Genomic DNA, 72089 nt, shown 5'->3' with positions numbered 1-72089 from the left:
TCCTTATTAAATTGAGACATTATTCAAGGAGTCACTAGAAGTGACAGAATAGTTTCCATCTATCTAATGCTCAAGACAGAGAGCCAGAAATTCAGGTGTCTGGACTCTCCTCTGCACATTTTTTGACATATAGATTGGGCCTCAAAATAAAGGAATCTTGCTCTCTGAGATCATACAGTAATTCATTTGATGCTATGAAAGCCTACATCATGCTAAAGCAAGTATGGTGCGATATGAGTGGATGTTTCTTTTGTATAATTTGATGAATTATTGGTAGTTATGGGTTGAAGTCCATTTCAACTCTTTTGGGACAGAGCTTTGTATTCAGAAATGTGATTTAACGTTGCAAGTTGAAGGGTTTAATGGAATGCGGTAGAAATCAGAGAATGGAAGGAGAGGATAGAGGTGCATTTACTTGCTTCACAGTTTTGTGTGGCTTTTTAAAAATGAAGTTACTCAATTTAGCTAATTGAATGTTGTTTATATTTTTTAACTTTATTTTTTATTTTATGAGTTTAAATAATTTGCTTACACAGAAGGAAATGCTTACGTAAGAAATAATAAGGATGTAGGAAAATATGACGTCTGTAGGGTTGTTATTTTCTTCTACTTCACCCTGTATTTCAACAGTAAAACATATTCCCTTTCTCTTGGCAGTCTGAGCTTCTCCTGCAATAACTAATGAAATACTTGCCACGATAATGTGCCATGCCTGATGTCAAGTGAGCCAGTCAGAACAAATCACTTCATCAGTAGTCGGTTATTTATAGTATTCATACATGTGTCATCTCTGTTTGCTTTGCCTTCTGCCCTGCTGCAAAGCTAATTCAGTTTCAACTACCACAGTATTTAGCAGTGTGTGATGTACCCCGCCTTTCCCCTTTGGGTTGCACCCTTAGTATGTGGGGACAGCACGGGCACAGCTGCTCATTCTTTGAGACACAGTTTGGCTTCAGAGAGAAACAGGAGGAACAGTGACCATGCTCTGACAGAAGTGCCCCCTGCTTTCCTTAAAACTCTGTCTGCTGTCAAAACTGAGGTGTGCAGGCTGAGCAGTCGTAGGAGAGGAAGGATGCCAAAGCTGTTTGGAATGAGTGCTTCCGTATTGCACCACTTCTGTGTATTGATAGTGTGCCAGACTTCTCTCAGGGACTGGGTCAGCTCTTCCATGCTGGTTACACATGCTACCACTTCATTCTGCAGTTACTCCATTTTCTGAGTTACATACTACAGCTTTTTCTTTCATTTTTCCTTTCCTTCATTTTCCTTTGGAGGCTCTGAACATCATCTAGGCAAAGGTGAAGTGGAAGAAAGAGCAGCTCAAGGGCTGCTTAGTGGCGTGAAAATGCACACATTTTTTATGCATTTCCCTTTAGTTCTGTATGCCTTAACAGCTATTCATCAGAAGATATTAAGCTGAAGATCATTTTGGAATAAATACAAAATTAAAAATGTACTTTACGTTACCATTTTATATTCTTCTTTTGTATTATTTTAATTAAACGCAAAGATTGTCTAGCATTTAATGTTGAATTATTTATTTAAGTGTTATATAGCTTTTCTTAATTTATCTGTCATGTGAGTAGATGAATTTAATGCAATAATTATGAAAGGTTTAAATGTTATGTTTGTGAACATACAGCTAGAATCAACTTGAGTGCAAGTGCACTTGAGGCAGCACCATGCCCTAACTTAATTTTTATGCAACTTTTTCATGTACAGCCTTAAAAATGTATCTTTTCTCCCTGAGTATTGGGTTTCTCTATACTATGCATATTTTAATCAAATACTTCTGTCCTGAGAAAGTATAATAGATGAATTATATAGTGAAGAGTGTGCATTCCATTTCCAAATGAAGAGTGGAAACCCCTGTATTTCCTCATTTATTTTTTATACGACTAATCATACATGAACAACAGAAGTCTTCAACGGAAGTGACTCCATTTACTCATCTCACTGTAACCTTTAGCAAAGACAGGTCTGATGTTCCTGTTAGAAATACAGATAGAGCAGCACAGACGAGTTTGGTGAGTACTGCCTGGTGTTGAGTGTACTCAGTGTACTCAGACAAGAGTACAGTGGTTATACAGCACAGCAGAAGTGGATGATGCATGGAAATGGGGGTGTACTGCAGTAAGTCACACGTGTCATGACACTTGGGGTACCACAAGTTGAACTGGACCTGAGCTTCGCTCCTAAAGTAGGAATCAAGCACTTGACTGCCTTCAAAGGTCACCGAGAGGTGACACATTCATAACTCAGTGATTCGCTGGTTTTACCACAGACTAAATTAAACAGGTTTTTACAGAAAAGAAAAAGATCGTTTCTCTCGTTTCCTTTAAAGGGATGCATGTCTTTGTGTTTACCTGCATTAGGCTTTTTGGCCCATTCTTTTATTTCTTTTAGGAAAACAAGTTCAATTACGTCTCCGGAGTATTTGTAGTGGTCCTTCCCATGGAAAAGGGAATTTGGCAAGTGAATGCTCTGCCATGCTAGGTTTTTTTTAAAGTTTGAGTGATTTTTTTTGTCTGTGGTTTTGTTCTCTCTCATACAGAATGCAAAATTTAAAGAAAGGTCAGAGCCGCGGACACACCTTCACATACGGCTTTTCATTAATCATTTAATCCTGAGGCACTGGAGGCTTAATCAGGAGTGTGGGGGAGGGGGAGAGGGGAGAATTAAACAGGAGCATTGAAATGGAGGCTTTCAGTGAAACACCCAGTGTCACTTTCTTCTTTTGTCTAGCAATGCTCCTCCTCAAGTGAAAGAGCTGACAGCTGATGGCAGCAGATGTAAGGTCATCCCAGATGTGGCAGTTCTGATAATGAGAACAGTCAATCAGAGAAGAGGTGATCTTCTGAACCACCCCACTATCCTTTGAGATGTAGTTCTGTTTACAGTGTGAAATCTGAAGCACAGTGAGAGGAAAATGACTCTTCCAGGGGAGGATTTAGTCATGATACGTGCTGTTGTCTTATGACATTTGTCATTGTTTGATCCTTTTAGGGATTGTTTTAATGAGTCACCAAACAGTCTCAGCAATCACAAAATCTTGATTTTCATTCTATGCTTGTCTTATTACAATCACTAATTCAGTAAAAGTAGGATAAACAGAACGAAAAATAATTCTGTAATTTCGGAGATGAGAATGTAAAAATTAATGTACGGTTAAGTCTTTTTACAAGGTTGTATCTCAAACCAGATCAGAGCTGATGTCAAAATTGGATTTCATTAAGGAGCAGTATTTTGTGAAAAACTGGGTAAAAAAAAGCCTGCTTGACATTATAGAAATACAATTACATCCTTTATGATGAAAAAATAACAAAAGAATGTGTGATCTCTTCCTCCACAGAGCAGCAGTAGAAGCAGCCTGAATTATGCACACATCCCTATATTTTAAAGGACAAACTTTTAAAAAAAAACACCAAAAAACAGAATTGTTACTGCTGGGAATGAGCAGCTTGCATACTCTGTAGTCAATCTGATCATGTAGTTCTGCTTCCCTAACTCTTGCAAAATAAAGTTGTGAGGATAGTCTTTTAGAAGGGAGGAAGTTCTTCAGAAAATAGTCTTGCAAAGAGTCAGATCATATTCTTCCAAAGAGCTACTGACATTTCCTAATATCTGAAAATAATATATCTATTATTGTAAATATTAATATCTATGCACACTTCATCATTATTTACAAGATGTGTTCAACAGTAAGTTAGACACAGCAGCACAATACAATAATGATAAAATAGGATAGTGGTACAATTGTATAAATTAAATGTAATTTATAATTTAGCAACATTTAGCACTAAAAATATTGTTTGTTGGTAAAAAGAGACATACTTGGAAGAAAGGATCGGACTTTTAAAATATTTTATTAATATTAGGGAAAGCACTAGTTATACATAAGTAAGTGTAACCGTAAACTGAACTTCATTTACTTATTCCTCTTCAGTGAAATACTAACTATATTGTAGTTCATTATAGGAAGAACAAAATTCTAATAGTCTCCTTACTCAGCTTCCTCTGTTTCAGAGATACTCTTCAAAAAGAACTTATTGCTACTGATGTTGTTTTACGGCATTTTGCAGAGCATTCTTTTTGTCCTCTCTTGTTAATGTGTAGCAGAAGTCAAAATTTGCCAAGTCTCCAGTTTGAGAGTTTTTGAGCACCAGAATCATGCTGGCTAAGCATTAATTTTGTATACAATTCATTTCTATTAGGAGATACTAATGCCATAACCTAGGATTTGAGTTATCTAAGTGCTTTTATTGAAATACAGATCGTGCTGAAAAGCTTCTATCTTGCTGTGATTTCAGGAGCTCTTGTTACTTTTCAACAAGATACTTCAAGGTCGTTGAAAATACCGATGATACATGTGATCTGTGTTTCAAACAATGGGCAGAGTCATTAATTTGCAATTAATGTTGACCACAAGCTGTATAGGTGACCTCAGGTATGAGTTTCAAAGGAGAAGTCAAGGGTGTTTGCGCTGACTTCCCCCTAAGTTGATTGTAAGGCAGCAGCGCTCAGAGCTGGGATGTGGCACATAGAATCACAGGATCTACCGAATTGGAAGAGAACCACAAGGATCATCAAGTCCAACTTCTGGTCCTGCACGTGGACATGCCCATGTGCCTGAGAATATTGTCCAAACGCTTCTTGAACTCTGTCAGGCTTGGTGCTCCGACCACTGCCCTGGGGAGCCTGTTCAGTGCCCAACCACCCTCTGGGGGAAGAACCTTTTTCTAATATACAGTCAAAGCCTCCTCTGACACAACTTCAGGCCACTTCCTGTGTCTTGTCACTGCTATCATCTAAGACAAAAGCAAAGGCATTTTTATTGTTTTTTTGAGCTTTTTTTCCTGTCCAAGTGTTTACTCTGGGAATGTTTAGAGAAGAGTCTATAGAGACACTTTCGCATTTGCCTACTGGGCTGAACTGAATTCCAGAACTGGAGATGCTTAAGAAATGAAAATTGGGAGGGAATAGAAGTTAACTACACTTTTTTCAGATCTTAGGTATGATCAATTTTGAATATGAGTCACAGGGTAGGGGAGTTATTCTACCCAAGTCTGCATATCTTTTCATACATACATACCAAGATTTATAGAGCTATACCTTGAAACAGCAGGATAATATTTTAATATCTCTATTCTCTTGTTTGCCTTTCTTTTTCTCCTTTGTTAACAGAATACTAGCTCATAACCTGTGGGTCTTTTCTGTATTTTAAAAACTGAGCCCGGAATTTTCACTCCATTGCATAAGTTATTACTGCATAGATGTGACTCTGGCTGATTTCAGTGACATTGCTTCAATTTAAAATTTATGTGAGAAAGAACAGTCAGACCTCTTTTGTGTGCTAAGGAGAAATCTTTGCTTCCTCTTACACAGCACAAGTCCAAGCTAGCTCTATTTTATTCCCAAAGTCCTCTGCACAGTCAGGCTTTTATATGATATTTTCTTAACTAGAGTTGTGTTGCACCAAGGGAAAAAAAATCTTAAAGTGGATCTGTACAGAAAACACAATTGAGTAGAACTGAACTAGTCTTCCAATAATGACTTTGCTGCCATGATTTCAATGAGTTAATCCGGCTTAAATCTGTAGCTGAGATGAGACTTTATGTGACTTTATATTCTCTGATATGGCCTTTTCAGATTTTATGTTCTGGTTTATCCTTTATTGTATTTTTGGATCTTAGCTGTTCAGGGGGACAGACTATCACTGTTTAACTCAGAGAGAGTGTAATTAACTGAGTCAGCTTAGTTAATGAGTCACAAATGCAGCAGTTGTGACTTGTTGGAAGCATTAGGTGACAAAGGTATTCACTGAATATAAAAGCTTTAGGAACCGTAATTAAATGAGGAACTGCAATTAAGAAGTATAACTTAATAACCACAAATAAAAATATTCTCATACATGCAAATGGAATTTCTAGGCTTCCTCTACAATGACTAAGGGACATAGCTTTGAAAAAAGTATGCTGAAGTGTACTAGTGGGAGGTGATTCATAGCTAATTCTCTCAGAACTATTTGTTATCAAATTTTCACTCCTGAAATGAAAACATGCTACCAAATGAATTTTTTTTTTCCTGTTTCTTTTTCCTTTTTGATGCAAAACAGTTGCAGCTCAGCCTAGCTCCAAATGCAAATAGAATAGATATTCCAGGATCAGTGGTAATAGTTTTACTTTAATTTTCTCAGACTCATAAAGAAATTGAAATATAATGAATGTTTCAATAGTATAATGCTACACTGCTATACTATACAAATAAACAGCATTTGGCTATAAATCAATTTTATCTATACCTCATAAGTAAATATTGCTTTAATCACAGCATTTCATTATCTTCATAAGATAGTTCTATACTGATGTATATTGCTACTGAAACTTACTGAACAGGTCTGTTTCATAATTACACAAGAAATTCAATTTTTTAGGGAAATTATACTTGTTCTCATTATCTCTAAATTAGACAAATTTGTCAGTGATATGCATTGAATCCTGCTATAACTCCCAGGCCTGAAGTACATTTCTTACAGTCATAAAGCATCAGTACTGCTGAAATTAAAATAAGAAGTACTCTACTTCAAAGCTAGCATTTCTTTGAATATGCCATATGCCTACACTCTGTTCTTTCCAGAGCAAACAATTAATCATTAAGAATAATACAGTCTTTTAGTCTTGCAATACAAGCAAAGAAAATAGCTAGAAGGTTTCAACTAGAACAACCCATTAGTTTATGAAACTTCTTAAAAATAAAAGATGAAAATTAATTAATCTGAATTGTTACTTTTCATAATTTTACTGTAAAGGTTTTGCATCTGCTCACCAGCAAATATTTTATTTCTTTTTAATTATTTTTACTAGGCTTCTACCTCTTAACATGCAATTTTTAATAGCTCTTTTCTGGAAGAGTGTCCAGATTTGCTAGATATTCTGAGTTCACTCATATTTGTAGAGGATAAATATTTATTATTGTTGACTCTGAAAGAAGGCATCACAGAGTTTGAGAGTAGAGGGAAGCATAAGGAAAGTATTAACTTTTTATTTAATTTTAGGTAATTTTCCTTGATTTTATATGAGATATTTTGTGAATTTCTATCTAAAATCTTTCAAAAAACTCCTTTCTATTTATTGATATTTCTGGTTTACCTCTTCCACCTTATTCTTTTCACATTTTGCCTTAATTTTTTTTCTTCTTTCTTGCAACCAAGGAAGAAGTAGAACGCTTTTTTCAAATTTAATTATTAAATAGCACTCTGAAAAGAAAATAATCTTTTCCTTGTTTTCTGAAGTATAGAACACCATGGCCTGAGGTACTGCAAGGAAGCACAGGGACATTTTTGAAACTTAGGGAGGCAGGGGTCCTACAAAAAGGGGAAGGGAAATATCAGGTAAAGAGTGGGAAGCAAAAAGAAGAGAGAGAAGAGGTCAGAAGCTGGGTTTAGGCCTTGCAGCAGAGCCCACCCAGCAATTTTCCTTCCAGTACGATGGGAAGCTCAGGTGGCACCAGCTGGGTCATTAACCCAAGGTCTGAGAGAGTCTTACAACAAGAGTTGGTGTCTCCTCGAAAAAGGGCGCTGTGCACCATCCATCCTGAGGAGAAAGCACTTTGTGCAAACCTTTATTTTCAGTGTGTGCAATAATTTCAGAATTACACACTTTCCTTTGGTTCTTTCTGAAAGCTCCAAAATCCCTCAGTCACCTGGTGTAACCGAACAGAGCAGAAAAAAGATGCCATTTTGCACATGAAAATGAAAATTATGCCAAAACATTAAGCCCAGTGTTCCCTTTTTATAATATAATCCTTATGAAACTTCTCAAATCTAAATTACTCTTTCAGCGAATGGATACCAGCAAACTGGTTCTGACCTACTAGTGAAGTGAAACCATAAAAATGCGACAGATGTCTCCAGGTTGGCACTAGTTTTGGTAGACATCCAGAATACACACACACACAAAATTGTATTTCAGGCAATTATTTTGTCTGGATAAGGACTACTTAAAAAGTTCTTTTATCTTTTATCAAAGGAGAAATAATTTATTAGCTGTGTCAGCAGTGCAGCAAGATTTCCCGGCCAGTCACCACTTGGGCTCCTTAAAATGTAGCACATTAAATACCACGTAAAATATCTCTCTTTCACAACCTTAATACCATGCAACAGCAAAGAATAAAGCAGCAGACACTAAAAAAAAAAAAAAGGAAATTGTAAACTCAGTTTCTCAGCCATTTTCCCTGTCCATAACAGAGTGAAAGGCTTTTGATGAGCAATGTCACTCAGTGCACAAGAACAGGATGTTAACTCATTCCAGCTGAAATGAAGCCCTCCAACAAATTTCTGATGTTTGCAAAAAGAATGTGTTCTCATTCTTCTCAAACCTGAAGGTAATATTTAGCTTGGAAAAGGATGCAAAATCAACAACAAACAAAATTAAACCTGAAACTAAAGAATACCATATGGGGTAAAATAATATTTTTTCTCTTTATAGCAGCAAGATGTTTAATGTTTCTGAGTCAGCATAACGAGGGTACAAAGTGACATTTATTTCCAGGTCAGGATAGTTATGTTTTCTCTAGATGGTGAAGCAGGGCTATGTTATGTTTCCACAGAATGTTAGTTAGAGCTATTTGCCTTTTTCAAGTGGATGACATTTTGGTGATGCATTGTCGGGTTACATCACATTGTCGTCAAAATTAGAGCTTTTATTCTCCCTGCCTCAGGAGGAATACCTCCATGGCATTTTGGGAGAGTATGACAGTATTCCTTCAGTTTGAAGTCAGACCTGAAAACACATTTGGTTTACTTAAATGGATATTTACAGCGCTTCTCTCACATTTTATTATGCTAACTGCTTCACCCATGGAACAAAAATATCCGTCTACATTTCAGCACACAGTCTCATTAAAAAAATAGTATATCTTTGCTTATTGGTGAAGACTTCAATAGTAATTTGGCAGAAAAATCTCTGATTATTGTATCTAGTTATGCATTTTTCTTTCTCTTTTCTAGCCTTTTTCAGCCTGTTCCTACTGTAGAGTTGGCTGGTTTGGACATTCTGTTTGTGGAATGCACGGTGTGCATGCCAAAGCTTATCATGTTGTTGTTGGGTTGTTTTGTTGCTTCTACCATTGCAGCCCCAGTAAAATCAGTATTGTCTTGGTTGACTCCCGTCTCCAGTAAAAAATTTTTGGGTGAATGTAGACAACACTATGTCAGAGTGAACACTGATATATAATTTTCATGGCTACTGATAAGGATCCTAAGATAAAGTCTAAATATTTAGATTCGCCAATTTAATAGAAGATATGTTTTCATCAGTCTCAGCTTTTTGGGGGGTCATTAGTTGAAGTTTATTTTGAGTCAGTATTTTATGGTGACTATAATTTCCAAAAAGCATTTTAAGAATGGTTAAAATGTGATGCATATATTAAGAGTATGCAGTCAGTGGACACTGAGCCATGTTCATGACTAGAATCATAGGATTAGCTAAAAAAATCCTGTTTCCATTTGCATGCTGTTGTTGGCCTAAATACGTGAGATTTGTGTACATCCATTTTAACATTCATTTCTTAGAGACTAATAGCTATTAATTCTGTTAGGCAAGAGATCATTTGTGGGATATGGTGGAGTAAGAAAAGTTTGGGCTCTAACAGGTGATTATGAGACACCCTTGAGGATAAATGTATATCTTAGGGTGTGTAAGTCATTGAGTGTTGGTTGTTCTGACAAGCCATGTGTTAGAAAGATGAATTTAAAATGGAAGAACGGGGAGAAAGGTTAGAAATATGGTAAATAATGTTTCCTCTAGAAACTGGAAGATGACTTCAAGCTCTCAGAATCCAGAAATTCTGGTGCTGCCTCATACAAGGCCTCTGGGGACAGTTCTTAAATTACTGCTGTTAACTGGAGCATCTGCAGTTTGTGAGAAAGATAATTTTATTTGGATCACTGAAAGGTAACCCAGAATGAGACTTAAAGTCCTTCTTCTGGGTTTGTATTTTTATTTGTCCTTCCTGTAAGTATCTATGTGAGAGGGAGGGGAGGGGAGGGAAGGGAGGGTACAAGAGATGAAAGGTGGAGGAAAGACGAGAGGAGAAGGGAAAAGAGAGCAGAGGAAGAGGAGAGGAAGCGGAGGGGAACCAAAGTGCTAGGCCTTTACTTAAAGTTCCCTTATAAGATAAAACCTTTGTTCTTCTGGAGATTAATTGTAAAATCACATATATTCCTGTTTTTTTTTTTTTTCATGCCACTTCTTTTCATTAAGTAAAAAATAGCATAAATATATCATAGGCACATCATGTGATATTTTTTTCTTCTAATGAGGAGACCTAGATGAAGACTTGAGCACAGTAGCATTCATTAATAATGCAACAATTAGTCAAGATAGCAATATTCCCATAGGGTTGTGAGTGGAAAGACACACTCTTTGGGAAACAGTCTCAAAACGTAAAAAGTACAAATCACACAGTGGCAAAGTTCTAGCCCAATGACAACATTGAATAGAACTACAAATTTGGAAGGTTCAGATAAGTGAAAAGTCAACAGTCTTAGACCTACTTCATGCTACAGGCAGAGACACTTGGGGAATCTTCCTATTAGAGGGAGCTATTAAAAAGCAGTTACTCAGAAATATATTGGGTCAGGTCTTGAATAGCAAAAAGTTAACCTATTTGTTTTTTTTTTTTTTCTGCTGGTTCCATGCACACCAAGGGTTCCAGCCAAACAGGCAGAAATCCCTGGGAGACTTTGAACTCTTGGCTGTGCCTGGGATCCAAGGACCGTAGTGGGATATCCCTGGCCTCCTCAAAATCTCTACTGGCTTTCAGGATTTTAGCTGCTAGGGCTACAGTGGATATCTGGAAGTCCTGAGTGACCTGAATCCTTCTTGCAGAATCAGAAGACTTGGAGTTCCCAAGGAAGAGCTTCCTTATTCTTACTATGGTATTTCTCTAGACTAGGTTCTATAAAACACACACACAGAAAAGAGAATTTTCTGCCAAATTGGATCAAAATTGAAAAATATTGAAATGAATGATTTGCAAACTAGAAACCTCACATTTCATCTAATTCGGTCTCTAGGATGACTATTTTAATGGATGGGTAAGCCCACTGCTAAATGAAATCCAATTTCTTTTTTTCTAGTGATCTGCTACAACTTACAGTTGAGAAAAATAACATTCTGTTTAACAATATTTATCATTAACCCTGTAAAACATTCTAACCCAATTATTCTAACAAAATGTGAAACGTATATGAGAACCACACAGTGTAATTGGGCAGAATCAACTCAGGTAAACAATTTTATGATTTAACTAAAGGCAGTAATAGTACAGGTTTAAAATTGTGGAGCATTAGAGCAAGAAACCCTATTAAAAGCAAGTATGGGAAAACCAGAATTATCTGAAAAGAAAGAAAAAACCTCTGCATTGAATCTAAACTTGAAATTTTTTCTATTTTTTTTTTTTCAGTTATTGGACTGATCTCCAAGTGCCATTCAAGAAAGTCTAAAAATTATTATAAGCTTTGTAATTTTGTTCTTGTCTGTATAGTATGTCTTGCTCTGAATTCTGCGCTGAAAATAAACCATCCATCAGTCAGGATGTCAAAAAAGTAATACGTACAGGATGTGAGATCACTCTGCTCATGAAAATCTCCACATGACCATATAAAAATAATGCACTCTTTGAGGCAACTGAAATGGTGCAAGACATAGAGAATCAGAATAATAATATTGATATTTTTTAATGAAGAGTGAGACAGCATAGTTCTTTCCACCATTTAAAAGAGAAGGTTTAAATCCAAAAGGTAAATAACCACTTCCATGATCTATAGCCTAAATCCATGCATGAGTCAAGCCAAGTAACTCAGAAGAGTAGTGTTCCTACCTAAACCGAAATAAGTACTTCTTGGTCATATGTACCTGGGTGTATTAACAAGTGTGGTCATATTTGGCCTAGAGGGGGAACTTTCACTGCCCTGAAGATGTCTTTGGGAGCATTTTATTTCCTCTTTTGGTGCACCAAGCTATTGGGGCACACTCAAAGCACACAGCTTAGCTGGCATGTTAGAAGGAAATACCAGAGTACCTGGATTTTAGTGATTTATGAATGCACGCTACCTGAAAGTAGAGACAGAGTCTATACCCAAGAAAGTGTACACATTCGAAAAGAACAGGTCTGAAAGTAGCTAATGTAGGTTTATGAAGGACACACCGTGCCTGACTAACCACACTGCCCTCTCTCATGTGTTAGCTCACAGGTGGAGAGAAGCAGATATTTTTAACTTTCACTTTATCCTTTCAGAATGGTCTCTCATAACATCCTCATAACCAAGATGGAGAGGTACAGACTGGATGAATGGGCTACTAGGCAGGTTAAAAACTGACTAGACTGTCATGCTCCAAGGATAGTGCTGACAGCTGGAAGGTCAGTTACTAGTGGCATTCATCAGAGGCTGATCCTGAAACCAATAATGTTTAATATATTTAACAACTCACATGATGGGATGTAGTCCCCTGGCAAGTTCACAAGTTATACTCAGCTTTTCAGTGCAGTTGATAAACTGGAGAGCAGTGCTGTTCAAAGGGACCAACTAAGGTCAGAGGGAACTCAAGATTATTATCTGAAGAAAAGGGAAAATAGGAACCTCCAAAAATTAAACGACAGATACAAAGTCATGCCCCTGTGATGGAGGAACTTAGTACTTTAGTCTGATTGCTGGAAAGGGTCTTTGAAGAAAAAGTTTTGAGGGCCCTAATGGACAACAAGTTGAACATGGGTCAGTTAGTCCTTGCAGTAATGAAGACTAACTGCATATTGGGCTGCACTGGAAAACTGTAGAAAGCAGGTTTAAGGGAATGATTGTTTGCCTCTCTTGAGTATTCATAAACCATTAACTCCACTATTATGCTGAGTTTCATACCTCCCAGTACCAACAAGACGTTGACAAATTGTAAGATGTCCACCAAGATAACTGGGGAACTGGAGCACATTTAGTAGGAGAAGCTGAAAGTCCTGGGTTTATGGAACGTGGAGGGTGAAGAGCGAAGCATGCCAGGAGGCAGAAGGGCAGAGCAAAAGGATGAAAGGCAGTAAGCTTAAGTTAGAGCAAGGGAATTTCCAGTCATATGCTAGAAAACAAAATGAATTTCTACTGTGGCACTGCTAGCCTAAGAGATGTGGAGATTTTACTGGAGAAGGTTTTGAGCAACATGATATACCTTCGAATTTTTCTTTGCTTTTAGCAGGAGATGGGACTGGAGGACCACCAGAAGTGCCCTCCAAACTATCCTGTCTATGGCTTTGCATAGCAGCACCCTCAAACCACAGGTGTTTGAACTGCCAGGTGTTCCAGCCAGTGACTCTCTGGATGGACCAAAATTTTGATAGTGTTTCCCCCTCTTCATCCACCATCTTCACCTCACAGGTTTTCATAACTCATGTGCTACCACTGCTTTGCATGGTAGCCTACTTCAGCATTTCAGCCAGCTGCTCCTACAGCCAAGATTTGGTTCTCACACACGGACAGGACCATAAATTATGTAATTTCATTCTTTGTCAATTTTTTGCACAGCTGAAGCCGTTGACTGCCCAGCATATCATCCTTCCACTTAGTAGGGGATACTCATTTCTGAGCAGATGCTTATACAACTGTGTGAATGTCTAGGCTTCAAAACACAAAGCCCTGAAAATAGAACTCTTCATCTACCTGTAAATCGTACTTTGAATTTCATTTGCAGTTTACTTGCTCTTTTCTCTTAGCCTCAATTAATTTTTCTCACCTTCTACCTTTCCTTGAGTGTAAAACGCTTACGAAAGAGGAGGTTGTGGATGACCTAGGCAGCTTGCACAGGACTAACATGCTCTGAGAGTGGAGGCTAATTAAGTCTGTAGATGCATGCATGTAGGAGCATGGCTGTAATTTTCTTCTATTTTTTCTATACCCTCGTAAAATCAAGTACAATATGCAAACCAGTAGCACATTAACTACGTTATGTCGATAAAAGTCCTCCCTTCGCCACAGATTTTCTGTTATCTGGTCCTCTGCCCTTCAGAACTATTTGTGAGGAGGTGTGATAGGTTTCTCTTCTCTGACCACGTGCAGTAAAAAGTGCTAAATATGAGAGAGAGGCTGCAGTAACATGCAGTGTATATGACCTTGGTACACATGCACCTGCTATCCTTTTGGTAACATATGCTTAATAAGGTATGTTTTTATAAGTGTGACAAGTTCTTATTTAGACTTTGTTTTCTGTCCTCAGAATTGAATGAAAAGCCTCATCTTTTTCCCTATGGATAAATTTTCTTACCTCTGTTCTAGACATTTAAATGTTAAGATGACAGAGAACACGAAAAAAGTAAACAGAAAAGATTTAACACACACACACTGCCCTATAAAGCACTAGTTTTAATCTGAAAAGCACTATGTTTCTAAAGTGTTTTATGATCTTGTTAGGCTGCTTGGGTTTTCCTTCAGTTGGTGACTCTAGCACAAAACTTTATGGCCTTGTGATAATTCAACACTAAAAGTCTACTGGAATATTCATTACACACTTCCAAATTTTGTATCAAAATCCCTATCTACATTTATGGCTGGTCCATGGACAGTCAACAATATAGACAAACTGTTGTGTCACATATGCTAACATATTTTAATCGCAAAGACATATAAAAGGAAAAAATTAATCTGAAAAATAATAAAAGAAGTGATTTTTCTTAAGGATGCAGCTGACTTGTTTGATTTCAAAAGTGAAACCTTATCATCTGTTTTAAGCATATAGAAATAAATTATTCTGAAATACAGGAAAAAATCTGCACTAAGCTGATTATCATGTGATTTATTTCTGTGGGGTTTACAGTATTTTTATAACAGCAATCTGTGAAGTAAGGCAGTGCCACCCATTTCAAGTGTGAGAGGAATTTATTTTCTGACCTCAAAGCAGTGGCAAAAGCAAAGATTGTAAAATTAAAATCTTTAAAATTTATTTGTCCTAACAACTTTTAAACGTATTTATTGGTGCATGCACAGAATAGCAGTATTAGAATATGTTCTGCAGTTTTTTCGCCATTGTACTTTAAATCCTGGAGTCTGCAATCATCAATAATCTGGGATTATACCTATGTTGGATTATCCAACAGGCTATCTGGATATGGAAATTAATTTTTGCTTTTACATTCTTATGTCTCATTTACAATGATGCTGTTAGGAAGACCACGTAAGTTTGTTAGTATCATTGTGGAAATGGAAATTAAACTTTTATTTTACTGAACTATTGTTCATTTTTAGGGATTGAAAACCTTTTGTCTAATCCTTTAAGCATAGCAGTAATACCACACACCTAAGTGAACTTCAAATAAACTGGCTCGCTCATGTTCAGATTTTATACACAAATATATCTGACTTGACTACATCAATTAAAGTCTAGGATGTCCTTATTCATTCTAATAATCTCTTTCATATAACAAGTTATTAATCATAAAATAAACATTTTGCAAGTAGTATATAAAAGGAATGTTCCTTTTGCATTTCTACACGTTGTTTATTTGGTTTTGGTTTTAAAGTTGTCAGTTAAGAAAAACGTCAGCAGGACGTTAGCATAAAAGCAGCAAAGCAGTACAATCCATTTTAAGAAAACAAATGGAAGGCTTTACATGACAGCCATTTTCTAACTGCTCAGATAAAGTGAAAAAAAGTAGGAAAATTCACAGTATCAACTAAAGGTGCTAATCTGCTCCCCACTCACCAGAAGACTTACACATACCATCAAGGGCTTCCAATATTTTTGCATTAATGCTGAGATCTCTACGTGCAATTTCCCGTGTGAAGTTTTTCAAAAAATTAATCACAACACTTTATCTTCCCAATAACTTGGGTGTGCAAGTCCATTGACTGAGTAGCAAGACCTATACCCTCATAGCTGTATCTGAAGAGCAATGAAGCTGGTGCAGTGTCTGGACCACAAGTCTTATGAGGAGAAGCTGAGGGAGCTGGGGTTTAGCCTGGAGAAAAGGAGATTCAGGGGGAGCTCATCGCTCTCTACAGCCACCTGAAAGGAGGTCGTGGTGAGGTGGCAATTGGCCTCTTCTTCCAGGTAACAAGGGACAGGAAGAAAGAAAATGGCCTCAGGTTGCACCAGGGGAGGTTTAGATTGGATATTAGGAAAAAAATCCTCACTGAAATGGTGGTCAGGCATTGGAACAGGCTGCCCAGGGAAGTGGTGGACTCACCTTCCATAAAAGAATTTAAAAGATGTGTGGGCTGTGGCACTTGGGGACATGGTGTGACCACGATGAAAGACATCCAGGTCCCTGTGTGAGTCTGCCCCTGCACACACCCCTCTCCATCTGTGATGATTGCAATTGACTTTGATACACATCAGCTTGCAAAAGGGTGTTAAATGCTGCTGGAGATGGGGCCAACTGGGCTGATTGCTCTCCCGAGGTTGCAGGCAGCTTCCCTGCTGCCAGGGGATCCTCCCCCTGCCAGGGTACATCCAGGCTGCCTTTCGAGAACAGCAGACACCACTATTTTGTCTTGGTATTGGCAATAATTGTATTATCTCACATCACCTCAACCAGCTGAAAATAGATAGGTAAAAATAAATCTATAAAAACACACTTGGTTGGGTGATAACAGTTGCGTTCACACATAACTGTAGAATGGATGTCCTTGAGTTTCAATACTATCTTTTTTTGTGATACAACAGATTTCAGATTTATTGTTATCTTCTTCCTGACATTTAGCATTATGCTTTGCTGGCCCCAACCTTCTACATGTCAGATGTTGTCAGCTCTCCACTGGATTTGATGCCATGTAATTGAATAGGACATGACTTGAAGTGGTAACATTTTTCAGCCAAAGTTTTTATAATTGTATTTATTCATCTGTCAGTAAATGGGCTCTTAGAAAATAACTAGCTATAAAGTTTTCACATACTATGAACACCTCAAGTTTCATTTCTGGTGCAGATGCCTCTCTATTTCTGTCCTTTCCTGAAGATGTCACCATTCACAGCTCAGGCTGCGTGATGGTTTCCTAGAAGAAGCTTCTCGTACCTGAGGCATGGCCACTTCCCTGTGCCAGAAAAGACTTGTAGTCTGGTAATTGCTGCAGCAATCCCTCCGCTTCTCACCTTCTTTTTTCTGTGTTGGCAAACTTCTCACCTTCTTTTTTCTGTGTTGGCAAAATCAGCTGTATCTTCTCGAGGACGTCTGGACGGCAATTGACTCGTGAACTTGCTGCTTTTCCTCAATTTCGAAGTGCAGTTGTCACTTATGAGGAGAAATGATAAGTGAAACCTGGCATCAAGTGTGTAATGCCTTGTATTGCTACACAATACATCCCCCAGAAACAGGAGCAGGAGCCCTCACAGCAGGAAAACTGGCTTTACCTCAGATTGTGAAGGAAATCTGCCAATGAACTAACAAAAAGTAACATCACTGACCAGTGGGAGCAAAGTGCTAAACAACACAAATTCTCACTTCCTTCTTAACAAGGCTGAGTTGGTGTGATACCGTATTCCTAACTTGAAAAGGGAATTCATTGTGACTTGATGTTAAAAACCAATATTTTTAAAGATTTCAATGTAGCATTCTTCCAACAGCAGTGAGAGTTGTTAGCAGCACAATAATCCCGGAAGACTGTGTTGCTAACTGCGTTTGTTCACCTCACATACAAATAATGTGCTTCTCCATGTGATGGGACACATCAACTACATGCTGTGCTGACCAGAAAGGAGAATCTAAATTTAGGAATACAATATATTTAATTAGATTCAATTACCTCATCTGTAATTTGTCCCTAACTAACCAGTGCAAAAATCTCAATTTTCTGTTAAGTGTCATAGGGTTTGGTTTTTTTCTTTCCCCTGCTTTCGTGAAAGCAAAACTTTTTTTGGGTTTTCCTGCATTTTGTCTTGAGAACAGTTCTGAAAATAACACTGTGTGGCATCAGAAGTAGAACACAGAACCCATATGAACCCCCATGGAAAAATTGCCACCTAGATGATCAGTATTTTTCTTGATTATCAGTTAGTGACAATTCAAAAAATATTTGTGAGACAACTCCTCAGTTGATTTTGAAATATTCTACAGATATTTTCACTCCAAATACTCAAAAAGCACTGCTTTTAGAAGAATTGTGTCTGGATGTTATGTTGTTTTGCAGTCTGAATCATTGACGAGAAAGTCTGAATTAAACAACAGGTTCAATTTGGTACTTGAAGGTGACATTTCAAGCAGTAGCTATTTCAGCAAAGTCTGATTATTACCAGACTTGAAAAAAACCATTTGCCTTTCTCTCAGACACTCATATAGCAGTGAATAAGAAAGCAAGAACCTTTGAACCTGAAGGTTCTGCACATTCATCTTCCCGATTCCGAGTTCAGTAAATCTTCTCAGCTTTGTAGTTATGTACAAATTTAGAATATGACCTGACTATCTATCATTTAGATAGGCAGAAGAACAGTGTAGATGTTGGAAAACAACTATAAGTCTTCTGAAAAGAAATCAGAAAGAAATTAAATAAAACCTGGAAATTAATATTCTTCTGCCTCTTTAAGTACTAATAAGACCTTATGCAAAATACAAAGCAGTTTCCCTGTGTTTCATGTATGTTGAGGGAACCAAGGTACAGCTCTTAATTTTTTCTAAAGTCTTAGACTGTACACAAAAATGTGTATATAAAAAGTTGTCATTCTAATAGATACAGTACTTTTCCATAGCAAACTGACTTTCAAAGGTGTAGGTAATTATATTTCATAGCCAAGCATAACTAAATATAGCCAACAGAATACAAATTTTAAGAGGAATAAATAAGAAATTTATGTACTCTAGCTTTTATAACTTTCTCTAAAAAAATAAAAAAGCCCATTCACAAAATGGACAGTCTTTAATCTGCAACACTTTTTAATATACTACACTGTTTAGTACAGTCTCAAGTGGAGTAGTGTATATCTCAAAATACCACATTGTGTGTTTGAATGCCCGGGCTCATTGAAACATGGAAGGCACATATAGTGCATAACCTAGATTTTTTAACCCACCAAGAATTTTTCTTTGCAGGAGAGAAAAAAGACCCATTGCAAAGCAAGCCAATTAAACCAAATCTGTATTTTCCCAGTCAACAGAAATATATCAGAATTAAAAATAAAAAATAATAAAAAATAATGTCCTCAAATTCCTTTTGAATCTTCCCTGTAAACACAATTTCCTGTCCAAGAATGTTTAAAGATGGTAAGGAACAAAAAAATGCTTTCACAAAAATCTAAGCCACTCAGTTATCAACCCTCTTGACAGATGATCAGCTTTCCAGATAAGGTATTTTGTTGTTTTTACTGGGTTGTTTTTTTTTCAATGAATCTTTCATGATTAATCTCCATTTGAGATTGCTTGCTACACTAATCGTATTGTCCATATGGCATTAAAGTAATTTATAGAGTACTAAGATTCTTATTCAACCATGCTTCAGATTTCTCATAAAATAAATCTGCCATCATTTTTGCTGGAAAAAACATTTGTGATTCATAAAATGACTAAAGCCCATCTATTTTTCCTCATATCTGGAAAAATAAAAGATAACAAAAAAATCCTGAAAGTAGTCCTCTGGCAGACACACTTCTTTGTGCAATGATGAACTAAAGGATAAAAAATGCAGTGAAACATGATTTTTCCTGCCCACACTGCTGTCAGTGTGGCAACTTCTACTGCCAGGTGGGGATTTTTCTCCTATACCATCATGTGTCCAAATGCCAGAAAAAGTCCTTTATCAGCCTGAACTGAAATTTTTACAGTCATAACACCCTGGTGTCTTTTGAAAGTGAAGTTCACAGAAAAGAACAAACTAACCCTAATATTATAGTGTCAAAATACTTATGTTTTGCCTTTCTAGAATATCACAGAATCACAGAATATTCTGAGTTGGAAGAGACCCACAAGGATCATTGAGTCCAGCTCTTGAATGGATGGCCCATAAAGGGATCAAACCCATGACCTTGGTGTTATTAGCACCATACACTAATCAGCTAAGCTAATCTCAGGGTCAATATGTTTTCCTGTCAACTTTTAGATAAAAAGTGCCAGGATAAGAGAGTATTGGTCACATTAAAGATTATGTATAGTGTCTGTAGCATATAGAGGTTTTTTTCTTGTTGGATCATATGTTTTTAGCAGGATGAGTAAAAAGGGAATATTTAAGATGTTAATCTTACCTGATAAAACACAAAACCTCATGTTAAAATCATAGATGATGAGGATTTTCTGCCATATATGCAGTGACAGTAGCACAGAAACTCTAATGCCTGAAGAAAGCAACCCTTTGTGAATTATTTTCTCCCGTGATGTTTAGCCATAGGGGTGGGTGAAGAAAGATGGAAAACAATTACGAGCTTTTATGAGAATCTCCCAGGAAAAATTAGTCTTCTCTTTACTTCAGGGGAAAACAAAAAGACAAAAAACTGAAAACCATGCACATAGTTTGAAAGAAAAACAAGCATTAAAAATACGGCGTCAGAGCTGCCTTTCTGTCTCTGCCTATGAGCTGTCCTCAGTCATTGGGATAGATCACAAATAATCAGACTGGTGAGGACTTTCAGGATGTGTCTAGGGGCCATGTCAGCAACGTCACTGCTATGAGTGTCTCTCCCATTACCGGGTGTTTTCATCCACCCACCAGCTGCAATGAGGGTAAAAGTATACAGATCCCTCAGTCAGTGTCTGTACTCAGACTCCCTCTGGGTGCTTGTACCTGCTCTGACTACTAAAAAATTTGCAGAAGCAGATGTGCAACAGAGCTTTTTGTCCTCTTTTTTACTTACTTACTTGCAGCATAGTTGTAGCCTATTATGGCTCTTACCATATGGCTCTTCTGTAGTTGCCCTAACTGTTTTCTGACCTGTTCAGCATGTGTCTGGCTTTCTAGATGCCGTGTTGCCTCCACTGTTCTTCTTTGTATCTCTTCAAATGATCTGCACGTTTCTTAATCTGGAACCAAAACTAGAGATTACACTTTGAGGTTTCACCAGTTGGTTGAAGTATTTTTTTTTTTAATTTCCTTTTCCTAGAAATGCATTGATTTTATTTTGATGATCTTCTTTTTTTTTTTTTTTTTTAATATATCACAATCACTTTCACAGAATCACAGGGTCACAGAGTGGATGAGGTTGGAAGGGACCACGGTGGGTCATCTGCTCCAACCTCTCTGCTCCAGCAGGGTTATCCTGAAGCACATGGCACAGGATTGATGTAAAAAGTGATATATTATGCTGTACATATCTTGTTCACCAATATCAACAGAAATTGCTTATATCTGATCATCTTATTATTGAAATAGAAAAAAATAAAGGGAAGAAGTTCAGTATATAGTTTTCACTGAAGGTCATTGGTCACTGTTATTCTCAGAAAGAACATTCATTGTCTTTGTTCATCATTGATCATTCATTGTGGTGCTTTGAAAGCTGCCTGGACATCAAAGAACACTGAAATGTTCTTCCCAGTAGATCTAGGAAGTTCCACTTTTGTTAGTTGGAAATATGGTATTCCAAAAATCAGGCAAGCTGAGGTGTTCCCACTGATTTGGGGGATTTCTATTTCTAATCCTACAAAGTCATAGGGTAGGAAAAGTGGAGTGGTATCTACTTATTTATTCTAAAATAGGCAGTCATCATCAAAGACCCGATGAGCTACTGGTCACTCAGTGCACATGTCCAGCCAATGAGCAAATCTAAGCCAGAGCCCACTTTACTTAACTTGTTCTATTTCCCATCTACATTCTTTCAAGGATTGAACATTTGTTCTCTATGATTCGAAGATGCCAATGGAATACTGTCTCTTTTCCCACCAACAGTGGATTAAAAGCAAAATCAAGAGACATCGTCATCACCTGCAGGTAATTTTTACTATTCAATTGCTTCCTTTCTTTCTCACACCATGATGCAATTAAGACCTTTCATCATTTCAGTCTTTCCCCCAGTACAAGAGCAGCCATGTCAATGAAAACAAAAGTCAGTAGGTTTATGTTATTGTTCCTTTTAAGACTGAGATGAGAACTTGAAATTTTTTCCACAGGAAAGCTGTCTTGAAATAGATGCTCAAGAAAGCTTTCATTTAACATAGCCCTTCATCTTCGGAGCTTTTTAAAAGAAAATCTCCTGCAGAAAATACATAATTTATGCCATGCCTTAGAAAGCAAACAAAACTTGCTATCCGCAGCCAAAAATACATTTTCCTAACCTCTGTGTCAGTGTCTACACTGCTACACACAGTGATAAATCCCATTACTGCATACCTGTGAAAGAGGGGTTGCCTACAGCCTCCAAAACAGCAGTGTGGCAATAGAGTTTGATGGACTGTAGGGTGAAGAGTGACCAGAGGTATCGGCTGTCCGGGGTGGGGAACACATGTCACAATGGCTCTGGTGCAACCAGTAGTTTGTGGTATGCTCAGAAAGAGTGGCCTGTGCTTGTGTAGTGGTCTGTCCTGGAGCCTGAGGTGACCTACCTGCAAATTCAGAGGAAGTGAGGAGGTCCTGCAGATTTCTTCTCAAGCAAGCTCACAGGATTAGGAGTACGTCCCTCCCACATTTCCCCTGCGTCTCCTATGGGTTCCTCTGAGGTGGTGTCATCATCACAGAAGAGCTGCAGTCACGTCAACAGCTGAGGGGCTTGGAAAATGAAGTTGGAAGGAGTGAATTATTTAATTTTGTCGCCAGAGGATTTTGAAATGAGAGCATGACAACCAAGGGAGTGTACTGACATGTCCGCTGGGAACAGATTTTCACCTAATGCTGTAAGTTTGGAAGAGACGACAGGCTTTGAAAAAATGGCAGCTATTCTATAAAACAATATTAAAAAGACATACAGAAATTAAATTTTCACTTCAGATGCTTTGTAAGTTTCCTGCATCTTCAAGAGAAAAAAAAAGTTTCTCCAGTATATGAGAGGAATTTGAACATCAGGGTATTGGTCATTTTGCTACAGATCAAAAAAAAAAGTCTGAGTTAGAGAAAGGAAAAGAAAAACATTTCCTGAAAGTCTCCCTTTGTAGCTTACAAGTTTAACTTTTTCTTGGTTTGGTAGTTCCCTATACCAGAAAAAAAATCAACAATTTTTACCATAGAAAGCAAAACTCTCAGTTTGTTCTCACATCAGGTCCATTGTTGCCACATCAAATACAGTGCTATTGAAAATAAACTGGACAACATAGGGACAAATTTATTACAAACAAAACCAGGAATGAGTTTGGCCTTTGGCATTCAGAAAAAATTGAACTTGCCTATACTTCCAGGTACTTGAAAGTTAAAACACATGCTAAGTCTGTTCCTATTCAAACTTCTAGCTTGTGCTTTAAAATACTCATTTTAGTGACATTTCAAACCATAAAACATATTTGTGGGGGAAAAGAATGACTAATACTGTCTCTACAAGTGACTGTTAAATTTTTCTGTTGAACTTCAAATTCTAATTACCATTAAAAGTACTTTGAAAATCTCTTGCTGAAAATAGACCTGATATGGAAGTTTCTTTTCCTAAACTAACTCATATTAAAAGACCCAGTAAAACAGTACTAATATCAAGCTTCTGAGGAAAAACAAGGTAAAGAAATCACCACAATAAATAGAATACAGTTTTAACTACTAGCTTGCACTTAACAAAACATTGTCTTTCTACATCTGTATAGCACAGAATAATATATTTTCTTGACTTCAACACAGCATTGATTTTTTTTTTTACATTAAATAATCCAGGTTCCGTAAACAGTTTAAAGTAGTGCTGTGTAGCCTAATTGACCCAGCAATGTTTAGACCATGGTAACTTCTGAGAGATGCAGCACACTTTATGTGCTGTTACGTAACTGACTGGCTATTTTTGTTTGTTTTGGGGTTTTTTTCCCATGGCAGTAATTTAACAGAGTGGCTGCTCACCGACCACTCCGGTTACTTTATTACTACACTATTTGGAGCTGTTTTCTAGTAAGTAATAAATAAATTATAATTGTCCTCTGCCATAGTGGGTTAACGGTGCCTTTGCAAAATGGCATCCAGCTTATGCCACACTAGGTAAGCAAAAGACCATGAAATGATTATGTGCAGCTCAAACTTTCAGAACAAAGCCAATCTTAGATTCAGATTTGAATTTGAAAAGAAACACTCTCTTTCTTCCCTGCCACCTCTTTTTTCCTATTTCTTTCTCTCTCTCTCTCTCTCTCTCTCTGCCTCACATTTACTGTTAAATAAAATCCATACCACTGATTTTGGCATATGGTCTTGTTTGCACCTTAATTCAGGCTGAGACATCTTTCTAATAATTTTAATAACTGGATCATAACAGCCAGCAAAAAGGAAGGACAGAATTTAAGATAGTTTCTTTTACCCCAACCTTTTTTTTAATGTTCATATTGAGTGCTTACTTACTCTGAGTGATTGCTCTGTGTCCTAATGGACTTTATTATTAGGGTAATTCCAAGGATATGCAATTGATTTTTTGCCTCCTTTGTTTCATCCTTCTTAAATATTATCATTGAAACTAAACACATTTACCCTCTCTCCACATTCAGTATCCCAAGAAAAGCCACCTCTGTAATTCTGCCTCTCTCTTCTAACACAGTCTTTCACCATTTTTGGTACATGAACATGCACTTCATAGAGCTACATATAAATATACTATTATTTGGATGCTTACAGACATGTTTCTATAAAAGTATCCTTATTTCCCTTGCTGCTGTATTGGGCTTTGTTGTTCCAGTCAGTTTTTTAATTCATTGTAAAAGGCAAGGCTTGACCAGTGTGAGGTTGTAGAAGGAAAGGACCTGTTGTTCATACCTGTAGAGGTCATCTCACCTCATTGAGGAGAACATCTGTCTCTCTCCATGTAGAGGGAAAGGGAGCTGCCTGGACTAAATAGGTCTTGTGGCTTAACCCCAGCAGACAAGTGGGCATCACAGCAGCTGCTTGCTCACTCCCCCACCAGTGGGATCAGGGAGAGAATTGTAAAAGTACAGGTGAAAAAAAACCATGGCCTTGATAGAGACAGATTGATAGGTTAGCAGGCAAAGCAAAACTGCACACAGAAGAAAAGCCACACAAGGAATTAATTCTCTGCTTCCCGTGGGCAGGGGTGTGTTCAGCCACCGCCAGGAGAGCACGGCCCCATCGTCCCTAATGGTCACTTGGGAAAATAAAGCCCCATCACTCTGAATTTCCCCCCTTCCTCCTTCATCACCCAGCTACTTATATTGAGCATGACACTTTGTGGTATGGTAGGGTCCAGTTGGCATCAGCTGTGTCTGCTCCCAGCTTCTGGTGCACCCTCAGCCCCCTCGCCAGCACGAAGCAGGAGAAACAGAAAAGGCCTTTGTTCTGTGCGAGCCCTGCTCAGCAACAACAGAAACATCTTTATATTGGCAACTCTGTGTTCAGCACACATCCAAAACACAGCCCCATACTAGCCACTGTGAAGAAAATTAACCCTACTCCAGCCAAAACTAGCGCAAGAGGAAGGATAGGAGAGCTAAAACCCTGTGGCTAGTGAGTGTGTTCCCCTACATGGTCATACAAGTCAGCTTCCAGTGTAAAGTTGCTTTTTTAAGGAGTTACAGATTTGAATAGATCAATGAGTGAGTAGCAATTGCTCTCCTTATACAACCTGCTTACTTGAGGCAACCTTGTGTCACCTCCCTGTGATGTCTGTAAGAACAGCCAGTATTAGTGCAGCTCAGTGTGATCAGTCAATATTGACTTGTTCTTTTGGAGAATACTTTTAGGGGTCCTCACTGATCTCACAATTTTTTGAGAAATAGTGAGTTCTGTAAAATATAAAATCTTCTGACGCTTCCATTTTCTGTACTCCTACTTCCCTTCCCAAATTATAATTCTCCTACCTCTTTATCACAACGACCCAACTGTGCAGGGGACAGCTGGCCAGGAAAAATCAGGAATTAAATTCATATGCCTAAGCGTACAGTGGCTTTGTAATGTGGTTATAAATTAATAAACAGGCCAACAGTCTTTTTAAAGGACCAATCTGAACAACAGCAGGAACTGAACCACCAAAGAAGGAAAGGAAATTCAAAAGGCAAAGGATCTTTACAGCAGCTCTGGACAAAAGCTGCTGTACAGCAGACGTGTTAAAGTGAAACAGCGCCTCAGTGCTCTCCTCGCTTCTCTCTGAAAGCTAAAGCAGAATAACCTTTCTTATCTTACATATTAAATAAAGATATTTGCCATATGACTCTTATAAAAGAACACCTCTTACGCTTCTTTATTTCCTGTTTTCTCTACTGAAATTAATAAAGTACTGTGGTAATTTCCATGTGACAGACACCGTCATACACAGCTTTCAGAGCATCAGGTGTAGAGACCCACATACACTGACTTGAGTTTTGGGGTGGATTGTGGTGTGCACCACTCACAGCACCCTCACAGGCTGCACTTTGATCTGAGAATCTGAAACTAGAGATGCTCTTGTAGGATCCATTGTGGGCCACTTCTCAGCACCTGAGTGTGACATACATACATCAGACTGAACAACAAATCTTCTTTTGCCCTTCAGTTTCATTATGATTGCAGTGGAACCACTATAACTCATTATAAAAAGTAGTACTTCGATCAAGATAAATTATACAAAAGAGGTTAAACGTTTTCTCTGTACCCTTTATTCCTCTGGTTAATTTGGAAGAGATTCTGGGTCCTTTGCAAAGAGCATCCAGGTATGTACTTTCAAAGGCACTCAAGCTCAGCTCTCCCTCTCTTTGCAGTTTTAGTGGAGCTGGACTTCAGACACACTTGACTGCATGAAATAAATTTGTGGATTATTCAGAAAATGTGCACAGAAGGTGGGTGAGAATGCCAGTTAAAATGCTGATGAACTAAATGTGACAAGTGTGCACGAGTTTGAATGAGGGGACGTGTTAAAAATGAAAATATTTTCCACTGGGAAACAAGAGTAGTAACGAATGAACAAAACAAAATTGAAGGCTGGCAAAATTTTGTGATGCTTCTGGTGTTTCCCTGGAATATGATACTGTAAACATTTGTAAAGCAATTAGTGACTGAACTGTGCAAAACTCAGGCCACTGAATTGGCACATCCACTGTTGTACAGTAGGGTGTAACAGAACCAGGACAAAGCATAGTAAATGATGGCACATTAGAAGAACAAAAGAAAAAACAAAACCAATAGGGATTAATAAGAGTCCTGGGGTGTTTATTACTAAAAATAAAATGCTTCTTGGACTGCCATGTGCAGTGAGGTGAAATCTGTAATAAATACTCAATATTTCATCACTGGTTCAAATGCCTATCAACATGCATAAGCATTCAAGCTTGTTTTTTGATTCCTTCCTCAGTCAAATATGAATTATTTCTTACAAGAAGAAATAATTGTTTAACTGAACTGCTGCTACTGCATCTTCTGTATTGCAAGAAGTGTTAAAATATCATATTTGACATTTTTTGCAACAGGTGCTGATATAAAATGCAGTAGTAGTAAATTTGCAAAAACATCAGGAATTTTATAGAAATGAGGAGCAATAGCAGGATCCATATAGCAAGTTTCAATTTTTCACAAGCACAAAGTTTTATCTGCCATTATTTTTAAGTAAATATTGAGATATAGATTAGCTTTCCAAATGATTTTGATTTTTGCTGGCCAAAAGGAACACCCACTGATAAACTTTTTTGGGCAGATTGCTTTGAAAGGTAGGTATTTGCCACAGTATAATAAAGGAAGAGTAAATATTGGATAAGATAATACTGGTCCAATTCACTCAGGACTGATTTGTATAGCTGAAGGCTCTGGGACTCTGCCTAGCATGTAAGAATCTGTTTAGATTAAAGAATTGCCTTTACAGTTTTTAAAAATATATAATATACTTATGAAACAAATACAATGCAGGCATCAACAAGACTTCTAAACTTATGTTTAGATTTAAAACTTTATTTTGTATGTTGAGAACATCATCACACACATGGAAACTTGTAGGCACAAATTACTTCATATCCAGTTTTCAAATAAAACAATTGCTAATGAAATTGCAACAACACATTTTCATGATAACTATATACTTAATATTTCACATATACATATAAAAATCATGCATTTTAAAGATTCATTTTGGCTAGATCATATTTTCTGGGTGCTAAAATTCACTGCAGACCTTACATATTTTAAATATTCTTTATATACTTTTTAAAGAGATTATTATACTGATACCACATTCTCAAATAAAACACAAAATGTAATAAAGCTGTATATTTTCTTTATTTACCTTATATTTTTTCTGTATTAAAAAAAATAATTCTATAAGTAATAGCAAAACAAACATTTTCAACCAGCTCACACATATGCAAGGTATGTAAAATCTAATAGTATAAACTAGGATGGCAATGCAAGGGTATAAAATATCTTCTCTTTTGAGTCTGTGGTCCTTGAGTAATATTGCTTCTGTACTGGCCTTGCTTTTATACATGCAAGTCCATGAAATACTTCATGGCTTATAATGTAGCAGGTGAGGAATCAACTGGAAACTAAAGGAAATGGTCCTCAAGCCTAACATTGGCAGCTACTAGTTTTATTTCCACATTTACCATACAATTACTCTTTTCTTGCTATGAGGCACATTCAGAAAAAAGTCCAGGGCCAAATTTCAGCCTGTAATATCTTTGCAGTCAGTACATTTTAAGTAATTCAGATCCCCTATGTTGTACTTCTGCAAGATACTTTAGTATGTAAATTATTCCTCCAGCTAAAGAAATAATGTTAAAAGGTCCTTTATATAGCCTTTTTTTTTTTTCTCTTTGATTTTCTATCATTATTCCATGCTGGCTGCTAAGGCATGTGCCATGCATGATGACCTTTGGCACTGGTGTGTTAGCATCTGTGGGCAACCTCTCTAATTTTGATCTTTGTATGCCTCTTTAAGGTTGATAATGCTTTTTTCCCAGCTTCATCCATGGGATCAAATGCTGTGACGTTGAGTATTGTCAGCAATTTTTTTTACACCGTCAATGTATAAACATTTATAAAAGTCTTACCAAACATAGTGCTTTTAAATGCTTTGCATCCCTGATCTGGAAATACTGTTTGATTTGTTGACAGACAGTAGACAAAGATGCACCTGGCTGTGTAAGCCAAACCAGGCTTCTTTATGTGTTTCAGAAACTATTTAAGAATGTGAAGAGACAATCTGACAAAACACAGAGTGGGCACTGAACCGGGGCAGAGGAGATCTGCTTTTGTTCCTGGGTCTGCCACTAACCCACTGGGCAACCTATGTGCAGTTGCTTCCTCTCTTCATGCCTCACTTTCACCACCTGAGAAGTTAAGATAATGATGCTGTCCTTCTTGCAAAGTGCTTTGAGATTTATGGAGAAAGAGTGTCGTGTAAGAGCCAGGAATTTGTTGTCAATGAAGAATCTTAACTTTTTCCCATGCTCTTTACAGTTTTCTCTTCTAATGTAATGAAGTAAACACAGACAAAAAAAGTCTTTCTGAAATAAGTAGCAGCTTCACACTTGATTCTACTGGTGCCAGAATTTCTTCTGAGCGAATGACAAAGGCTGTGCTCCTCTCTAGACAGTGCTAATAGCAATTCTTCCCCAAAGAAATGTATACTATCACTCTATTTGTGAAACATCTGCACATTTGTTAGAAAGGTGGAAGTTAAGCAAGCAATAACTCTGAGAGAAACAAGGTAGCAATTTTTAATGCAATTACTGCATTTGAGCATCTCCTGGAAGGTATTTATAATGCAACAGCATGCATGCTAGTAATATTAGTGCTTGACTTCATTTTCCCATGTTTCTTGACATAAACCTTTACTAAAAATATGGTAGGCTTTTTTATTGGTTCAAAGGAGTTCCTAAGGTGCAAATTGTGACTTCTGCAATTTTAATGTGTCCTTTAAAAACTGTATGTGCTTATTTTATGTTAGATGGCCTTTGTTACCAGTAGGATTCACACTTCAGTCATTCATATTAGTTTTTAAAAAGCTTTGGAGAGACATCCAGGAAAGCTCACATTTTGTACAATTTTTCCCCTTTCAAAGGTTTTGAGAACAGCAATTTCCCCTGATTGAGTGTTTTAAATATTTTCTTTTTCTATTCTGAACTTTGTATTGCATTGTAACACAGTAGTGACTGCAACCCTTAATATGCCAAATCCTGTAGTGGTTATCCCAGAAAATATTCTCTTAGAGGCTCTAATGGGCCCTAACTCCAGATATAGGATTTGGTTCTATAAATAATCACAGCAGTTCAAATCATGAATTTAAATGGCAAATATAAAACTCTTCAGACAATATAAAGGCAGTAGATCTAGTAGTGCAGAAACATAACCCCATTCTGATTGGAATATGGTAATGTAAAGAAGCATCACTCCTCTAATCTGATAAATTGAATAAAAACTTTGTATCCTGCATTGACCCCTGTCCAAGGGTACCACCAGTTCACCAGTTCAAAAGACATTTCATTCATTCATTAATCACACCATGTGTTCATTTAACCAGCAGCAGCATTTGAGTCAAGTCTTTCCCATAGAGGCTTTTTAGGGGCCTTCCCAGTCAGTCCTCCCTGGGGAAGCTTTCTGTTTGTATATGTACACCATTTTTATACAATCTGACATTCTCCACGGGCAAACGTCTGTTCTTCTGAAACATATTTGGGCCAGAAACACAGGTCATTCTTGAAGCAGTGAGTCCAGAAAAGCAGATGATCTCCACCTCTCCTGCAGGGACTGTCTTTTCCACAACCTTCAGTTCAAATACTGCATCCCACCAGAAAGAAATATCATGCTGAAGGGTAGAGATAATATCTGTTCCTTTTAACTGCTGTACCCACACTTCCTTTTACTGTGCAATAGTTCATTTATTTGGCAGATCCAAGACTCTCTTATGCACACTCTCCACCAGTCAGTAGTGAAAATGGCACAGAATTTTTTGTTTACAGCATTCTTAAAGAAAATGATTAATGCCACCCAGAATGCATTTGTATGTTCTAGGTTTCTTCACAACTACTTTTTGATTTTCTTCTGACATTATACAATGCTTTCTCTTGCAGTTATATGCAAATGAAAATATTATTAAGTTGACTTTCCAAATCTTTCACATCATGTGTGCGAATGATGAAAATTCTTCTTTTCTGTAAATTACAAAATTAGGTATCCTGGGGCATCTTTCCTTTTCTTCCTGATTTATTTTCATTGAGTGCATGCTTTTTTATTTGTTGATTTTTGTCATAGCAACCACAGTATCTCATTTTTTCAAGTTCTGAAGCTTTCTTCCAGAACAGATACTAATAAATAGGATCTTGCATGGTTGTTTGGTGTCTATAGGTTTTACATGTGTGTTCTCAGGTGGGACTTCACAGCTGACTTCTGACAATGCAATTTCACATCACCACGCATTTGCCTTTCAGCTTCTCCTTCCTTTTCTGCTGCTTGCTTTTTTTGCCATCAATTTGCAAGCTCACAGTCCTGCGTTTCTCCAGGTTGAGCAGCTCTTGGAACAACTCTTTCACATTGTGGTTGGTCTTGGCAGAGGTCTCCATGAAGGCACATTTCCACTTCTTAGCCATGGCTTCTCCTTCGCTGCTCTCCACCTCTCGGTTTTGGTTCTCGTCGTTCTTGTTCCCCACCAGCATTATTGGGATGCTTTCGATGTCTCCTTTAATCTGACATATTTGTTCATAGATTGGCTTGAGTTCCTCCAAGGACTGCCGGCTGGTGATGGAGTAAACCAAAATAAAGGCGTGTCCTTTAGAGATAGAAAGACGCTGCATGGCTGGAAATTGATGGCTCCCCGTGGTGTCGGTTATCTGCAAGGTGCATATGCTCTTATCACAGCTGATCACCTGCCGATAGGTGTCTTCAATGGTGGGGATGTAGCTCTCCCTGAAAGTGCCTTTCACAAACCTCAAAACCAAGGAACTTTTGCCCACTCCGCCAGCTCCGAACACGACTACCCTGTAGTCGTTGCTTTGCTCAGGCATGTTTCCCTGTGTGCCACTTGGTCAGCTAGGGGGGGAAAAATTCTAGGGAAGAAAACGACAAAAGCAAGAAGACAGATGTTAATACAGGTAACATGTGAAGAGTGCACGTTGTCATATCTTTCCCAATAAGAGAAAAAAAATGTGACGTAATTGATGGCATACCAGTTGTAGTAATTTAAGAATATTTGCAGGGGGTTACAGAATGATTTTTTTTCAGGAGTAAATTTAGGGTTTGCAATCCAGTCTGGTAACAAAAGACCTTCTTCATCACTTCATGGCTGACTATAAATTAATATCATGAGTTTCAGCATTCTTTCTACTGTACTGATATCCGTAGAAATAAAAAATTGCATCTGGGAATTTCAACAAGGCCAAGACCTGAACAAATTGTACAGGCTGAATTACTCTTCTGTCTCTAAAACAGGTTTTCTTAAATCATAGTTGAAATATGTTGGTGTACGGGTGCATACAGTCAATTACTCTGAATATGCTGTATCTTCAGTAGCTGCAGAATTTATCTCCACTACAACTGAACAACTCTTTTTGAGTGACAACAAAGACATACTGGCAGATTATTCATCAGTAGCACAAGTATGCTTTGTTTTTAAATCCATGTGAGCCCCACTTCAATGTGTTTTTCCACTTGCATTTCAGACCAGAGAGTACATTTTGATAAACTTAAATTGCTCACATTCAGTCTGCCTTTTCATTCTAATATTTATCTTGCAATAGAGGACATTTAACATGACGCATGCAACGCTTGTTGGAGAGGTTGTGCAGTTATATTCACAACATTTTTAGTGGCTTGTATTGTAAAGGTTCACAGGTGCATATGTCAAAGGTCACAAAATGTTGTGATTTCTGAAGTCAATTCCCCTTGACAATACCCGTCTGTAAACAGTAGGACCACAAATATTGGCATAATTGTTAAATAACAGAAATGGTAAAGTTTTCAGGTGTTTACAAGCTGTAGCTGTTTTAGAATTCATTGAAATAAATGTGAAGATGATTTTGCCCTCCCATTAGCAGCAGCTCATTAGGTACACAGCACAAATTGTTGAGCACAAATTATTGAGCAAATAAACACTAAAAAATTGAACCCTAAAACTGAAGAGAATCTAGGATTTTGTTACTTTTTAGACCAGATTTAGATATATAAGAGGTATGTGCAGGACAAACTGCAAAACTTGCTGAATCTATATTTGTTTTTAAGAAAATTAGCTGTTTTAAAAGATAACCTCACCCAAGTGTTATAATGGCACCACGTGACTAAATCTGCCTGTTGCAATTTTGCCTGGGTAGCAGTAAATCCAGAACAACCCAAAGGAATTTCTTTCCTTTGAAGGAAAGCCTTCAAGATATTTCTTCAATGCACCAGAAGGAGCGATTGCATTGCTAGGTGGGATTGTACCTGTCTAGCAGCAGCAGAATAGTGATGCCCTAGAGATATGGGCATTAGTGGACCCTCCATGACCTTATCTCAGTTGCAATCTCACGCCCAAATTTTTGCTTCTGCATTTTGATGCTGTTGCTGGCTTGTGCCACTTCGACTTAAGCTATGGCAACCCATGCTGCACTAATGCCTTCATTTTGTTGTTTGAGCATACCCTGATTTTGTTATCCTTCTTGTCCAGGGCATCCTGTGCTGTCCTAATTCTAATGTCTGAGTAAGCTGAAAACATCTGTCTTTACACAATGTGTTGTGTGACAGAGTTGTGCATCCTCATTTGCCGTAGGACAGGCAGAATAATCAGTGCAACGGGGCCTGCTGATCCCAAGGCAAAGTGGAGAGCTGTCACACCTCTGCCTACCCAGCCTGGCTTCAGGCAGACGATGCCTAAAAATGGAAGAAAAATTCTCCAAACAATATTGGTACAGATGAGGAAGAGAGTAGTTCTTCAGTGAAAGCTCTCAGGTGCATCCAGTACATCACAGAAGGCAGCGTCACCCCTTCTATCTCTCCTATGCTACAGTCACTGTCACTCTGAGAGACTTGTTTAAATACAGGAAAGACAGATAAAAGTGTGTTTTTCCGGAAGCATTAAAGAAAATTGTTTTTCTGGGACCAGAATTCAAGGAATGGAAAGGGAAAGTAGCCTCAGAAAACACACTGGTGTTCGTGTTTATAGAACAGGGAAAACCCTCTGAGGAACAAAGAAAATGGGTGAGCAGATCATGATGTTAAGAAAGGAATAAAAAAAGAAAACCGACACAAATCCACCAAACGAAGTAGGTAGAAAAAATTGAGGAGGAACAAGAGGAAGCTAGCAGAATGCTGTTCCACTGAGGATAAAACTGTACCTAAGAGCTGCAAACATGCAAATTCAGAACAGTCATAGAGTTTAGTTGTGGATGACTGCACAGCATGAGCTATCATAAGAATTATAGTTTAATAATTTCTTGTGAGCAAAAAGGCAAGAGAGGAAAACCTGGGTATTCCACCTCAGAAGCAGCTTAAGCATTGCACATTCATATAATATGCAGCCTAAGAACTATGGGATGAGGAGAAAAAATGCTCTAGGAAAATTTTTGCTGTGAAAATCAGTGAAATATAGAGTAGAGAAATAAAATTTTTAAAGCTAGCTGAGTGTACTCCTGCTTTATTATGCTTTATGCTTTGAGCATACTCAGAAATCTCAGAGAAATCTGACACATACGGTAGCCCAAAAGACAGAACAAACTGAAATGTGGCACTTCATGGCACAGAATTAAGCATACAAAAACTTCTAAGGGATCCTGAAATAGCAAGTTATTGCAAAAAGGGAGAGTGTATATCTGTAGTGGGAAAAAAAAAGCATTAATGGGCTTACATCATAAAAGAGATTCCCAGTAGACATTTGGAAAACTTTACAGGGGTAAGAAGAGTAGACCTACTGCTTAGGGAGATTTTGCAGACAGTCTTTAGAAATTACCATAGTATCAAAGGATAATTCCAGCTGGAAGGGACCTGAGGAGGTTTCCAGTCCAGCCTGGTGGTCCCAACAGGGTCAGCCACGAGATCAGGGAAGGTTGTTCTGCCCTGTCCAGGTGTGAAAATCTCCATCATTTATTTCCCACAGCCTCTCTGGGAAACACTGCTGACTTACTGACAGGATGACTTTTTTCCCACTTATACTTGTCCTGCTCAGGAACTGAGAGGAAAAAAACCCCAAAAAACAATCTCATGCATGGCTTTTTGATCACACTGAGGAGAAAGGATGCCCTATATATGCCTTTTATCATCTGTTGGTATTCTCTGTGTGGATCTGGTCAGAGAGTCTCCTGCAGTGAAAATCATTCTGTATGTCTGTGGTGAGTTTGCACACAAGTGTTCATTTTTTAACTCTTTCCATACTGCCCTTTAGTTTGCTGATGTTCTTTGTCTTAAAATATGTTCATGAAAGCACACAACAGAACAAAATAAAGTATGATATTGTTCCATCAGCTTTCTGTATTCTTGTCAGTGTAGGTACGGAAAAATTAACTGGATAGAAATCTGGGTTTTCAGATGTACAGGATCATTTCTGATTCATACTTATGAAAACCCGTTTCATAATCTGCACGTAAAAGAATGCTTTTTAAACATTAAAACTGACTTATTCGTAATAAAGCCTCATTTGCTGCTTTTGCTAGTTTCACAACCTGCGTCAGTGGAAATTTACTATCATCCTCTGAAGTGTCAGTTTATCAACACTATCCTCACTTGAAAAGGCAAAATACTTTCTATAACATACATTGATATCCTTCATTTTTTAATTGTCTGATTGCAAAGTTCAGCAAATCAGAGTCTGCACCTCTGCTGACAGCTGTTTTCTGCAGAGGCTCTGTTAGCACAAGGCTCGAGCTGTTGTAGTTCAGCTACTGCAGGTGAACTTAATGGGCTATTTTCAGGGACAAACCTCTGCCTCCAGTTCAAACTCAACTGCAGACCTTCGTGTTGGTCTGCATGCTTTCCCCATTTATTTCTGACATGCCAGGTGAAAGAACTGAAGGGCTGCTCTGACAGAACTCTGGTTCAAGGTCTGAGTCATTTTAATATAAAATCAGGTATTTTATTATATAGTGGTAACAAAAATATGCATTCAAAATGTTTAAACAAAGTACTTCACATTATAGTTTATGTTCTTTGTAGTTCAAACTCTTCATGTTCTTTGGCTGACTAATTACATGTAGGTGTATTAGAATTTACTAAATCGATGTTACTGATCCTGTACTTAGCCACTAGATCTCCAGAGTTATTTTTAATTTTTTTTTTTTCTGTTCTAATTCTTCTATCAATTGTATTTATAACTTGCCTTTTATGTTTGCATTTAAGCTATGGATAACATATACAATAAGAGGCAAAAGGCATAGGATGGCTGAAAAATATCTTCCAAAAACTAATCTACCTGAATAACTACACTTAGAGTAACATGAGATGAGAATCTCACAGCTCATGAACTCCTTCAGGTTATACTTGAAAATAGGTACAAAAAAAAATATCACTCACTCTCCAGTGTTTCCAGTCTTGGGTTTTGTTGCAAAAGATTTTCATCGCGTTTGCATCGTTAGACTACCATGAAATGTCACAGATTTGTAATTTTTTTACTAGATGGTATCTTTCAGTATAGCATTCATTTTATAAACAACATCATTGCTTTCTGGAGTCAGAGACTTTGATTACATCTTTACTGATTCAGTTATTGAGGTTTTATGATATCCTACTGAGATGTCAGTCTCGTGTGATATACAGCAATTTCCAGATGTTGGGTATTAATTTCCTGAAAACTCTTTTTCTTCAGGTAAAACCATCTCATGTCAGTCAGTGGTTTTTGTTGGTTTTTTTGTTTGGTTGTTTGGCTGCTTGTTCTAACTCTAAGGTGACGTCTCTGTTTATATTGTCATTATTGTAATGAAAATTCAACAGAGGACAAGCAATGTTTTTAGTTCAAAATCTTGACTCAATTTAAATTAGCAGTCTTTCCAGGCTATCCAGCAATGGCACCACTATACAAAGATACAAGGTACAAGATGAAGAATGTACCTATAATTAAGATGGATTTCAACATGTCTGTAACGTTAATGTCCATTTCAGCATATCAAATGTGAAAAATGTCACATTATTTTTATAAAATATAGAAAGAGAGCTCTGCAAGGAGGTTTTGCTTGTTGCACTCTATGTATAGAAGCAGGCATTCCTTGGGGAGTATTTTCACTATATCTGCTAATGAACATGGACTTAAGAATGGGGACTTTCTACTTCCAGTATCTTCAACTTTGAATACAAGATTGACTTTTTCATTCTTTTTCTTTTCTTGGCTTCTTTGGTCTTTTCAAATCAATGGAAATTTGGACACAATCGAAGACCAAATGTTAACTGTTAAAATGGCTCTTTCTTGCAACATGAGGCTCTAGTCCATATGGAAAGAACTTTTTTATTCTCATGTTGAACAAAATGTTCTTTGAAAGTCTGCTTCTTGATCAGCTAGTGTAAATCATGATTTTTTTCACTGCATAAATGTGGTAGCACTTTTAATTTATCTTGTTCTCGACCATAGCTGGAGAGAAAAGCATTTATAGCTTAATATTCTTTATCATCTGCCAGAAAGAAGGTGACCAGACTGAGTTACAGAGAAAATGGAATCTTCTGAGGAAAAAACCAAAAACTTGTGTGTCATAAATCTGCTGAGTTTACCTGACACACTGTCCTTATATGATATTTACTTGATCATCTCAAAGTAAGAGACAAAATCAGACATTCTTCTTATTCAGTGTATTCGTAGAAAGCAAAAATTCAGACTACAAACTCAACTTATTTAAACTGAAACAGTTTCCATTTTAGAGCTATGATTTCTACAGTGTTGAAACTGTTTGAATTTGGACAGAAAATTCATAACTTAGAAACTGGGTTGGACTGAGACAGAGCAGAAAGCTAAAACTGCTCTGGGTGACCAGAATGTCAAAAAATTGTCTGCTTTGGAGGAGTTTGGACTAAGCAGTGTTTGCTTTCAAGTGTCCAAAAAAAAGAAAAAAAAAAGAAGAAAAATAAAAATCGCTCTTTTTTTCCTTTCTTTTTCTTTCTTTTTTTTTTTTTTTTAAATATATTTTGACCAAAATACTTATTGCATTTTGGAACAGGTTTTTCACAACTTTATAAATATGTTTGCTACAGTATAAATATGGTGTAGGTTTCAAGCTAAGTATCAGATACCAGCTTTACAAAGTCTTTCAGAGGGGTTCTCTGAGAGGTTTCCTTCATGCTCCTGGCCTAGCACAGAAGAGAAACAGCAAGAATAGGAGTCTTTAAGAATAATTTGTTGCAAGTGTTTTTCTGTATTTATGGAAGGAGACTATTTGTATGTAAAGGAGGTAGAATACAGCCTGTATATTGGTCTGCAGTCACAGATGCTGTGCTCTGCTTTAGCAAACTGTCGTATTGTCATCACGCCAACGCGGAAAATCTCATTCCCAAAACAATAGCTTTTCAAAATAGCTTTTCGTTTGAACCCCTATGAATTCTTACATCAAATGGAACCCCTGTTAAAATGAAAAATCTCGAATGAATAGTTGTCACAGTAAGAAAATCTTTACCAGTTTCTGAAACCACGTTTAACTAAAGTGGCACTGCTTGTTGAAGAAGGTGAAACTGCCACAGAAAAATGAACGATGCAGGAGGAACTGCTGATTCCCTTCTTGGCTGAGGGTTCCTGTGCAGAAAATGCAGAAGGTGTTGGACCTGAACTAACAAAGAGGTTTACAAGTAGGAGTACACCGAAATTTTGTGCTCTGTTGCTGCCTAAGAGCTTCCAGAACTAACCCTTGAGTAACAGGTATGTACTAATGAAACATTACCATAAAACAAGATTCAGTATCGTTGAACACAGTTACCATGCAAAAGAAAAAGCCTTACTTTCATGCAGTAACACAAACACTATGCTATATTTATCCAGGATGGACAGTTAGACACATTTACCACACCAAAAAACCCGTACTTTCATGCAGAAATGGAAATAATATACTAAGTGCATCCAGGATGCACAGGGGTCCTATTGGTTGTCACTTCCTATTTAGTGGATTGGTTAATCTTAAAACTAAAAATGGAGCAGTTCATGACAGTTTCTGTCTAAATTCAGGCATGTTAGATACTTCATTGACTTGAATGGAGCTATTCTTACTTTTATTTATCTATTTGAGCATTTTGGTAAACCAGTGTCTTAACCTTTAAAGTGCTTATCATCAAAACTCAGAAGTCTTTGTACATGTGTATTTAGGTATTTATGAATGGACACAGAGAAATAAAAATGTCAAGATAACAGCACTGTATTCAACTCCCTTTGGGACTGATTTTTTTGTAGTTTTCTTCCCAACTTAAACAAAATACTGTAGTTTTTACTCAATTTTCAATAGATTTGATTTAACCAAGTAAAGAGAGAAAGATCCACTTACAAGGTTGAATGTTTGCCTTCCAACAGGTAGGTTGCCACTGTGAGCAATAGGGTTATAAATTGGAATTTTTCATTCCTATAAATGCAGAATAAGAGACTCAGTTTGACCTTTCAGCCCCTCTATTTTTTAGTAGTAGAATACTGTTTTGGCATTGAGCAATGACTTTACATGTCGTAGTGAACTTCTGCTTCTCCAGATGTAGACTAGCCAAAATAATTTCTGCATCTTATGGAAAAAGGTATGGTTTTTAAGTTTTCCTGGATGGAGAAACTTAGAAAAGTACAAAGCACCAAAAAAAATGCAAATCAAGAAAGAACATTCTCCAAACAATCATTTTACTCTGGAGGGTTTGCATGATTCCATATACCGTGAGATTCATAATCATTCAGAGATAAAAATGCCAACATAAGCAACCAGCTATTTCCATATAAAAGTGTGTATTTACACAGAAGAATAGTATATTCATGGAAAACTAACATGGAAAAAACCCCTTCATTCATTCAGCAAAAGAAACTGTATGAAGACTGGTGGCCCCTGTTGCTCTCACTGTAGCCCTCAATTCTGATGCTCTTACACAGCCCAAATAACCTCCGAAGCAAAACATTGTAGCTTAAACTGGGAGCATTTTTGCAACTCCTTTGTTGTGCAATAAGTTGTGATTAGGATAATGCAGTGGATTGCAGGACCCAAAACGTCCCTGAAAAGTAATTAAATAATGCAGTACCATTGCTGATACGCTTTCAGACACTAGTAAGAAGACTGTTCTTCCACTCAATACTTAAAAAAGTTATGAAAACCAGAAGTTAAAGTATAACTTTGGGGTATTATATGGCAATAGCAGTTTTCTGATAGGAGTTTCTAAATGTTCGTAAGAAGCTATTTGTTGTCTAAAATGTGCAATTTATTGTAACCTGGTTTGGGGGAAAGTTGTATATATTTTTCTTTTTACTCTGAAGAGTTGGGGGTTTTTTTTATGATTTATTTGCAAATCTGCATCTCAGGACTTTCACAAACTGAATAATTTTCCCTCTCGATTTTTTTTATTATTATTTTTAAAGAGAAAATAAATTTCATACTAATATTCATCACTGTCCCAAATTTCAATTCTTTTTGTTCTGAAGCAAGAAAGATAGGTTAAGCCCTTAAAGTAGTTTAGTCTCAATTCATGTTTCTTCTCCTTATAGTATTAAAGAAAATTGTAAAAATTATATTTTGAATGTTAAAAAACCATTACTCAGTAACACATGGCAGCATTTTCATGTTTGCATGAAAAAATTAGGAAAATTGTAGTGTTATTTATTTGGACCAACAGCGATATTTTAGCTAACATTTGACTATTAGGTAACTAACTTTTTCAGAATAGATAAAAGTTGTCAGCTTAAATTTTCAGGGAAGAATACAAAATTAAATAAAAATAAATAAAAAAGAACAAGTGTTCTTTTCTTAGCTTCAGATTAATTTTAAGTCAGGATTACTGAACGTTTTGGGAAGGAAACAGCTGCAGTCCAGGAACGGATTTGCCCTTTTCGTATGCTTGCTTTGATATGTATATATTTTAAATGAGGATGCTGAAAGGCTGACATAACTCCATTGGAACTTGTTCAGATTCAACTAAAACCAATTTCATTGCCTGCAGTCAGGGTGATGCTGACTGAATTTTACTGCCATAGCATATTGCAGTCCTGCATAGCCAGAGAGACTGATTTTAATCTTGGATACAGAAGCTTAACATTCAACATTAAAATTATTTGCTTGACGGGAGGTGGTCCTGCCCTCAATGTGAGTTGAAAGGTGCATTTGTCACAGATTTGACACACCCTTTTTCACATTTTGCTTGTCTTCCTTTAATACCCATTTCAAGAATTATACAGTCATCAATATTTTTGGTTGAGAACTAATCAATACTTGTTTATTCAAAAAGGCAAATTAAAGCATGTTCTGTTTCAATTAATATGTACAGTTGCATTGTCACTCAGTGGGTCTTCTTCACTTCTTTTCCAGCAGTAAAGTGAGATAATTTAGTGCACATTTTAATGCCACAATAGGAATGCAGTGAAAGTATCTGTTCACTGATACTTAGAAACCTTTGTTTGTGTGTAAAGTAAAAATACCAAATGGAAAAACATTTCCAGGAATATTTTTTTAACTGAAACATTTATGGAAGTTTTTCATTTTAAAGGAAAATTCATATTGCTAATATCCATGTTTTACAAAACTGTGATTTTTCTTCCTCTACATAATATTGATAATTGCTCTATTAATCCTAGTAATATAAAATATTAAGGGGAAATTAACAAACACTTGAAATCAGCCCCACATACCAAGCTAAATGTCCCACAGTGAATACTGTTTCAGCTTAAATGTACAAATGACCCAACACTCACATACAGTGTGGGAGATGGAACAACTGAATGCAGCTTATTATTACAGAACAGTTACTGGAGTCCACTGTGAGTTGAATGCAATTCAATGTAGTATATAAACCAAAAACATTAAAAAACAAGAAGAAAAGCACATGTTTATAAAATAAAGAATTAGAGGAAAAGGGAATATGGAATTCAATTCAGTCTTTCTGTAGGAAGATCTTTGAACCAGAATATTGTTCATTGTATGTTTATTAAAAAAACTAAGTTTGAGGCAATAGCACATACCCTGTCACAGTGAAAGTGTTTTTGCTTTTTCACACACGATGGTGGGATCTTTACAAGGGCGAGTGTGTTGGTTAGCACAAGAGAAAATCCCTATAGAACTTTGCCAGATGATCCTCAAAGGAAGCTGGAAACAGTGCTGGTAACAACTTCAGGAACTGCAGTACCAGTTTACATATTGTTCACTATTTTAGTGGTACTACAGAGACTGCAGTGCTGCTTAATTTAATCTTGACCACTTGGCCATAAGGAGCCATGCCTCTGAACTCCAATTAAATTCCAAAGAGCTCAGCCCTGCACTGTGAGAAAGGGATATTATTCAGCCTGAGGACCATCGGGGCTCATGAGTCTGCTGGTATAAACAACAGGGCAGCACAGTGCATAAATATGCTTTCATCTGACTGATGTGGAAAACTGTGTTTCCAAAGACCTTGACTCTTCAATGCAGGCAACTTCCAGTGAAAAGTAAGAATGCTGTTTAGTACTGAAAGAGACCTACTGGATTATCAAATCCAGTGCTTTGCCTCCGCAGGCAACCATTTCACATAATCCCTTCCATCAAGTTGCAACCAAAAAGCATTTAGAGTGTTTTCTATTACTTCAACTAGAATGTAATTTAAGAACCTTGCTGCTCTAATGGTTTGAAACCTTTAAGCCTAAGTGTATTCACAGTTCATTTATACCCATTCATTCTTCTCTCTTCCAAGGGACAAAGGATAAAAAGCTGTACATCACCATCATTCTCCCAGGTCCACGGGACCACTGATCTGCAGTTGCGTGTTTGAACTTGTTCCATATCTGTGCAATTCTTCATGCAAGAGACTCAGAAACATGGTGTGTGATGTGAGAGAGAGAGCATGAAACCTGGAGGAACATCACCTTTCTTAGTCCCTGAACAATGGCATGGATCCCATTCTGTGTGAACTGGGCACTACTGCATTCAGTAAGGACAGAGGAACCCCAGGGAGCAGCTCCTTGAGCTTTTCTGAGTCAGAAAACTAAAAAGGGGAGGGAGGAAGGGGGAAGCCAAAACAGCCCTCTGAACCAGAATTAAAAATGGTGAGATCCTGCAAACATTCTAGACAGTAAAATGTAAAGCCTGGCAAACATATAACAGCAATCATTTTAATCAGCTTCATTTACATAAAAAGGTGTGGGGATGCACACCTTACACAGCTGTATGTGTGTGCATGTGTAAGCAGGCATATACGTGTTCACTTATATCCAGGTACTCATGAAAACAGAACATCCAGAAAATGCCTTAAAATTAAAACACATCCAATCTTGTTGCTCCGTTCCGGGCTCACCCTTCTGTGGCTGAGTGGTGCAGCATACACAGCATTCCACATTTCACGGGGAAGACAGCGAGAGAGAAAGTGTTATCAAATCTGAATTCAGTCACTCTCAGGCACTTCAGAATGGTCTTTCATGATTTATTATCTTTCATTCAATTGCAAGAGACATGATCTACTGAATAAATAAAATATTTCCCGCCTGACGGTGGAATGCTGCAAAGTTGTATCTCTCTCAAAGAAAGGAACACCCAGCGTTGTTTCATGCAGACTCTACATTTTTGTATTCTTCCATCAGTTAAAATGTAGCTTACATTAAAAAAAAAAAAAATAAAAATTAACCTCTCCTTAAACCACTGCAGTGGCAGTGCTGTAAACTAGGGCAAAATTCAGCACATCGAGTTTCATGAAAGACAGTTGGAAAAACAAGGTTGTGAAGTCATTACTAGCATCCCAGCACAAGGAAAATGATATTGTTAACTGGTCGTTATGTGTATGACCAGCTTCTGGTTTCCTTGCCAGCCCCAGTTTGCAGCATGCCATGCTCTCTACGTAAGATAGAAGCTTAGATCAAATCTTGCAGTCATAACTCACATGAAACTCCATCGACTTCAGAGGAAATTTTGCCTGAGTGAGCACTGTGGATTTTGGCCGAAGGAAATGAAGACCTCTACCCTCAGCGCAAATCTGTGCTTATTTGCACGAGGTGACAACAGAAAGACAGTGGAAAGAAAAAAAATTACCTGTGTGGGAGCAGAAAGCTTCAAATGTTCTTCAGTTTCTGCCTGTCATTGCACCAGCTCTTCTCCCTCTCTGCCCTGGGTTTCTTCCACCAGAAAGGAGCCCCTGCCTTAATCAAGGGAGGCTGCAGCCTGCGACGTCCCCTTGTGCCCTGTGTTGGCTGCTGCCTGCCCTCTCCTCCCGCGGCTCTGCTCCTCTCCACTCTCTCCCCGGTACCTGGGCTGTGGATAACGCTCTCGTTGGCTTGATCGCAGCCTCTCTGCTTTTAAGGACGGACTGACTCCAACCCCTGGTAGTGCTACTGCCTAAATGGCGACGGCAAAGCTCAATGAGGCTTTTAACTGCCACCTACTGAATAATTGTGGAATATATATTTATATGTAAGGTATATATGCATACTGGCTGTAATTTTATGTTTTTCTCCACCAATCTAGTAGATTTTTGCAGTTAGTCTTCAAACCCTCCAAATATTCCGTAGTTTATCATTTAAAGCTCTAGCTCTTACACTAATCTGTGCTTGTAATTCTCCATTTCTTTCAGCAGCAAAGCACAGACCAAGCCTGTCCCTTTAACTTTAAAAAGCTTACAAAGCCTTTGGTGAGGCTTATCTCCAGTAGGCATAAAACAGCAAAGCCCTATTCAAATCAATGGAGCTGTGCTGATTTATCTTAGCTGAGAAATTAATCCCTTAGGTCTAATATTTATTCACAAAAAAAAAAAAAAAAAGAGTGGAAAGAAAAATGTGTCTTAAAAATAGCTTTTGTCCAACATAGTCCCTCAGAATTTCACTCACCTGAAACAGATTAGACTTTTTTTTCCCTGAGAGCAGTGTTAAACAGGATTCCTGAAGTTTATGGACAAACATAAATTAAAATGTTTTATCCACCTTTAATGGTGATGGTATTTTATTTTTCTCTTTTGGTGAAAAATTCATAGGCAAAACCTAACGGCCCCTTCAGCCATTTACTTTTTAAAATAACTCCTAATGCATTTTTCTCGACTAGAAGACGTCTGAAGGTGTCTGAACTCCTACTGCAGAAAGAAATCTAAGTACAGGATCTCCCTGCGAATACCCAGGGAAGGTGTGTGGGGATGCTACCCTCATAACCAGATAGTAGGGGTATGTAGAACTACGGTTTCTCCAAGTGTGCAACACGTAACTGAGCTGAGTTTTGACATAAAAGGGCTCTGTGCCTATCCCGAGGAGCACTGCCCTGTGGAGGACAAGTGGCACCCAGCACCCTGGGCACAGCAGCATGGAAAGTGTTCAGTTTTTAGGCTTGCTGTGGCTGACCAGTTAGCTCCCAACAGCTGGTGTGATAATTTTTAAACATAACCCTTGGTGGCACTTAAAAATTGATTTGTTTGTTTTTTAAAAATGGATTTGTTTTAATTGCTTTTGTGAAAGATCCATTTATGACACTAGCACTTTTGCTGAACACAGAGATGAAAAGGTTTCTCCCCTAAATTTGTGTTTTACAGAGTATATGTGTATTAGTATGCATGATGACCTGGCCAATATGCCCTGAGGAAATAATTTGCACTAGTGTGTGGTTCTGCTAGAGAATAATCCTGGCTCCTGTTTCCATGGGCTCCCAGGCAGCAAGCTGTGGATCAAACCATGTGCTGCCAGCCTGCTCTTTTGCCTGACAGCAAAGCCCTCCCTTTGGTTTTGTCACCACTTCTCAGCAATTTCTTAATCCTGTGTGCTTAGAGAATTGGTTAGTCAGTATCTCAAAACCAAAAAATTACAGTAATATAATTACTGCAACACAGCATGAGTGCAGAATCCAGACCCACTTATTGAATAAGTCCACAAAGTGCTTCTGTAGTTGCAAAGAATATGTCTCAGTAATTTTCAAAGGTCAACAGATCTCAGTCCTCAGTGAGTGCGTCCTTGTTGCCAATGTGGCTTTCAATTTTCCTTAAAAAACATGGGAGCACATGAAGAATTTTAGAGTTATGACTTGCCACAAATCTTACTCACTTGGTTTACATTGCGAGTCTGAGAGAATCTAGTTCTCGAACCCTATTCCACCAGGATGGATGTTCAAACTTTAGAAAAACTACCTTTTCAAACTGAATTTACTTCAGTTACAAGTATCAGTATAGCCTGTCTTCGTTCTTTCCTTATCTGTCCAAAGAACAGAAATCTTTCATTTACAGGTTCCTGATTTGTACCTGCACTGACAGACAGAAATTCCACTTCTACAGCTTCCACCTGGGCTCTAGCCTGCCAAAATCACCATGAGGTTTTTCCTGGGTTGCCATGCTATAATTCACTATAAAGGAGACCCGTATGGGATTTCCCTCATTATCTCTGCTGAAAACTAACATGGCAGTTCCTACTCTCAGCACTTTTGTGTGAGAGTAGGAACTCTCAGCACTTTTGTGTGACACTTCCTACTCTCAGTGTCACTTTTGTGACACTGCTGCTCTAAATGGCATTGTTCAGACAAGACAGACTTCTAAAATCCCAAGTGTGCCTCTCTCATCTTGTGATAAACACAGGTTATTCACACGTGGTCCCAATGGAGGATCCCACGGAAATGATCCCGGGTCAGTCCCACCCAGGCCAGCAAAGGCACCACAGGGTGAAGGTTTCCCTGCCCTAAGCTGCAGGGAGAATGCATTGCTCCCCATGCTGATGTATGTTAACGTGGGATGGAGTGGACAGGGTCTGTTCGCAGTGAAGGTCTTCCCTTCTCCCAGTGGCACCACAGACCTCTGCCCTGCAACTGCAGAATGTGTACCAGTAACCCTCATCTGTTACTGTGTAGAAGGGAAAGTGCAGAGGGCAAGGGCACAAAGCCCTACTAGACTATTTCTCTTACAAGCTTCCCTCACAGCGAAATATCTTAGCCAAGCCGTGTGATTATTAGGTTTCTGTGCTGCATCCATACTAGAGAGGGCATTTAAGGAACAAGAAGTTTGCTTATTTAGCAAAATATGAGCTGCCTAAAGCTTGAATGCACATTTAACACAAACCTGCATAAGCACTGGAAGTGCTTCCAAGTCAAAATTCAATCCGTGGCCCACACACAGCACGGAAAAATGAGAAAGTCTTCAGTTTAAGATGTGAAACAGCTGCTCACTTGTAAGGATTTTCTCTGTGCAAGGCAGAACATAGTCTTGACAAAGAAAAACCAGCAGAGAGCAGGGACTAAACTCACTTTTGTCTTTTCTGGGATGGTTTTCCCCCTGTTAACCTCTGTTTCTCTGGAATGCTTTCACTAAACCACAGTCTGGCTAAAACACATCCCTCTTCTGTTGCACATTTGGAAACTTACTGTCTTAGCTATGCAATGTTGTAAAGAAATTTAGTTCTTCCTTCCAACTATCCTTCAAAATGGCTAATAGTTCTCATAAATTTATCATACTTTGGTATCTTCCCATTCTGCATTTACCAGTTGGATTAAAAAAGGAGGTAATGAGTTGTCTTAATCAGCAGTACATTGCACATTGCAAAAGATCTTAGCATCAGAAAGATTTACAGGAGTTTTGTCCAATAGGAAGAAATGACTTTCTGGTAAAATTATTATTATTAAGAGTGTTTCTCCAGGGCAGCTGATTGTCAGCAGTGGATCTTTTAATGCCCTGCATTTGGTCAAATAATTATATTTAAATATGACATGACAGTAGCTCCAGGACAGTTTATCTAAAGGGCTGTATTTTGTGCTTGCACATTTCATTTGAATATTAGGCAACTTTCACCGTTTTGTAAATTAAGCATGAAATTGTAATAGTATTTTTAGTGCCTGCATGTTACTTTGAACCAGAAAAACTCAAGAAAAGTAGATAACTAGCAAGTTATTATTAGCATGTCTAAGTGCGTCATAGCCCATTTAAAATGCACTGGAGCAGGTGACTATCTCTGGTAAAATTACTTCTTATGTATAAATCCAATGCACTTGAAACATATGTAGTATTTCAGGCAGTTAGTGGTCTACACCAAAACCATGAGATGATGAGGCCAAATTCTTCCTGGGTGTAACTGAGGTTCTCATTCATGTTGAGTGACTCCAGACTACCTCTTGATTTGAGTCGACTGGAAAGGTGGATCTTTGTCCAACATGTTTTAGCAGCAGAGCCTCACCTGACCAGCAGTGTTGCTCTGTGAAATGTTGTGAAGAAAGCTCAAACTGCTGTTCTTCTGGAGAGGGGCATCTTATGCTGTATCATTTTGAGGCCCGGGGGTACATATATGAAATACTGGTTTTGCTAGCTGTGGACTTTTAGCTCATTTTCTTGCAAGGTAACTTTGTGTTGCACACAGAAGTTAAATAAATAAATATTGTTGTAATAAAACCCAGCCTAGCTCTTATCTTGCAATAAAACAAAGCAGCTATTTCAGCAAAATTGCAAGACATGTCGCTCCTTACAGGCTGCAGATGGAACTGGTAGCTTGGAGAAAATATTATCAGACCCCACAGTGCCATTTTCTCCTTTAGGTTTCAGTGGACCTCAGCCCAGACTTTGTCATTCACACCTGCAATATGGTGAATATAGTTTCCTTGAGACACCCTTTTGACCTGCAATCTCCATTATTGACTCTATTACTCTGAATCAATATTTTCCAAGTTTTGACTTGATTCCTGATGAACGGAATGGCACAAGGAGATACTTTTGCCTTATTGTCTGTATAAGGGCCATAACTTCAGGGCTTGCTTCTGAACACTTGGGAGCAAGTGGTTTGCTGCTGATTTACAGGGAAAGAAAGACAAGGTTTAATTCTTATTGTCTTCTGGGTTGTCAGATACCATAAATGTGATTGAAGGAGATGGGCCATTGACTCTCTTCTCTAATATCTTTCCAGGGTACACAGGGGAGAGTGTTATTGTGACTGAAAATTGATAGTTAACTGTATTTAACCTGATTTTCTGTGAAATGGTAAGGTAGTGTAGCACCGCTCAGTATTTAACATGATAATTTTAAAATAAAAATATGTTGGTGGCATTTATAATAAACAAAGAACAGAAAACCAAAATTTCTGTGTTGTAAGCATAAAAAGAGTCATGTTCAACTCACTTTTCTTTCTGCAGATATAAGTCTCACTAAACCATGCACAAACACATGCACATGTAAACTAGTGATTCAACATCAATAAATTGCATAGAGCTGCAAATACAGGAAAAAGTTACTATGCTTTGTTAGAAATCCATAAGCAGTATTTAAATTTAATAATATTATTGATATTATTTAATATTATTTTTCTTATTATTTGACTATATTCAATATGTAATCTATATTATTAATATAGAACGTTATTAGAATTTTGTGACAACTGCAAATTGTTAAGAACCCTTTATAGAAAAACAGAGTATTTCTCTCTTTATAAGTTAGTATAAGCACCCACCACAAAATATACTGGGTATAAATCAGTTTGTTAAGAACAGTTCTTCCATTTGCTGATCAATATTCACACTAAACCCCACAGTGTGTTTGGCCCATAATCATCCAGGCATACTGAAGAAAATCTCCATGAAGGAGGAAGGCTGAGAAACTCGTGACTTGATAAACATAAATGAATTACATTAATCAATTATTCATTGATCTTAACCCTGCAAATACAAACTATAGCTCTCAGGACAAATGATGGTTTAGGGAGGCAAAATTTTAAATTTACGTGAGCATAATGCCTTAAAAGATTCAAACATTATGTCAGCTACTTGCATTGCACTTGAAAATAAAACTGAAAAACAGGAAAAAATTTCCCATAACTAGGCAGTCCTTCTTTTCTTAGTGCATTCATTTATCTTGTGCCCCTTAAAATGAAGACAACCCCATTCAGGTTTTACAACAGCTCTTAGGTGTAAACATTACAGGGGTGTATTGGGTTTGGATGGCAATGTTTTGGTCCATGGTGGAGAAGATATCCACCCGCAGTCCATGGAGGACCCCAGGCTGGAGCAGATATGTGTGCCCAAAGGAGGCTGTGACCCTGTCAGATGCCTGAGCTGGAGCAGGATCCTGGCAGAACCTGTGGAGAACACCTGGAGAGAGAAGTCTACACTGGAACAGGTTTGCTGGCAGGACCTGTGACCACGCAGGGGACCCACACTGGAACAGTTCCTGAAGAACTGCAGCCTCACATTGGAGAATTTTGTGGAGGACTCTCTCCTGTGGGTGGGGCTCCACACTGGAGCAGGAAAAGAGCGTGAGGAGTCCTTCCCCTGAGGAGGAAGGAGAGGCAGAGACAATGTGTGATGAACTGACAGCACCCCTCAAGCCCATATCTCTGGAGGACTGGAGGGGAGGAGGTAGAGAAATCAGAAGTAAAGCTGAGCCCAGAAAGAAGAAAGGGGTGGGGGTTGGGGTTTTGAGGTTTGGTTTCATTTCTCACTGTCCTTTTCAGATTTGATTGGCAATAAATTGAACTAATTTCCCCAAGTCAAGCCCGTTTTGCCTGTGAAGTAATTGGTGAGTGATCCCTCCCTGCCCTTATCTCGAACCCTGAGCCTTTCATATATTTTGTCCCCCCCAGCTGAGGAGGAAAGGTATAGAGCAGATCTGGTACAAGAATATATCATTATTTACCAATAGTACATAAGCTTCATTAATTTTACAGCATTTTAAAAGTGCATCTCACATATACATATTTTATAGCCTGTTATTCCTATCAATCATAACAGAAGACGTGGACAGGCTGGATCAATGGCCCAAGGCCAATTGTATGAGGTTCAACAAGGTGACATGCTGGGTCCCACCTCTTGGATCTCAACAGCCTCATGCAGTGCTACAGGCTGGGGGGACAATGGCTGGAAAGTTCCCCAGTGAAAAGGGGCCTGGGTGTGCTGGTGAACAGCCAGCTGAACATAAACCAGCAGCGTGCCCAGGGGGCCAAGAAGGCCAATGGAATCCTGGCTTGTGTCAGCAATAGTGTGGCCAGCAGGGCCAGGGCAGTGATTGTCCCCTGCACTTGGCACTGGTGAGGCCACCCCTGGAGTGCTGTGTCCAGCTCTGGGCCCCTCAGTTCAGGGAGGACACTGAAGGTGCATGTTCAGAGAAGGGCAACATCTCCAGTGAAGGGTCTGGAGCACAGATCTTACCAGGAGCAGCTGAGGCAGCTGGGGTTGTTTATCCTGGAGAAAAGGAAGCTCTCTACAACTACCTGAAAGGAGTTTGTAGACAGGTAGGGATTGTCCCCTTCTCTCAAGTAACAAGCAATGGTACAAGAGCAAATGGCTTTGAGTTCCACCAGGGGAAGTTTAGATTGGATATTAGGTCACAGACTGCTAGAGGCTGCCCAGGAAAACAGCTGAATCACCATCTCTGGAGGTATTTAAAAGGTGTGTAGATGAGCTCTTTAGGGACATGGTTAGGTGGTGGACTTGGCAGTACTAGGTTAGTGGTTGGACTCAGTGATCTTAAAGGTCTTTTCCAACCTAAATATTCCATTACTTTTTACTTTTGCACTTTCAGTACTACATAACATTCCCATTCAAGAACTGCTCACTTGTTGATCAACAACAGCCTGAACCTGCTATTACTTTCTCTGTTTAGGCCTAACTGCTTGACATGTTAGCTATGTATTAAATATTTGGATTACATCAAACATATGGAGAAAGAAATAGCCTTTTGGTTACAGACAAAGTATTACACACTTTGCAAATTACTTTATTTTTTGTTCAGACCTTATTGTTGCCTATTTGAAATGGAAACTTTCATTTGTGGTTGTCTTGACATATCTAATTGGTACTCGAATCCGTCACCTGCAACCAATAATCAGAAGTGAGTAGTGAGCAGAAGAGAGCCCTCCATTATTTGCTAGGTGGTTGCTCTCAATTGTTGTTGAACTTCAATCTCTACAAGGAGTAGAATCAGGGTAACAATACAGGAAACAATGGGCAACCTCTAATTAGTCATAAATTCTACTGATTTGAAACTCTTCCTAGTATCTGTGATTCAAACTCCTGCCTTTGCAGGAATCCCCACAGATGGGAGTTGTGTTTGGCTTAGAAACCCCACAGTGTACGTGCACAAAATTTGCACACTAGCAATTCTGTTTCTGCAGTATACAAAGAATATCAGCAGGAGTTTTTCACGCTCTCCTCTTGACTCTGCGCTAAGTCTATTATTATCTCTCTCCTCTACCAACTAGATTTGAAGCAGAGACTTTGTGTGGCAAAAATACTTTTCACTACTGTCCATATTGCAGTTGTATGCAGAGGTGTGCACTGCTGTTATCTGTCTCTTTCTTGAGGATGTTCACAGAGGGGACTAGAGTCAATGGCAACTGCTAAATTGACCCCTGTGGTCTTTAAGTGCTTTACCACCAAGTGGATTGGTCTCCTAACCCTGTCAAGAAATGTGAAATAGTACAGCAGTGCTTGACACAGTGAACAGACCTTTTGGAACCAATATCAATCAGAAACTACTCCCCAAACAAGGCATCTGGCATGAAGCAGGTCTAAGAACATGTGTATTTCTTTTTCCTTGTCATGTAATATAGTGATAAACTGATCCACTTCATTTTCTCTGTCCCACTGTGTCAGCCCTTTCAGACCACTGATTCAACACTCTCATCAGGATTTCTGTCATTACAGAGATCTTATGTATCTCTAAAAATGTTTTAACAACCAGTGTTCCATCAGCTTCCCAAGAATAGCTGACGATTTAACAGGTTACTTCCTCTCAGCTGGAAGAAACTCTGCCTTTTACCTGATCAACAGTGAAACTCATCTTTACCTGTCAAGGTTAAAAGAGAAGCACTGAGTGCCAGTGCTGTGTTCCAGCAAGGCTGGCCAAGTCTGCCGTAATGTCCCCAAGGTGCCTGGGACACACAGGCTAGGATGGCAGCTCTGACAACCTCGTGCAGAAAGCAGGTTGTGCTCTTCACTGCTTCTGTAGGCCAGCTTGCTCAGCTGGAATGACTTGTCAGACTGAAAACTGAGCAGTCTACTCTTTCCACATCTCCTCCTCCTGGCATTGAAGGTTGGTCTCAACAATGGCAGCAGCCTAGTGCCACCTTGTGTTACAGGAATCTGCCTCCTCCCCTCTGAGATAGCTTACATCCACCAACCAAAGTCAGGGAAAAAGCTTGCATTCATTTTCAGATATGAAAACAGTGCAAATAATGGGAATAAGAAAACCTGTTGACAGAATTACTGTCAGATTCCCTTTTGCTATCACACTGATAAATTTTCTTTGGGATTCCATGTAAATCATGGAAATATTTCTATCTGCCCTTTATTTTTTGTTGATTTTTCAGTTTTCTCTATAGTTCTTGCCACATATGACTCTATTAAATGCATTAGCATTTTAAGGCCTTCGCTGGCATCTGTACACTTATCCATATCTGTACAGATATGTAACTGAACTATATAAAATGTCATGGCACTTGGTCCTTCTTACCAATTGCCATTGCTCCATGATCATCTTGTCACTGTGAACTCACTGCAGAAGCCAGTAGGTCAGAGCTGTTTATCCTCCTTGCAAGGACAGCCTCTCTTCTGCATGGCTCTGCATATCCTTAGTAATACCTGATCTTCATTAAACTTGTTAGCCACACAAAAACATGCAATCGCCACAGTGGAAAAGAAAAACACAACACTTCAGCTCTTTCACCTGAATTATCATATTAAATGTTTTGATCAAGTAATATTTAATTGGTTGATGAAGCAAAAAAATAAATAAAATCTTTACTAATTTTGTAGTTATGAATTGCCTTAGACAATGCGAAGTGAGGATTGTTTAGTGCACATTATAAAATGCAAAGCCATTTTGGAAATGATGTTATTCAGTGTATCAGGAACAATCTTCCAAAGGACAGTTCAGGGTGGGCAAAATTTCTTGGCAGAAATTCTATTCATTTGGAGGAAGACAGGAGTTATTCACCCAGTGCAGCCTCACCTTGAACATTGTGTGCAGTTCTGATTGCCACAATCTAAGAAAGATATTAAGTTATCAGAGAGTGTCCAAAGGAGGGCAACAAAGATGGTGAAGGGTTTTGAGGGGAAGCTGTGTGAGGAAAGACTGAGAGCACTTGTTCTGTTCAGCTGGAGAAGAGGAGACTGAGGGGAGCTCTCACTGCAGTTACAACTTCCTTGTGGGGGGAACAGGAGGGGCAGGCACTGATCTCTTCTGTGTGGTGACCAGAGACAGGACCTGAGGGAATGGCCTGAAGTTGTGTCAGGGGAGGTTTAGGCTGTGTATTAGAAAAGGTTCTTCCCCCAGAGGGTGGTTGGGCACTGAACAGGCTCCCCAGGGCAGTGGTGACAGCACCAAACCTGACAGAGTTCAAGAAGCACTTGGATGATACCCTCAGGTCCATGGTGTGACTCTCGGGGATGGTCCTGTGCAGGGGTAAGGGTTGGACTCAGTGATCCTTGTAAGTCCCTCCCAAATCAGCATATTCTGTGATTCTGAAATACCCTTCTGATCATTATTTCAAGGAACTGAACCTATAGACCTTCAATTTTTAGAATACAGCTGATGCTTGAATAGATTACCAGCGGAGTTTGCATGTTCTTCACTTACCCTTAAACATGAACAATAAGAGAGGTATTAAACCTTTCCCAAATACCTATCACATCATATTCCAGGGGCAGATAAATGTCACTGCAATTCGGTGAGAAGAGCTGAGGTCTGGAGAGGTGAATTCACTTGTCCAAGGTCATCAAGTCTACTGGTAACAGGTCTAAGAATAGACTCTGCTGAGTCTTAGCAGAGCTTTCTGGTCACTAACCCTTCCTGCAAGTTATGGATAACTCTCTTGAATATATGTACACTGCATATAAGTGGGCAATAAAGACACAGCCTAAGCCACATGGAAAGATTAACAAAAATGTATAATTGTCCATTTTGATGCATAGACATCTATACTTGCTTGTGTTTAATAGCATTAAAACGTGTGCATTTTTATGAATCCAAAGATGTGTTTGTTTCCTATTTAGGGGATAGAGATCTTGCAAAACTATCATTTGAACACTGCAAAATTCCCAACCTTTTAGGTCACTTCATTTGGGTGGCAGCTCTTTAGGGGGGAATTTCCATGGTTCGGAGAGCAGCACTAATGAGCTGCAGTTCATTATAATGAACTATAACTTCTGTAGCCTTGAAATTGAAAGAGGCAGTGAGGATGAGGCAGGAGGAAGCTAATGGGGTGAGAAAACAAACATAGATTAAAGATGTGAGGTAGGACTACAGTCTGTTTGAGTCCTAGTTTAGTTACAGGAAAAATGGTCAGACTTGTTCCAAAGCAAGAGGGAAGCAGCTGAGGCTGTATCAAGGTCCAAAGTATGACAAAAGGTCAAACATAAACCAAAAATATTGAGCTGCCACCTCTCCTCACTGCTGTGGTTATACTTTTGGAAAGACCCATTACACAAATCCCTGCTTGCTGGGCTGAATAATGCCATTAAGTTGCTCTCTGCTCTGAATGAAACTGTGAATCACTGATTGTATGTGATGAGGCTTCCTGCATACAACTCATGCTGCAGTTCCTGTGTATAAAATAGAGTTTTCTCTCAGCGCAGAATATTCCAGCTCAAAAAGTTGAGGTAGCTTTATTTGTGAACTGTCCATGGGTATTCCAGAGATGCCCATTTATTCCAGCTATTTGTCTGTTGGTCTGATATTGAGGGAGAGGAAAAAAATGAGTATACATCTTGTAGGATGTCAGGAATGTGACTGTAATAAAAATGTTCCCTGCTTGAAATATAACAGGCCTTTCAGTGTAATCTGAAGGCCTGCTGTTCATTTAAATTACCCACTGTGTGGGCTGTGTGCCATTATATTGTGCAACATGTAAGGAATAGAAAGAATTTGCTTTCCTTTAAAGAAATAAGAATGTTAACATAGAACATTTTCAGAGTAGCATAATCACATTTATTTAAGAAAATTGGTCCTTTAAAAATGAAGAAAAATACTTATACCACTTATACAAGCTGATCCTGTCCCTTTCTTTGTCACTGTTATTTTAATGTAAGTTCTTATTAATATGAAAAATTATGGCTTTCCTTGGAGCTTTAAAGGCCTCAGAAGACCTTGACTGTAACCATGATCATGAGAGTCTTTGTTCAGACCATCAGCTAGGTACCTGCTAAATCAAAACTTGAGTCCCCTGAACAGTTCTGTTGAAGAAAGATAGTAGGTGTCGGGTGCATGACTTCTGTTTATAGGCTCTGGGTCATTTAGAGTATGTCTCAAGAGCACAGTGAATAAATCACAGAATCACAAGAGTATTCTGAGTTGGAAGGGACCCACAAGGATCATCAAGTCTAACTCTCAAGTGAATGGCCAACATAGGGATTAAACCCACAATCTTGGCAATATTAGCTCCGGGTTCTAACAAGATGAGCTCCAGTAACTCAAAAACTTTGACTTGTTAAAGATGTAACTTACAGAGTGGACTGTACAGAGAAATTTGAGCCTGTGTCAAATAAGCTAGCTCCAAAATCAAAAACAGTACAACCACCTTGGCTCATCAGTTGTCTCAAATTGGTTCTGCTGAAAAGTGCAGTGTAATGCCTTCAGTGACACGACGATTGCACATCTGTGGCCTCTGCTAGTACCCAGATCCTGTGCTGCACAGACATGTCCTGTGCTGCAGACGTTTCCAAAGGGCCCATGGCCTACACAATTGCCAAAATATTAAAGGTTTGCATTTGCAGAAGTAAGACTTTTTCTTACTGCGCAGCAGTGCAACCAGTAACACTAATGCATTCACACTGAAGGAGTCATTCAAGTATCTAAATGGTGCACCTAAGAACATTATTTTCCTGAAAAACCCACTTAACTAGTAGACAGTTACGACATGACTGTGATAATAATACTTGTGGAGTCAGATTGTCAATGTTTTTACAAGGGGACTTCGCCGACTTGGCAAAGAAAACAGAACTTGGCTGGTAACTTTTGTGGTTTTCTTTTGCTGTAATAGCACCTAGTAAAATAAACTGAAATTGTTTCTTGAGGTAAAGAGTCCTTAAGCCTCACCTATAGGCGAAAGCCTGTCTTTATCAAAATTAGATTTCAATATGTGTTGGTTGGCAGAGTTGAGACTTGGTACCCTTCTACATAAATTAGGCAGATTCTAAATAAATGAGCCCTTTCCATTCTGTAACACTGCTGCAGTGCTGGAACAAGGATGAAGGCAGGTATATTCTGCCCAAATCAATTGTTCTGGCATAGACAGAGAGCATACACTTGCATTAACTGCTACCACTCCATCATTCTGTGAGTAAAACAAACTCATTAAAACTAGCAAATGCTCTTCCTCTGCTAAACTTGGTGACATCTCACAGATAAACTGCAATTCATTGCAGTTTGTGCAGTGTGGACACTACACACTTAATTTTATAAAATATTCTCAATATAATTTGAAGAAGAATTGTGTTGATGAACACAGATTGAAATCAGGAAAACAGTTTATTAAATCATATTTGGATGGAAACACTGTGGATAGAAAAGATTTGCTTAGAGATGGTTTCTTAATCTGCTCTGGTTAAACACCAAGGATTCTCCCTAGGGAAGAAGGCTACCAGAAAAAGCAAGAAAGAGAAGAATTGTTTAGAAGATTTTGTTGAAATTCTTTACCTATCTCTTAGCAAAAGAAGCTGGTCCATGTAAGTGTGCGATTTTTTAATTCAATTAAAGCAAAATTTTACATATACATGCCTGATTGTTTTGGGGAACTTGGCTAATTGTGGTATTCCAATTTCTTTTTCTGTTGGTTTTGGGTGTATTTTATTACTTTGGAAAAGCTTCACCATGACCTTCTGATCTTCAGTCACCACAAAATAAACCGAGGTACAACAGCCAAATCACTCACTAAGTCTCTATTGGCAAAGGATTATCTGGATATTATCACAGTTCTCCCTTCCTAATGATTCCAGTAATCTTACATTGAATGCTTGTTTGTTTTTTTTAAATAAATACTAGCTCATCAATGTCAGATTTGGAGACCTTGTCATAGTGCCAAGAGTCAGGAGGCACTGGAATTACTCTTCTTCTACACAGCAATATCTAGAGCTCAGTTCATGAGTATGATTCAGTGTTTGGTTTCTTGTCAGCAGGGCACAGCACTTTCGACTTCACCCTCCTGAGGCAGCAACACTGAAAAAGCATCAACTGAACAGGGCCACTATAAAGATACATCTTTTTTATCTGCCATTTTATAAAGTATCAAAACGAACCCCTCCTCCCCCCAAAAAAACCCAAAACTTATAAGCAAAAAGAATATAAACACACAAGAAAAAAAAAAACTGTTGATACCTTACAGTCTTGAACCAGCCATCATCTTTTAAGTATTATATGTGGTCATATCATGGCCTCAAAATACTAGTGGTAGGTGCTAGCCTGTGCTCACTACCCTTGCCTTCATTGCTCACTTTTGGGTAGGTCTGTGCATGCCACATCATCACCCTGGCCTCATTAGAACACTAAAGGCTGCAAAAGACGTGGAAGTTTTTTGTACAACTCCAAAAACTCCTGCATCAATCAGTGCTTCAGTGAAGCCTTTACACAATCTAAAGTTCTGATGAGGTCCTTACTGACGGTGGTTCCATGACAAAGGCAATAAACTTCACCACAAATGACCTGAGGTCTTCACAGCTGTCTTCAACAGCTGAAAACAAGGATTTATGACACAGCTTCTGCAATTAAATCCACCAAACTTCCTGTACCCTCAGCACGTGAGAAGTATAATCTCTGCAGATTGAAAGCTTTCCCTCCCAGTCTGTTGGTCTGCTTTCTGGGTATGAATGTTACACTATGAATAGCTGGCATAAACCCTAATTCTGTGAAAAAATTAGATACCTCTTTCACAAGAGGGAAAAGCTTAGCTCAGCATCTGAGTGAAGTCCTGTTCCCTCCAGGAGAGCTGGCTACAAAAGGATAGTAAACACTCCCTCCCCTTGCACTGGAGTCTTTTTATGCAGGTTTCACTGAGAATGGTTCAACAAAAGTTGTTCTAACTTCTCTGTTAAAGGAATTTCCAGAAGCACAGTGTCCAGGTATTTACTTCAAGAATCAGAAATAGAAGCTTCTCAGTAAGATTGCCAACAGCTTTTTTTTTCAAATGCTCTGTTGAAGTCCATCTGTTTGTCTGGAAATCAGTACAGAAAGTTATACTGAGAGAGGCTAGTCACCAGAATCAATTTACCTCTTATCAAACCCTAAAGAAAGCTGTGAAGGAGAGTTTATACCGTGTCTTAGATTACACCTTTTCAGGACCTCACAGTGAAACTTCTCTATTCCATTTTCAGCAGTTCTTAAATGCCTGACTAGCCAGTAATGGCAACCTAATTTGTCCCCTGCTGCTGCAGCTGTAAAAAAAAAAATCCATTTGAAAATACCTCATCCTGAAATAGGATAAGCCTAGAGGGAGAATTTTTTTTTTAATTGCTGAATTACATGTGGGAAGATACCCACTTTAGTTCTACATCTCCAAGGAAGGATTAAAAAGACAATGTATAAAACATTTCAATTGCACCTCTGCTGACACCAATGGGGTTAAAATTATTTACTCCAGCAACAAATTTATCCTAAAGGATATATTATATAAATAGATTTTTAAAAATATATAACACGACCCAAAGGAGTAATTAATATCGGAGAGGCAAGTATGGATTGTTATATGCTCTATCTTTTTATCAAACTTTCAGTATCATTGCAACTAACTTTATTGTCTAATGGACTGAAAAAAAAGTTGTTTTTTTTTTAATATTTCCACCTTGTATACTCACTAACAAAGGCTGTGTCATAGAAATCTATCAGATAAATATATGTTTAACCAGGAGCACAGTGAAGAAAAATACTTTGAATCAGAAAATCACAGCAGTGTATTGCTGAAAATTACATATTTTTGATAGCTGCTTGCACTGTGCTATGTGATGTAATAGTGTACTAAACAGCTATTACTATAAACATTTCTCCACTGCCACTTGAAAACATTAAAGTGTCTGTTAGTTTAGCAGAAATTCCAGTACTGTACAAAGTCATGGGAATAACATACCACAGCAGTATGCGGGTGAATGTTTGTGAAAGTTAGAGAAAGGGATGCGAGTGGCCAATAAAAATGATAAAATAAAAATTTACTAATTAAAATGACGAAGAGGTGCTTTAAGAATGTATTCATGAGGTAGATCAAATGAGTTGTAAGAAACACTTAAGGGAATACTTCCTTCCACCTTTCCCCAGGCTGATATTTCTGGACACCGGGCCACCATACAATCAGCAGGACTTATAGCACCTTTACCATGCTGTGATTTTTCCAGTAGATAATTTTTTAACCACTTATTCCATCTTTTAATAGTTGTGTAAATTAACCAGAAACATTCTGCACTGATAACATTCTGACTAATCACAAACAAAACAAGGAAAGTGAAAACAGACAGAAGTCCCTGTGCAGCAAAGCACCAGCACTGTGTTCTGGCCTTGAGGTACAGACTTCCACATTGCAGTGCTCCCTTCAAATTTTATCTCACAAATACCTCCTCTCAAGTCAACTAAGCAACTCAGGACCCGATTCTGCAGACACTGCTTTCAGAAAATTTCTGTTTGACTGAACAGCCTGAGTATAAAGCCAAAGCACACGATACCTCGTGATGGGTCTATCAGGCAACATGGGAGAGGAAGGAGCTCCCACTTGACTGGTGTTTGGAATCACAGAATCACAGAGTATGCTGAGTTGGAATGGACCTACAAGGATCATCGAGTCCAACTCTTAGTCCAAGAAGGCCAAGACTGTCTGGTTTGGGTCAAATACTTTGTAACATGGGATTCAAAAATGGATAGCATAAATTTCACTGCATCTGTCAGGGGCAGGTCAGTGCTACGTGGAGCCCCCCTCAGCAGCAGGCTGCAGTTCTGCAAGGGACACAGGAGAACAGTGACTGAACTTGAAGCCCTTGCAGACTGCTGAATTCACAAAAATCCTCTGCTAGCTGATGCCTGACCTCAGAGTAAGGAACGACAGTGTGACACTTGCTGATGTTATGCCTCGTTTCTGACTTACCCTTCTGACCACCAGGGATGGACGGAACATTTATCCACCCAATTTTCCTGCTTTAGGCCCTTTATAATGTCTGTGCTGGATCTCTGGGGCTTCAAATGGGACACTGGTATCTTTGCTGTCCGGCTTTTAAATATCACTGAAATGTTTTATTACCAGGCCTGTAAGAGACCAAGTTAGTGCTACGGCTTTCTCTTCTCACCACACAGTGATAGAAGATGGGGACCAAGGCCAAACATATGACTCTAATCCTCCAGTGATATTTTTAATAACATTTAAAAAATATTATTATCCAGGATATGTATTTTTTTCCTGGTCATTTAAAGTGCAGTCTGTGTAAAGACAGCAGTTCTGTGTGAAATCCAATAGATGTGGCTGAAAATTTAAACTAAATTAACTGGAATTCAGTACTCTGCTCTGCATTTTCCTAAGGTGATCCAAAGATAATTTATGGCACATTCTAGTTGCTAATGTCAAAAGAGTTGACCCAAAAGAGCTGGTTTCTGAAATTGGGTGCATCATTTACAGCAGGAAAGGCTATCAGCACTATCACTGATTTCTTGTCATTAAGGGGTATTGCCTATATTAGTACAGTAGGTTTGGGGTTTTTTTTCTGTTTTGGCTTTTTCATCCTATCAAAAAAATAGGAAATTTAAGCTGATCATGTTCTATTTGGTCTTCCAGTCATTCTTTCACTTTTTGCCCTACTGTCACAATTCAGGCCTTGCAAACCAGGAAAAAAAACAAAGCCAAAAAAATTAATTAGCTCTGTAAATCATCAGAGTGCTATTTTCATTATAGGTGTTTTAAATTATCTTTTCACATAACAAAGTACCTTAGAGTGGAGCAAGTTAAACGACCAACCATATCAGAGCTCTTTTCATTATCACAAGTGAGTTTTCTGTAAATATCCTTCACATCTAATACTGTGTTTGGTGGATGAAGTTTAACCATAAGCTGTTTTCATGCTAGTCACAGAAATTATTTTGTTAAAAGAAAATTCTTCATCTGCTTTGTTTATATGTGTAAGAGTTTTAAGTGTATTTGAACAGAAATTTATAGTCAAGAGTTATTAAACACAACAAACTTTCTGCATAATAAGAAAAAGAAAGAATCCACTGGACAGAGTAAATTGCTTCAAACACAGTAGAGTTCCAGGGTGCAGCTCCAAGGAAGATCAACATAATGTACTAAACAGGAGGACACATGAAAGGACAATCAGAAAATGAAATAGAAATGGCAAATAAAAACTATTGTGCCTGTAACCCTTTGAGGGAAAAGTGCAGGAAGAAAGTTAAAATAACATCTTTGACTTAGATGATGTGGTAAAGGTCATTCTGCCTTTAACAGACTGTACAAAAAGTGCAGTTAGTCAGAGATTATCACAATTTTAACAGAGGATAAAGAAGTATCTTGAGAAAAAACAGTGTAAAACCATCCTTGTTTGGTTATACTTTGCAGTAAAGTATGCAGGCCAAAATAGGGAGCATCTGTTTTATTACAGCTAAAATTTCTTCCATAATTGCCTGAATTACAGAGTTTTAGGTGAACGTAACACGTCACCAAGTGGAACTGTTCTCTGTGCTCCACTTATTTCATTATTTTTCAGAACAGACTTATTTTTCACATTCACCTACTGTAGTGGTTAGACATTTCAAATGTGGTAACAATAATTTCCCTATACCTATGCAATTCTGTGTAGTTCTAATTAGGCTGCATTTTAAAATTATACGTTTCTTTCTTTGTGTATATATATTTATCTTTATGTAATTATATGTAAATAAATAATTTTATTTTATTTATATATACATATAAAAATTGAAAAGTAAGATATTTTATTTAGATAACAGAAATCAATGTATCAGTAAGATAATTATCCATTATTTCTAATGATGAATACCACAGTATCACTGGTGCTGCAGTATATCCACATAGTAAATAGAACATGTTATGCTCAAAATACTCTAAAACCACCCCACTTCTTTTTATTCATGGCTACTTTATCAGTTGCCTACCTCCCTCCCAATCCTCATTTCAAAATTCAGGGCAAACAGAGACATTTAAATTAAAGGATCTGGCCAATTTCCCAATATTTGCTCATTCATTAAACACATGCTGCTGCCTGATTTTTTGGAGAATCTCAGCTACAGTGATCACTGAATCTCTGCTGATTTCTGGCCATCACAGTGCTTGTACTTATTTGTGTTCTGTATGTTTATGTATTCAATTTCGACAGGCCAACCAATAAATAAATCCAACAGTTTGAAAGGACGTTTCACTCATTTTTTAAAATTTATCCAGAAAATGCAGCTAGCACAGACCTTGCAGTTTATTTATCATCTGAGAGGATGGTCACAAAGTAAGAAAATGCAGTGTTAAGTGTTCTTCTGCTTCAAGCAGTGCAACATGGCTGATGTAATTGAATTGGAAAACAGTGGGCTGCTGCCAGCCATGTGCTTCTGAAACCAGTCACATGTGAACACTTTCAGGATCTGAAACCCACATAGCTAACATTTCCTGAGGATTTGGAGATTTGCTCAGCAAATACAACCAAAATAAAAAAACCTAGAAAAAAACCCCAAAACCACCCCCAAACAAACAATCACACACACACACACAAAACAAACCAACCAACCAAACAACCAAAAAAAAAACCCCAAAAAACCCCAAACCACCAACAGAAACAACCAACCAACCAACCAAAAAGCCCCCCCAGCTACACACTGGAGATGGTACCAAGGTCCAGCACCATGCTCTTCTTACACTAAGCCTACTTATGAGTACAGAACATCAGAAACCTTAGGAGAAGGATAGGATTTCAGAATTGATGAAGATGGTGAAACATTCAATGAGTTGCTTTGCATGGGATATTGTCAGTTGAAACAGCTACTGCTTGCATGTCAAAACTCCCCAGCATGTTGCACTCTCTGTTTAAACTAAATTTATATGAACAAATAATAGTTCCACAAATACATTAATCTGACTTTCAGTGTTATTTACATATTTTGGCAGAAAACATTTCGACATTCTACTTCAATCAGTCTTGAAAAGCCATGTGGGAGTCAGAAGCCCAAATGGTGCTTTTCAGCTTTCATCTCATCATCTGAGGTTACTGTAGATGAATACTCTTTCCAAACTTAAAAGTTAACATACTCTTAAAGTACATCAGCCCAATCCCTCCAGTTAACTGCGAAAATTCTGGGAAATTGCTTTTCACTCACCTGCAACTGCAATTACTGAACAATTCTCAGGCTCTTACATGACACTTGATGATACCTGCCCGCTCTCAGTTGCAGTCTGCCACCAGAGAAAAATGTACCTATGCAGCTAAAACAGGGAAATCTTAACCAGACACGTGCAACAGGCATGCTTCTGCTTGAGTCAGTTGTTTTGCACATCTTTTTATAGCCACAGTGTTGTGTGGCTGAGTCAGAGTAAGAGTCAGAAAGGGTGAGAAAAGGAATCAAGGAAGCTTTGGATTCTATAAAGTATTGATAACAAACATCAAATTATTTAAGTGGCTTGGTGGTTAGGATACATTTCTCACCCCATATCAGCTTGGTTCTGTCATGCTGAGAATAATTAAACTGGACATATCAGTCCTACCAATATCTTACAGAACCAGAAAAGGGATTATATTCCCAGAAAATGGAAAATAGTAAACTCTAACACGGATTGATTTATGTTCTGTTTTAAAACAGTCCTATCACCTTCTAATGAATCATATTGATCTGTGATGGAATCCATAAGCAGGTGTAAGAAGGGAAGTGACATCCTCTCCCCAAATTAAAGAATAAACAAACAAATAAAAGAAGTAAAAATCCAGATCAAAAAAGGAAAACTTCTTGCTCTTCAACAGCTCTCTATAAGCAAGACAGAAAGTTGCCAAAGTGCTACTTACAAATTAGTGACATTTTTGAAAACTTTTTACGATAAAGGTCAACTATAAGCTAAGATGTAAAAGAAAAAAAAAACCAGCCTTTTTGTTCTAAGGAAAATATTAAAGAGAAGTCATTAATATATGATGGAACAAGTCCATCCTTGGCTCACCTTTTACTGAGTCAGAGCTAAAGAGGAAAGCCAGCCAAAGGGAAACAGTTGAAGTAACAGATTCTTAACCCACAGGAAATGAACCAATTTAATTTACTTCTATGTGTCATAAGTTTTGCTTGCTGTTGCTGTTAATAATTAATAGCTCTGTTACTAATGCTCAACATTTTCTTTCTGCAGCAAAAAAGAAAAAAGGTCACAGAAAACTGAACTTTCACTTCTGATTACCAGAAGAGAAGGGCAATGATAACGAATCCCTTGCTTCATCTGGATAGTCATGCAGGAAGTGTTTGTCTCTCTGACAGAGATACTCTTGTGTGTCTGTCCCTGTGTCCGTGGCTGTGCCACTGAAGATTGTGAAAATGCTTCTGTTTCTCCTCCATCTGTTTCTGCCTTTAAACACTTATGATGACACCTCAGGATGCTATATTCAGTGCTAAAACATTGCTTGTTAAGACAAGGAGCCATCAGTCACTGTTTTCTTCCTGATGATAATATTACTTGGAGACAGCAAACAGTGTCTCTCCACTGACATCCTGGAAGTACTGGTGGGAGTCTTTTGCCAGACAAAGCTGCAATAATAATTGCAGGTCCCAGATTTTTTTCCCAGCAAATATTATGTTTAGGAGGCAGAGAAGTGATCTCAGAAGTTCTCTTACTTTCAGCAAACCACTTGAGCAAGGCTGTGGTAATAACCATTGCACTAAACCCCAAGAGTGTTTGCTGCTTTCCCCTACTATGTTCTTCGGAATAAATCTTTGCATCCTCTGTATTCCACACTCTCCAATTAAGTACTTATGAAAGTGTATGCCCATAAAATGTTTCTGTGTATGCCCATAAAATAATTTTGGACCCACTCCTTTTTATAATCCACTTAATGTTTTTGCAAGATCAAAGTTATCTCTCCTGAAGACCTCTTCTCTGACATCTAGGAATTTCATAGAATTTATCAGCATTTCTTCCAAGGAAGTTAAAATGCCTTAGAAGGAAAGGCATGGGAGTGGCCACAGGGAACATTAGTCCACGCTTGATCCACAGATTTGTGGCAGGGCCTGGCAGAGGTTAGGGGAATTGCAGTTGTCTGACACTGTCCAAGACAGCTGAAGAGAAAGCCAACCTTATCCTGGGCTGCATCAAAAGCAGCATGGTCAGCAGGTCAGGAGAGGTAATTTTGCCCCTCTACTCAGCTCTCATTAAATTCCACCCAAAGTGCTGCATCCAACTTTGGGGTCCCCAGCACATGAAGGACATTGGCCTGTTGGAGCAAGCCCAGAGGAGGGCCACAAAGATGATTCGAAGGATAAAACACCCTCTCCGGTGAGGAAAGACTGAGAGAATTGAGATTGTTCAGCCTGGAAAATAGAAGGCTTCAGAGAGATATAATTTTGGTCTTCAGTACCTGAAGGGATCCTACAAGAAGGATGGAGAGCAATTACTTACAAGAGGCTTGGAATCACTCTCTTGCTAGCTGCAAGAACATGTAGTGATAGGAGAAGGGGAAATGGATTAAAAATGAGAGAGCAGGTTTAGATAAGACATTAGGAAGAAATTCTTTTCTATGAGGTACTTTACTGTGAAGCACTGGAATCAGTTGTCCAGAAAAGCTGCGGATGCCCCATCCCTGGCAGTGTTCAAGGCCAAGTTGGACAGGGCTCTGAGGAAATTGGTTTAGTGAAAGGTGTCCCTGCCCATGGCAGGGGGATTGGAACCAGATGATCTTTAATGTCCCTTTCAACCCAGGCCATTCTATGATTCTGTGATTCTAAGATTCTGTGATTCTATGATTCTATGATTCTATGATACAATGGTGTGCTTGTTTACATATGCTTTTGGTTTTGAGTTCCAGAATCACAGAGGTAACTTTCTTGAGCACTCAACTAACCATGTTCATGAGTTATATATTGCTGACGTTTAGCAAGCAGTATTTTCCATTTTGTTTAAACAAGCAGTTCTTCTACAAGCAAGTCATTGGCATCTTGTTTTTCTTTTCCCTTGTGATGCATATGAACTACATCCAGTTTTGGCTCTGGCATCCTCCATCTTTAGCATTTCATTAAGTCATCTTGTTAGCTCTTGAAATAGCCATCTGGACACTAATGCTTCACCAGATGTCTTTCTTGCTTCACACGGGAGCAGCTGATTGCAAAATGCTTTGACAGACTTTCGTGGTCACTGATGACAAAATACTGCCAGGATTTTTTATGTCTCTCTTTCTCAACCCACGTGGTCCCCATTTGGGCCATTACAGGGTTAATTTTTGCAGTAATTAAGAAGGGCTATGGTTAGGACTTGAAGGTTGTTCTATACCACCTCACATCATATTGTGGGGACAGAGGAGGAGCACCTTTTGGAGGAATAGTGTGGCAGAAGGAGAGGTTGGGTATTGTCTATTTTCGTGTTTCTGTGGTGAGTAGTCATGTGTGAATTATTTGCCTCTTTCATTTACACTCTGTCATTAGTACTGTTGCTTTTACAGTTTGTTGCCTTATTTCATTGCTGTTTCCAGTAAATCTTTCATGTCTCAAACCATAATCTTTACTTTTTGTAGACCCTCCAATCCTCCTCTCCATCCCGCCACAGAGGGAGGTGGGGAAGGGGGAAGTGGTCGAGCAGCACATGGTTTGGAGTGTTTCAGTGGGAGCATTAAATTGGGAAGTACCATTCTTAAACCAAAACACACATTTTCATGTCAGGGCACTGAAAACAGTTGTGTTGCATGCCTTTGATATCGAGACAAACTCTGTCCTGGGAAGAGTTCTAGGAACAGAGGCGAAAGCAGAAAGGAGCTTGATCTGCATGTCCATCTTGACTCTTCTCACAGCACTGAATCAATAAAACTTACTCTCACATAAAAATAAAAATCTCTGTTATCTTAAAATTGCATTCCTTTTTACATTATATTGAACAATTCATTTATTTTTTTTTGCACTCAGTCCTACCAATGTTAAAGCTAAAGATTAGATTCCAACAACTCCTTTTCCTTGTTGAAAATACCCATGAAAACTGATACTGGCATAACTTTGTGAAGATTTCTATAATATCTCTACAGCAGATATCTCTCTTTCTTTTTAGAATTTATAACATTTCATTTTTTATTTTCTTCCTTTTAATTTTTTTCTCCTTTTCCAACTTGAAGTAAAAAAAAAACAAAACAAAAAAGAAAAACAAAAAAAACCAAAACCAAACAAAACCAAACCAAAACAACAAAAACAAAATCAAAAACAACTCCACCCCCAAAAAAACCACAAAAAACCCCCCCAAAAAACCCAAAACAAACAAACAAACAAACAAAAAAAACAAAATCAAAAAAACCTAGGAACAATTCTAGAGAAAAGTAAAAATTATTTTCTAAACTAATAATAAAGTCACTGTAATATTGTGTTATTCCAGAATGTTCTGTTATTCCAGGGTTGAGGCAGGTCCGAGGCTGAGCAGAGATGTCAGATCTGTCAGCCAGGACCAGGAGGGTGTGGGGCCAGGAAGGGTCAAGGTCATGGCTGAGTTGCAGTCCTGGTAAGGGCCAGGCTTGGAAGGCAAGGCCAGGAGGCTCTGCTGAAATATCTCCCAGATCTTTCTCACACGGCTCTTTCCCAGGAGCCTGAAGTAAGGGCACACAGCATCAGGACTGGCCCTGAGGACAGGCAGCCAAAGACTTGGGGCAGCAGAAGCAACAGAGACTGCTGGTGCACACAGGCCCCCTGGCACTTAGCTCTTCCTGTCTTCTGAGGAAACTGAGAAATTTCCAAACTGTAATCATAGCCCCACCCTGAGTCCTTGATCAGAAAAAGAAATCACATTGACAGGCAGACAACTGCAACATACGAATTGTAATACAACTATAGAACACTCCAGCACAGGGATACAGTGTCAAGAATGATGTTTTATCAGGATTTTGCAGAATGACTACTTCCTGTTTCTTTGTTTTTACACCAAATTACAAAGGGGATCCTTAGGACCGTGCGTATCTGTGAGACACATCTCCAGGACCCATCAGCTGCTCCCTGCTTCTGAAATAATCATGCAGCTAAGCAAGAGAAATATAAACACAAAAGGTTACAAGATGCTTCAATGAACTTACAGAAATCATTGAGTCCTGAGTGTACCTACCCTAGCTTCCTAACTGCTAAAACTACCCACGTCTTTTCTGGGATCTGGTAATCCATTGGGACAAGTGATATCTAAAGTCTTCATCAATGATGCAGATGAAGGGATTGAGTGCACCCTCAGCAAATTTGCAGAGGACACCAAGCTGAGCTGTGCAGTTGACACACCAGAAGGACAGGATGCCATCCAGAGGAACCTGGACAAGCTCAAAAAGTGGGCCCTGTGGGAATCTCAGGCGTCTAACAAGACCAAGTGCATGGTGCTGCACCTGGGTCGGGGCAACCCCTGGTATCAGCACAGGCTGGGGATGAACAGATCAAGGTCAGCCCTGCTGAGAGGGACCTGGGGGTGCTGGTGGGTGAGAGGCTGGACATGACCCAGCAATGTGCACTCACAGCCCAGAGAGCCAGTTGTGTCCTGGGCTGCATCCAAAGCAGCGTGGCCAGTGGGGTGAGGGAGGGAATTCTGATCCTCTACTCTGGGACACCCCAGCAGGAACACTGCATCCAGCTTGGGGGTGCTCAGCATGGGAAGGACATTGACCTGTTGGAACAAGTCCAGAGAAGGGCCACAACAATTCTACAGAAAAGCCTAGAAAAAATGAGAATTACTCCAAAAGAAAGATATAAGACACAGCTTCCTCTACAGGCCTCATAAATTATATTATACACCAGATATGATGTGGAACATAAATTATATAACACAACATATAGAGAGCATGAAACAAAAATTTGTTTCTAGAATGGGTATGTAATAGTGAAAAAAAAGCCTTTTTCTTTTCTTTTTCAGAGAAAAAAAGTGTGCCAGTTGGCAAAATAGAAACAAAATATTTCTGTTTAATCTGTATATTAAATATTCAGTTTATGTTGAACATTCAATGTATATATCAATGTCCAGTGTATTCAATATGAAATTGTAGTTCTCCACTGTGATGTACCACTTACAGGGATTATCATCCAAGTTACTGGAAACCTTTTCTTCTCCGTGTTAACATTTAAATCAGGGTATATTCTATATCTTCTACCTAAATAATGGTTGAGAAAGGTTAGAATTGCAGCTGAAGAAGGGAACCCAAAAAACAAGCAGGAACTGAATCCAAAACCGTTGTGTTGATATGTCAGCTGCTGGCTAATGCGGGCGATTAAATTTTTATAGATTACTTAGGATCCTGGTTCACCAAATATGACTTCTGCTATTGTGTGTACAAGAAGACAAAATAGTGGTGCACTGCGACTCTTCATAGAACCCAAGATAATCTCACAGCACAGTACACCAGGAAACAGGTTTTAGGGAGGGTAGGAGACGATGCCATCAAGGAACCCCTAGACATGTACACACTTAACCAGGTCAAGCTGAGTTTTTTTCAGCCTATATGTCGTCAGCAGCAGAGCCAAAAAAAAGAGGTGTGAGAAGACTATGTCAGAAGTTTTGTAACTGGGATGAGAAGAGGAAGAAATAGAAACTTTTAAAAATGCTGTTGAGCCCTACAGCACCAGGAGTAATCGAGAGGCAGCGAGGTCTGCAGCACTGCCCATTTCCTCTGTTGAGGCTTATTTACAGTGAGACTGCAACATGCTGACCTCTCCTTTAGTGTTGTTCTCCTTTAATACTGTATTTATCTACCTCTGAGTGAGGAACTGAGCTCCAATACCACTTGCAATAGCCCTATCAACCTGGCATGTGAGCCGTCTCTCAGTGCACACACCTGGCATGGCAGAATGGAGGTAAGGGACCATATGATCTGCTACCTGACACTGACAATGTGAAACAGCACATTACAGAGATCTCTGACAATTCCTCTATAGCATCAGAGGAAATCCTTTTCCTACAAGACATCAAATGCAGTAACAGATTCTATAATCATCCAGAAAAGCAGAGGATTTCACATGACTTAAACGACATCAAACAGATATGCAGGACATGGTGAAAAAATCTCTGTCTCTGTGATGCTGCTCAGAAAAACGCAGACAAACAGAGGAGGAAAAGGACAGGAGATATCTCAATGGACTCCTGTGGCTTTTAAGGTGAATGGGAAGTTCCTTATTGATATTCAATATGACATCTTACTCCTGCTAAAGCTTACTAAGGGCTTACTCTGCTAAGTTGTGCTCTATATTGAAATATGATGTGCTAGGAAGCATTTTTTATTTTAAAAGCATTACTTATGGTTTTCCAGACATTATGTCCCACATTATGAAGCTCTGAATAGAGCTTTTGATAGAAAAATTAATTTACCCTTTGACCAGCCTGGAGTGGAAAGACATGGATTAAGTAAATGGACTGTATTTTCAGTGGTCATACTTTATAGCAATATTAATAAAAATTCATTACAACATGCTGTAACTGGATAAAAATGCTGCTAGTCATACATTTAAGTTTTTCCACAGAAATCTCAGTATGATGTCCCCTGCCAGAATAGTAGCTTATGATTACCCCTCCACATGGGATTATACAAAGAGACCAAACAAAATTACTTCAGGCAAGTGCTTTCCCACTGACAGTGAGGAAAGATGGAGACTCCATGAAGCCCATTAAGTGGTACTTCAGTGATGACAGTATTATAAAATGTATGTATGCATGCAACTGTCACAGACATCTGATTGTGAAAGTACCTTTTAAACCAGATGAAAAAAAAGAAATAACCCTTAGAACTGGTGAATTTTCAGTCCTCATTTCAAGCCTTTTCTGAATAGCAGCCATCAACATATCTCCCTGAAGGAATGTTGATAACAGGCTGTGTCCTAATGGACTCAGCGGAGTATGATTAATGCTCGCAGAGGACATAAACTATTTATGGAGGACAGGTAGCAGTGGATGAATGCAAGTGCTAAATAGAAACAACCGGTTTATAGATATAAAAGCTGCCTTCTTCGTACCAGTTTGGATATTGTATTAATTTTTACAGTGTGAAATGCCAGTTAA

At 38.4% G+C, this 72089-nt stretch overlaps 1 protein-coding gene across 4 annotated transcripts; it reads right to left on the bottom strand.

Annotated features, from left to right (window-relative positions):
• Positions 1 to 27904: 27904 nt before the first annotated feature.
• DIRAS2 (DIRAS family GTPase 2) lies at positions 27905 to 51429 on the bottom strand. 4 transcript variants are annotated; one of them, XM_064642674.1, is made up of 3 exons: positions 44062 to 44381; positions 39379 to 39453; positions 27905 to 32016 (listed from the first exon to the last, which is right to left on the bottom strand). In XM_064642674.1, the coding sequence occupies exon 3, from the start codon at positions 31972 to 31974 to the stop codon at positions 31375 to 31377; it is 600 nt and encodes a 199-aa protein (XP_064498744.1). In that variant the 5' UTR covers positions 31975 to 32016; positions 39379 to 39453; positions 44062 to 44381; the 3' UTR covers positions 27905 to 31374. The 4 variants fall into 4 exon arrangements, 2 of the variants coding, with proteins under 2 accessions (XP_064498744.1, XP_064498745.1); XR_010426921.1 differs by lacking the exons at positions 27905 to 32016; positions 44062 to 44381 and adding exons at positions 33052 to 38639; positions 51109 to 51429; XR_010426920.1 differs by lacking the exon at positions 27905 to 32016 and adding an exon at positions 33052 to 38639 and having other exon boundaries at positions 44062 to 44575.
• Between the last annotated feature and the right edge of the window lie 20660 nt (positions 51430 to 72089).

The sequence above is a fragment of the Pseudopipra pipra genome, chromosome Z (assembly GCF_036250125.1).
Source record: "Pseudopipra pipra isolate bDixPip1 chromosome Z, bDixPip1.hap1, whole genome shotgun sequence".
Lineage (NCBI taxonomy): Eukaryota > Metazoa > Chordata > Aves > Passeriformes > Pipridae > Pseudopipra > Pseudopipra pipra.
This window is presented reverse-complemented; position numbering and strand designations above follow the sequence as displayed.

Excerpts from the sequence above, each read along its gene's own strand:
- DIRAS2 (XM_064642674.1), bottom strand. The coding sequence starts at position 31,974 with ATGCCTGAGCAAAGCAACGACTACAGGGTAGTCGTGTTCGGAGCTGGC.